The sequence below is a fragment of the Neopsephotus bourkii genome, unplaced genomic scaffold (assembly GCF_033783945.1).
Source record: "Neopsephotus bourkii isolate Nb327-2 ecotype Australia unplaced genomic scaffold, CSIRO-AGI_Nbou_v1 NB_659, whole genome shotgun sequence".
In the NCBI taxonomy this organism is placed as follows: Eukaryota; Metazoa; Chordata; class Aves; order Psittaciformes; family Psittacidae; genus Neopsephotus; species Neopsephotus bourkii.
Genome location: NW_026901158.1, coordinates 10099601 through 10155579, shown reverse-complemented (window position 1 = coordinate 10155579; position 55979 = coordinate 10099601). Strand labels below are relative to the sequence as shown.

The following is a 55979-nucleotide window of genomic DNA, read 5'->3' as shown; positions in this document are numbered from 1 at the left end:
CACACAGCATACCCGAGGGCAGCCCTGAGCCTCTGTGTGGGTGCCCAACCCTCACCCAGGCCCCTGCATGCAGGACTCCTTTCTTCCTGCCCCAGCTTTCAGAACTGTATTTAATCCTGCACAAACCCTGAGCAGCTCACAGCCAGACCTGCCACTCACATACAACAGCTCCCAGACTGGTTCAGCCCATTGGGGATCCTGCTCACCTCACCCCCGGAGCTTGTCCAGAGGGGACTGGGGCATCCTGCTTCCCCAGTCTGTGACCAAAGCCTGTTCATCCTCTCACCCTTCAGCTCTGTCCCACTTAGGCTGTGACACAGCCACATCAAGCAGCATCCCTACCATCACTGTCCTGCCCCAGCAGTGCCCCACAGGAAGAAGCTCCCAACAAGCTGGGCTACTGGGAGCTGGGGAAGGGAGGTAAGGAGGGTTCAGACCTCCTACAGTGCCCAACTGAGCATCTCCACATCTACCACACGCTGCAGAACTCGACTCCACTCACCTCTGCACCAGATCAAACCACAGAATTGATTTCATCCATGGGCTGTGAGCCAGAGCTGCAGTCCTCCCCAGCAGGGAGGGGAGGCTGTGACAGCACCTGCTCCCCAGACACTCCAGGTATTCCCATTAATTACACTTCCAGAAGGAAGAGGGTGCTGCAGCTCCAGTCACACCCAACCCAAATTTACTACGAGCTGGTAAACACGCAGCAACTGCCCTCTGCAACGGAAGGGTATCAAACTTTATTATAGATCTCTTTAAAACAGGCTGGAAGGAACAAACAGAAATGTCATTGCGATGCAGTGACAGAGGCGCCACTTCAAATGCAGACACTGGGCAAGCCCCAACTCTCCCACATTATTTATATATAAGACATCACACCCACCCCCAAATTGTTCCAATTGATTGCATTTCAGACCACCCCAGGTGCCTTAACATTAGCTCTAAACACCAAGACGCACATGGGTTCTGGCAAATCAGATGCTGTATTTGGGGGGGTTTAGTTCCTCAATCTCTGGAAAGGAGGAAGGAAAAACACAATCAGGAGAATTGCTTCTTTAAGGTTGCTTTTTTACAGCAGGTACAGATTCGGCAGATTTCCCCCCCGAAGCAAGTCTGAAACCCTCTTGTTCAGCTTGGCAAGATGAAGAGAGCTCCTGGTGGTTAAGGAGAACCAGCCAGACGAGATCAGTCTGAACAAACTGATTTCGAGGCTTTGTTGTCATTTCCCTTTGGGGCCGGTTTCCAGCGGTTTTCCAATATCCTTCCCACGCAGTTTAAGGCCTGGAACAAGACAAAGGAGATGACCACCATCAGCACTCCATCATTCACCTGATAACTTTATGTCCTCATGTTTGCTATATGGAAGAGAATGAGTGCAGGGGACCCAAAGGGAGGGAGAATCCTACTTTACATTCTAGGAGCACCAGATTAGACTCAGACAAAGCTCCAACTCTTGCTTGTGCATTATCTTCCTAGAATATGGTATCTGAATTAGCCTGAGAGAGCAACATCAACACCATTCGCTGCAAGACACTTTCCCAAGTATCATCAGGCCTTCACAGGTCTCAGTATCTCTCTGATTTTGGGGGGAACGCAAACAGGGGTGGCCCCACACATGCAGATGAACAAAGAACAAGAGCTCCAAGTTCTGGTTTCAGGCAGCAGACCCAGGTTTTGTAGAATAAAGCTGCACCCACAGTAACCAGCAGCCAGCGACTGCTCCTGATGTGGAACATGGAACACCAGAACACCCCTCTTAGGCACTGTTTCCCTTCCCCACTTACGGATGGCTCTCTCGATCTTGCCCATGACCTGGTTGTTGGGGATGGCTCGTCCCGACTCGTAGTCAGCGATAACTTGCGGCTTTTCATTGATTTTCTGCAACAAGAGGCTGAGTCTCAGGCACTGGCTCTGGACACTGAACACACAGCACAGCCCCACGCTGCTCACACACATAACAACAGCCTTGAATTATGCCAGGATCAGAAGACAAAGCTCTACTTCTAGGCTCGCTCCACCACCACCATCACCTCCCTCCCCTGTTTGGGTCTCACAGCAATGGTGACACCCATCCTGGACAGGCTGCTGCTTCCCTCAACCTCCCAGGAGGAGCAGGCACACTCCACAGTGCTGCTCCTTAAGACGGCAGCGGGTTTCTGAATGCTGTGTCAGGCCCAGATGGTACCAACAAAACCTCCCGTCACTGCTGAGATGATGGGAGAAGGGGCAAACCAGCCTCCTCCCATCTCGCCAGCCACAGTAACAATCCATCTGCAAGCAGTGTTCAAGGGCTGCACAACCCCTAAACCACTCCTCAGGTAAATAACCCTGCCTGGAGAGCAGCCACCAGCGATGCCACGTTCACCAAACTTCCTGCTCATGACACCACTCCACTGCAGCTGCCCACCAGGAGACAGGAAGAGCATCCACCTTCACCTAAAGCTGCGTGGGGAGACTGGGAGCAGGGGCTGTACTCACGGTGGCCAAATCCTTCTGGGTCATGCCCTTGCTCTGCCGGCCTTGCTGGATCACTTTGCCCACCTCCAGGGGAACTCTGTCATGGTGCAGCTCTTCTGTCTCCCGATCGAGCTTGGCTGTGTTCTTTGTAATGAAGTGTTGCTTGTTCTGGCCTGCTGCCCCTATCACCCAAAGCAAGAACAAACCAAAACAAACCAAGGACAAACAAAACAAGGCTCAGCGCTGTGCCCAACAGTATCAAGGTGCTTTTTCTAAGCTCTCAGCTGCTCAGCATCCCAGGGAGCTTTCAAGATTTCAATGTGCCAACATCAGCACAGATCCTGCCCATCAGAGAACACGTTATCTTAATCCTGTTAATGCTGGTGTCTAAACACAGCCACACAGGGCCCACCCCTTTCTCCATTTCCCATCTGAACTTCACTCCAGACAGGCAAGATCTCACTATGGCTTGGAGATTTATCATTCAGCTTTGATCCAGACACATGTTTGTGCTACAGCATAGGGGGGGGGCTAACACCTGAACTTGAGCGGGGTTTGCTCAGGTATTAAGGCAGCACAAAGACTAAACTTAATCAATTTTCTGATGCCTTTTATAAGTAAACTCTAACTGTACTTGGCTCTCCTGAACACCTGAGGTTCAAAACATGCTGTTTGGTTTGCCTCATCGCAGTTGGAATCTTTTATCCCACGTTAGTCTCTGATGTTCAGTCTCTTGACAAAACTGATTAAACCTCCTTCGAGGAGTATCTCTTTATTTCCCACCACCCTGATCTCATCCTTATGGCGAGAGAACCTAAGAATTTACACCAGAGGAAACGGGGTAGTTTTAAGGAACAATGCCACCGAAGTGCCAGCGGTTAAAGCCCCGGGCACGCATCATCAACACGAGAAATCAGCTGCAGAAATTGGGGGAGTTTAACTTTCATGAGATCCCCCAAGATCTGTGCTCAGCTCCGGACAACCAGAACCTCAGCCCCGGCTACAGGGAGCACTGCCCGTGGCAGGGTGCGGGGCTGCGCGGCCCCATCCTCATCCAGGGAAGATGAGCTCTGGCTCAGCCGGGGGGTGCTACTTCCGTCCCCCGCTGCAGGAGCCTCCGGCACCGCCTCAGCTCCCGCTGCGGAGCCGGCCCCCACCCGGGCCGGGCTCCCCCCTCCGCGCTGCGGAGCCCCCCGCGCGATACCCACACTTCTTGGAGGTCTCTACGTCCTCCCCGCGTCGCTGGGCCGCCAGGATCGCCTGCGGAGAGGAGAGGGGCCGTGGTGAGCGCTCCGCCACCGGAGCTATTCCCTGCGCAGCAGCCTGACCCCGGCCTCCGGCTCGCCCGGGCCTGGCCGCCGGTATATGCGTGCCTCGGCTTCGGCTTCGGCTTCGGCCGGGGCCGCTCCGCCCCCGCCCGCCACCCGCTGACCTGCTTGGACTTGGCCTGGGCCGCGCTAGGCCCCTTCTTGCGCAGCACCGTGACCGTGTCCCAGTCGCTCTCCGCCATGGCACCGGCACAACCCCTCCCGCGACCGCGCCCGCCGCTCAGCGGCGCAGCCCAAAGCCCGCCCCCGGGAGGCGGGGCCTAGCGCTGCTCACGCCGATAGGGCTGCGCTCCCGTCCTTCAAGGAGCGACAGCCTCTCATTGGTGGAGAGATGAGAGCTCGCAGTGTGCTGGACTTTGGCAGCCTTAGCGGACTCAGCGGTATAATGGCGACCTGGGTGTGACGCAGTTGTACGCAATAGGCGCAGGAACATAGCGATCAACCTTATCGCTATTTGATTGGCTGGTGTACATGCCAGGCTGGAGGTGGGCGGGTTTGAGCTGTGCAGACTGATAGGCTGCTGTGAGTGCCAATCACTCCTTGCCCACAGAGGATTGGCTCAATCCTCCGTGCTGTCAGCACCGCTGACCAATAATCGCGCCCTCAGCCACTGAGCGGCTTCGTGGCTGCTCCTCCCGCTCTCGGCCGCCGCAGGTCCCGTTCGGGCGGGGTTTGGGCTCTCCCGCTGCCGGTCCCGGGCTCTGCCGCTGGAGGCGCTCGGTGCCGCTGCACGGGCAGGGTGGGGGGAGGCGGTATGGGGGCCCGGGGAGCGCCGTCCTCCGAGTGCGTTACTCCGTGATGCTCCGGCTGGACGCAGGTGTACCCGGAGCGGCCCCTGGTGGTCCCGCCCCGCGGCTGGTGCTGCACAGACGCGGCTGCGGGTTTCCTGCCCCTTGGGAGCAGCACGTCCTGCCCGGGACAGGGGTGGTGCGGGAGGCGGAGAAGAGGCTTTTCCCCCGCCGAGTTGCATCACCCAGCCAAGAGCTTCAGCAAAGCGGCCGCTTCCCCGGAGGAGCGCAGTTGTGCCGGGAACTGGGACGGTGCGACCTGCGGGGATGGGCAGCGCGCATGTCCGCGAGCAGCTGCCGGGTGCTGTTCCCGGTGCTGCCTCCCGCGCCGGGATGTGCCTCAGCCCCAGTGGAGCCGCTCGCCCTGGGAAGCCGCTCCTCGACGGACGGCTGCCTGGCCCCGCGGTTCCAGCCACCGGCTCGGCCCGTTTCGCTTCAGCACTGCCGCCGCGGCTGCTGCCATCACCCTGTTGTGCCCGGGTCTGACCGGGAGGGTTTTTCCGGGGCCGGCGGGTGAATTCCCGGTCGGTGAGGACAAGCCTGCCGCAGCCCCGCCATGCGGGAAGCGGCGAAGCCCCGAAGTCCCCGCACCGCACACAGGGAAGGCTCCGGCAGCGCCCGGTGCATGGGCCACGCTGGGCGAAGCGGGTGGAAAACCCGGTGACCGTAAACCCGGCGGTTGTGGCATTCTGCCGGGCGAGTTCCGCTGTGCAATCACCTCTCGTGACCTCAGCGCCTGTCCCCCGCGTCATTCGGTTATTTTCTATTAAACCGGAACCCGCCTGTCCCCACCCGGCCTTCCCCTGCCGCGGCGGTGTCCGCTCCCCGCCGTGCCCTGCAGGGACGCGGTGGCCATGGCGCTCTGTGCCCAGGTGAGGAGGCGTCCGACGCCCCGGAGCGACCGAATGAGCCGAGGAAGCTGACGGGAGTGACCTGGGGCCTCTGCCGGAGGACGGCGGAGCAGGGCGGGGGTCAGGGTGGGAGGTCGGGTTTGGGAGTGACTGTGTGAGGGGGTGACACGGGGGAGGTGATGGTGTGTATGGGGTGACTGGGAGTGCTAAGGGGAGGGGACAGTGAGAGGGAGCCTGAGGGGTGTTTGGGGCAGGGGTGGCAGCGGGGGGTTGTGGGAGTGATGGGGGATGATGGATGTGGGGATGTCGAGGGGTGACAGGGGTAGGTGACAATGTGGTGATTATGGGGTGGGTGATGGTGTGAGAGTGTCTAGGACCGATGGGGGTAGGTGACAGTGTGAAGGTGTCTGGTGGGTGCTTGGGGCAGGGGTGACAGCGGCGGGGATGATGGGGGGTGTCTGGGGGATGACAGGGTGGGTGACAATGTGGGGGATATGGGGTAGATGAGTATGTGTGTCTGGGGGTGTTTGGGCAGGGGTGACAGGGTGACGGCTGGGGGTTATGGGGCAACGGACCGTGCGTGCGCGTACTTGGGGTGCCGGTGCCGGGAGGGGCAGAGGGGGAGTGTCCCGGTGGGGCGCGGCGTGCCACACGCATCCGGTAGGCGGGGCCTTGGGGGCGCTTCCGGTGCGGGGCGCGGACAGAGGCGGCGGGTAAGTGCGGCGCTGTCACCCCCCCGCCCCCCCCCAAGTCCATCCGGTACCGGGCGGCGGGGCCGGGCCGCGGGGGAGGCGGGGTCTGCCCTGCGCTTCGCTCCGCCTCGGCCAGGCCCCTCCTGCAGCCGGGGCCTTGGCGGGGCTCCCGGGGAAGGGGCTCGGTGCCGCCGTGCGGGAGGTTCCGAGGGCTCCCTCGGCCGGCCGTGGGATGTAGCGCCGGGTGCTGCGGGAGGCCGGGGTCAGCACACCGGGGGTCAGCACACCGGGTCCCCGCAGGGGTTGCTGCACTGAGGCGGTTTCTTTCCTGATCAGCTTTAAGGCGGCTTTTCACAGTGTTTTGGGGCAGAAACCCGGATTTGCCCGAATAAGCCGCATCTCAATAAACGCGGAGGGGCTTTAGTGAGCTCCGTCCACCTTTGGTCTGGGTTTAGTTCTGAAGTTAACTGTAAAGTTTCTTACCGCGTTCTTCAGCGAGTGGAGGCAGGCTCCTGGTGACATCCCTGTGCAGATGGGTTCTGGCTGCCAGTGTAGCAGCACCCTGGTGATGTGAAAGGTTGCCACCAGCCACTTGTAATGCAAAGGGAAAATGTGTTTCTTTCCAGGCTCTGGAGGTCCAGCCGGAACTTTTCGTTCACATGGCAGCAGCGAACAACACCCCTCCGGGCTCTCTGGATCTCAACCAGCCAGGATTTGCAAAGGAGATCCTGGGAACGAAACTGGAGGTCAAATACCTCTGCTCCGATTGCAAGAACATACTGAGGCGCCCGTTCCAAGCGCAGTGTGGGCACCGCTACTGCTCCTACTGCCTCAAGAAAATTATAAGGTAACTGTGCCTTCGGTCTGATGGCAAAATGCTTGGAAAGGTGTTTTCAAGCAGAAAAAGAGAGAAAAGTTTTCTTTTTCAGTGAGAGAGCTGCGTTGAGGTGCAGCATCAGATCGTCTTCAAGGGGATGTGTGGTCTCTGACTTGTTCTGTTGTTCTGGAGGTGCTTCAGAGTTCCCTTTCCAGGATCCCATGGGTTGGTTTTGCTGTTCAGGTGCCCGTCCGGGTGGATCACCCATCTGCTTCACTCTCCATCACAGCCACTGAAGGAACTTGCTCTTAAAAGTCATCATGTGGTAGTTGTGCCAAAGCTGGCTGCTGGAAAAGTTTCCTGGTGCTCTGCCTCGCTTCTGCCTTTGAATAAGGGAAGTGGAATCCATGGTTAATCAGGAGAAGAAACAAAAAGCCAGAGTCAGAAATGGGAATCGGAAATACCCCTGAGCAAAGGCGCAATGGGATGTTTTCAGAACAGGCAAAAAAGTTACCAGAAATCGCTTTATTGTTAAATGATAACTTGGTCTCTTGTTGTTGTGTTTGATGATTATTTTCCTGTCTGGTAGTGCTGGACCTCAGAAGTGTGCCAGCTGCATTCAGGAGGGGATCTTCGAAGAGGGAATTTCGATTTTGGAAACAAGCTCAGTAAGTAAAAATGCATTTTGAAAACTCGAGCAGCTCTCTGATGGCACTGACACCATGTGCAGTTTGCGTTTAAAACCCAAGCTCATAGAACCCCTTCTTCTTAGGAAATGTTTGTTTCTGTAGTAAGAGTTCTGGTTAATGTGGTGCATTCCCCAGCTTCTGAAATCCAGGTCATGTTGCAGTGGTGGTGGCCCACTTAAACGCTGTAATAACCATGTGTTCGCCATTAGCACACCTCTGAGGATGTGATGTGGCAATGGGATGGGCAACTGGTCTTGAGAAAGAATTAAGAGACCAAACCAAAACTGCAGCCCCGGTAATGCTTGTGGTTTGCTTGTGTTTTTTTCCATTTCAGGCTTTCCCAGACAACGCAGCTCGTCGGGAGGTGGAAAGTCTGCCTGCTGTCTGTATTAACAGTGGCTGCACTTGGAAGGGCACTATTAAAGAATACGAGGTAAAGACCAGAGCAAGGCCTGTGATGTCTGTGTCCTTCTTCTGTCCTCTGTGTCTGGGGAAGGCTCAGGTTGTTTTCCTGGACACTGATGGTGGTGGTGGGAGCTGTTAACTCCATGGACTAATCAATGAGCTGGGATATTCTTGGCTGTGCTGGGGGTGCGTGCCCTGCTGAGCACACAGGCTGAACTGAAACCGTGTCAGATTTGCTTGGCACCAAGCATGTCCCTTCCCTGATGGGATCCACTCACTATCTCCAACTCCTTTCTGCTATGAAAGAAAGACAAGCAAACTGTGAAGCAGCTGTGCTGTGCCATGGGGTGGTTGTGAAGTTCCCTGTGTTGTGTGAACCCAAGACCTGCTTCAGACCCGTAAGCTTGGGGAAAGCAGCCTGGCCATGACCTTGCTTCCAGCCAGCAGCCCCATAGCTGCCAGGGCTGTGGGACTGGCTGTTGGTCACTGGCTGGGCAGCTCTCACTCTGAGCTGCTCTGGGCCAGGATCCTGCTGGACAGGGTGGTTGTTTGACTCTTGCTCTTCTCAAGGAGCCCACCAGCTTTTCAATCCAGGCCTTAATTGTGGCTGGGGGTGTTTGGTCGTTAGCATGTGTACAGCTAAACGGTGCTTTGTGAGAAGTGTCTTTGAGCTGAGGATGGCAGTGGATGCTGTGTTCCCTGTGCTTTCCAGCAGTTCACCTCTGCTGTGGCAATCTCTGTTGTTGAAATGCACTGGTAGTTGTGAATGGATATATACTTTGGTGCTCCATAAGGGACAGTTTTGTCATTCCTCTTGGGGCGGAAGAACCACCACGTGCAGGGCCTGAGATAAGGAATAGATTTTATTTCCCTCTGACACTTGCCCTAGGTAAAGGCTGTAGCCCTGTGGTTCATGGAGCTTTGAGATGTGTGACTAGAACCTTGGTCTAGGCTAACATTTGGATTGTCTTTGCGATGCCACTGCAGGGTGGCTGGAAGCTGTGGATCCTGCCTGGCTTGCTGAGCCCATTAACAGAGATGCTGATGCTTTTGCACCCCTGCTTTCCTGTCCTGCTCTCTAGAACTTTCTGCTTCTTTACGCTGAAAGTTAAGTCCAAAAGATGAGGGGATGTAGGGTGCTAAATGGTTGTCCTGCTGTGAGGCCCTCACTGTGACAGATCTGGAAGTGGTTCGTGATGTGGATGGATGACTGAATAAATGTCAGGCTAAAGCTTCACTTCCATGCAGCACTGAGAGTCTGGGAGTTGTGTTTCAGGGTACAGTGTGTTTTAATGAGGTTCCAGGTTGGAGCTGTGCTGTTGGGGCCTGCAGATTGCTTGACCCAGGCTTGCTTTCTGGAGCAGTGGCTAGAAATCTGATTCCCACTGCAGGGTTCAGAATGGTGATTGTAGTAAGAAAGCTCAGCTCCGTTAACTAAATCGAATCCTGCTTCTCAGCAGCTTCCAGTGCTGGTGGCTGTGCTGTGACTGGTGAGCAACTCTGAGCTGTTTGTCCTGGGTTTACAAAATGTCTTAAAGAGTTCCTGCAGAGCTCAGCAGAAACCATCAGCTGTCAAACGTGCTCCTGTGTGATCCTGCAAGTGTTTGAATGCAGGCTTGAGTCAGCAGAACTTCACTAGAAGTTCAAAAGGGCAATGAGGTGTCCTGGGGTAACTCCTGATTGAGTGAGCCCAGAGGAGGCCTTGGAGATGCTGCGAGGGCTGGAGCAGCTCTGCTCTGGAGCCAGGCTGAGAGAGCTGGGCTGGGGCAGCCTGGAGAAGAGAAGGCTCCTGAAGGGGAGACCTTAGAGCAGCTCCAGTGCCTAAAGGGGCTGCAGGAAAGCTGGAGAGGGGCTTGGGACAAGGGCCTGTAGGGACAGGCCAAGGGGAATGGCTTGAACCTGCCCGAGGGGAGACTGAGCTGAGCTCTTAGGCAGAAGCTCTTCCCTGTGAGGGTGCTGAGGCGCTGGCACAGGGTGCCCAGAGAAGCTGTGGCTGCCCCATCCCTGGCAGTGTTCAAGGCCAGGTTGGACACAGGGGCTTGGAGCAAGCTGCTCCAGTGGAACGGGTCCCTGCCCGTGGCAGGGGTTTGGGACTGGATGAGCTTTAAGATTCCTTCCAACCCAAACCAGTCTGGGATTCTGTGAAGTCTGTCTTGCAAGGCTGCAGGTGTGTGTGATGCTCCAGAATCTTTTGTCCAAATACTGAAGAGCATCTGGATCAAGTGCCTCTTTTTAAGCTCTCCACCTGATTTTCAAGGTTCCTGTTTAGTGCTTTGCTAAACCAAAGCAGAGGTGGGTTTGGGGGTGCCTGGGCTGCGGGTCTGCAGCAGTGACTGTGGCTGTCACAGGTTTTGTTAGTGGCGGGGCAGTTCTGTGTGAGGGAAGGGGAGTGGAGATTCGGAGCAGCACTGGCCCGTTCACCTGGGGCTGAGGCTCTCACACAGTCGCACCTCCCTGTTCAGTCTGACAGGGGAAGGTTATTTCGTGCCCTCATGGGAAAAGCTGCCTCTTTCCTGGGAACTGGTGGGAGGAGGCACCCGCTGGCTCGGGTCCTCTCTCCTCCCAGCCAGCTGCCTGCCAAGGAGCTGTGCCATCTAATCAGGCCGGGCAGCCCTGGTGTGTGTGCCTGGGGAGGGCTGATGAATGGAGACGTCAGAACATCTGCGTTAGCCCAGAGCGGCTCAGAGTGCTGGGGGCTAGTGTCAGCCCCAGCCTCGTGGCCAGGCTCCTTGCTTTAGTGCCGAGCTCATCCCCGGCAGGGCGGGCCCGTAGCCATCGGTGTGTGTAACGTCCTGCCCCAGCTCTGCGCTGGAAAGTCCCTCGCTGCTGTGCTATTTCCGACGGGACATGGAAAGTCCCTGAGAGCAGATTCATTGTTTGCTAATTTAAACCCCTGTGTTCGTGGCCAGGGAGGTTTGCCCAGCTGCTGTATCCACTTACACTGCAGGAGGCCCTCCCTCCTGCTCTGCTGAGCCCATCGGGGCACGAACAAGAAAGAAAATGTTCTCCAGCTGGAAAGCTCTGGCCCCTCAGCTTCAAAACCTAATAAAGCTGATGGCAGTTTTGCTTCTCTTCAGGCAGGCCAAAGTTCAGGTCTCAAAAGGGACATACAGAACAGAGCGTGCAATCTGCTTGGGCATGACTTGCATTTCTGGTTGAAGCTGTGTGGAGCAGAGGAAATACTTCAATGCTGAGCACATGTCTGGGGTTATAAATTCGTTTTTTCACATTTTGTAACTATTACATGTCATTTGGGTAACGCAGCTCGTGGCGGGGCTGAGGGGGGTTCCTTCTAACCAGTAATCTCTCTGTATGTGTGGGTTTCCCAATGAGTCTGCCTGAGTGTACAAAGAGCAAAGCAAGCTGTGGGCAGGAGCCTTTCGATTCAGGTGGAAAGTCTGAGGAGGGTTGTACAAACTAAAACTGGCCCCTTTCAGCAAGAGGAAAGTCCAAGAGAACCTGCCCTGTGGTGCCCAGGGAGAGGGAGTTTGATGTTTCCCAGCTTTGGCCTGTTTCTTTTCTTGCCTTCCAGTACCTCCAGTTGGCCACATCTCTGCTTTATCAACCTTGCTCTGGCTTATCAATGTATCTTCAGTTCTCATGTGCCTTCTCCTACCACTTGCTCCCTTTCTTCATCTTATCCCCCCTCCCCACCCTGTCCCCTGTCCCCCAGGACATGGGATGGGAGGAGGGGGCTGCAGCGGGTGTTCAGCCTTGGCGATTCCATTTGTTGCCCAGAACAGAGGTTTTAACCATGGCTTGCTCATCTCAGGAGATACAGAGTCATTTGAGACAGAAGGTGATGGAATTGTCTAGGTTTTGTAAGGAGAACTAAGTTTTAAGTTTAATCCTGACATCAGTATTTAAAAGGAGTTTTGAGGTGTGGGGGGTCTCAGGAAACAGATTTGCTCAGCAAATGAGGACAGGGACTGTCACCTGTGGTGATAACCTACCCTGGTCCAGCTGGAAGGCGTATGTTCTCCTTGGAGGCTATTGTCACCTTGATTTTGAAGAGCTCACTTCAGGTGAAGGTTGTGAAAGATGCAGAATGTCAGAAGATGTTACTCCAAAGCCTGTGGTGTCAGAGGAGGCTTGCAGCCCTTTTGGGGCTATATGGCTTCCTGAGACAAGGAGGACAGGGTAACAGGGCAGTGCCTTACTACCTAGTGTTCCTACTGGGAGATGCTGGAGAAGCCTTTGTGTGGAGAAACTGTTCCTGTTCAGAAATGCTGCTGGGGCCTGTGAGCCAGGGGGTCCTCCTGCTTCGTGGTCTTCACTGTTCCATGCTGCATCCCAACAGGCTTTGGTGGTGATTTTCAGCTTAGGCTGAAAGCTTCATCTTCAGATTTCTGCACATTGCTTAGAACAGAGCTGCTGGTCTTTGAAGCTGCTTCACCTGGCTCCTGTTGCCTCCAAGGTGTATTCTGAGCGGTTTATAGCAGTGTTGTGTGCACAGGATATGGCATTTTAAGCACTGTGGCAAGCACACACACTGATGCTGGCAGAGGGTGACAACCCTTCCTTTTAAAATCCAGTAAGCATTTACAGTTTGTTCTGAAGGTTTTGGCTCCAGGTCATGGCATGTGTTGGGGGGTGGTTTGCAGCCAGCCCCAACCTCACCAGCAATTTGCCCCAAGACCAGATCACTTCCTTATGGGGGAACCCTTGACTTGTACATGCAGGTGACCAGAAGCACCTCCTGCTTTGGCAGAAGGGATCTGACACCTTTCCTTTCCAGAGCTGGAATTGGGGCCCACAGACAGACCCCAGCCTCCCTCACAGTCCCCAGAGCAGTTTCTGTATCTGGCTGCCCAGACATGAGGCAGTTTCTCATCCAAGCCCGTAGTGGGAGCTTAGCCATGGGGAATGCCAGCGTGTGGTGGGAGCTGGAAAGCCCCGGCTGGAAATGGTCTGCCCTTGGCTTGTAAAACCAGCTCAGCCTTGTCGTGGCCCAGTAAGTGAGCACTTTGAGCATCTGCTCCTTGAAGAGCAAAAGGCTGTCAGGAGCTCTGAGGTGAGAGCTGTGTGTCACTTCTAGGCAGTGATGAAACCCCTCAGTCTGAGCACAGCTTGGGGGGGATGTGGGGCAGCACCCCAGGGGGATGCTCCTTGGGCTCCACATGTCTGGCAGGAGCCAAAGCTGTGATCAGGCACACCCCTGGGCCTTGGCCAGCCTGGAAAAAGGGGGTTTGAAACCACAGGTTCGACTTCACGTGGAAGGCACGTGTCCCAGTTGTACTCTTTGTCTCAGCTCCCCCTCTCTGGGTGCCAGCGGTGTTCTCAGCCTCACGCTGTGACAGTCGGGTTCACAGCCTGCTCCCTGTGCTGCCTGCGAGGCAAAGGAGTCCACCTTTGGTGCCTCTGCTCCTGGAGCTCCACCACCTTGTCCAGCGTGCAGGTCAGGCAGGCCACCGAGAGGCTCCATCCCAGGACTGTCCCTTGTGATGTGAGCAATGGAGGTGAAGCTTTGTATGCTGCTAGAAGAGAGGGGGACCCCTCCAGCGGCGCTGTTCTGGGACCTGGTTGGCTCTTGGTGTGCCTCGAGTGTTTCCTGCCGTGGGAGCTGTCACATCGCTGTGGGAGATGAATTCATTGCTGTGGGAGCCTGGCTCTGTGAGTGTGAGGGGAGGCCTGGGGTCCCCTCCCTGGTGGCAGTTTGTTCTTGAGCAGGGGCCTCATTAGATGTGAACATCATGTCTTGGGCGCTTTCATGTGAGTGTGACTGTAGCTGTTAACTGTAGCCTAGCACACCCGCAGTGTTATCCCCTCATCAGACGTTCCCAGTTGCTGTGAACCTCCCTTAGGTGTCAGCCCACGGAGACTTGGGGTAGTCCCAATGCTGTAATGTTTAATTTCCTTGGCAAGTGGATTCAGTGTTCTGGGTTTGCAGTGCAGTGGGCACATGGAGGTGGGAGCACAGCAGTGTGCAGGATCCTGCTGGCCATGGGGCTGGGTCAAGCTCAGGCTTATCTAAAATGCACTGGGGTCTTGCCTTGCAACCAGGGAAGAGCAGAGCCTGGTTTAGGAAACGGTAGGAAACCCGCTGCTGTTTTCAGATGCTTCTTGTTCCTTCAGCCTTCTTCAAAACCTGCTCTTGCTTTCAGATGTTTTCCATGTGTGAAGTGCTGCCTTTGTGTCCCTCTGCCAAGAAATCCCAGATCAAATGTGTATAATCAGCTCTAAGAGCTGGTGAGCAAACCCCTTAATGCTGAAAGCAAAAATTACTGTACTGGAGAGAGGCGTGAGGGAAGCTGTTGGGAACCACAGCATCCCTGCTGCCAGTCCTTGTCCTCAGTTGTGATGCTGTGGCATTGGGCAGCAGAGGAAAGGTGATGATGGTTTCCCATGTCATCACTGACATGCACAGAACCACAGACTGCTTTGGGTTGGAAGGGACCTTAAAGCTCATCCAGTTCCAACCCCCTGCCATGGGCTGAAGCCACAAGCAGTTACTGGTGGGATCATCTTTGTTTTTGTCACTTCTTTTGAGGTTTAGTTATTTGTGATGCCAAGTGAACTTGCTTGGACCTCTGTGCCCAGCGTGTCCCAGCAAAGGGAGCAGTTTGTGTCGGGTACCAACTGATGTGACAGTCTCTGAAAGCTCCTGTTCTCAGATGGCACTGTCAGTTATAGACAGGGCTCCTGCTTCCCAGCCTTGTGTTGCTGGGCTCCATGAAGCAGCACAAGGACCATGTGTGTGGTAGCTAAGCCCATGTGTGGGGAAAGCTTTGAGCAGGCCTTAACCAGCCTTAGGACACCCCTGAAGAGGAGGAGTCACAGCATGGATGGGCACGTTGACTTGAGAGGAGCAGGATGTCCCTGTGTGGCACATTCTGTCTTGGGGGCTCTAGAGCCCCTGGGGACCTGGAGAGGTGCACAAAGCAGCTCGTGCTCCTTGTCACAAGGGATTCGTGTTCCCTTGCAACCAAGGCACTGGAGGCTTATTCTCAGGGTCTCTCCACAGTTCTGTGAGCCCACCCTCTATCTTGTAGCCAGGGTAAGATGCCAGAGGAGCTGCCTGCTGGACATGGCAGTTCTGAAGCTGGAGAGTGCCAAAGCCCTGGCAGTGCTCTGGCGCACCCGGTGCCACCTCAGCTGCCTCTCCTCTGCTCTCCTGTTAGTTTTCCTTCCCTTTCATTGCTCCCTTCCTGCTGCCTCAGCTTTATCTGTGCTCATGGTCACTGTTGCCATGCTTGGAGGGGACTAATGGACTGTATTTAGGAGATTCACCTGCTTGAGCGAGTCCAGAGGAGGCCATGGAGATGCTGCGAGGGCTGGAGCAGCTCTGCTCTGGAGCCAGGCTGAGAGAGCTGGGCTGGGGCAGCCTGGAGAAGAGAAGGCTCCTGAAGGGGAGACCTTAGAGCAGCTCCAGTGCCTAAAGGGGCTGCAGGAAAGCTGGAGAGGGGCTTGGGACAAGGGCCTGTAGGGACAGGCCAAGGGGAATGGCTTGAACCTGCCCGAGGGGAGACTGAGCTGAGCTCTTAGGCAGAAGCTCTTCCCTGTGAGGGTGCTGAGGCGCTGGCACAGGGTGCCCAGAGAAGTTGGTTTGGCTTGAAGGGCCCTCAAAGCTCCTTCAGCTCCAACCCCTGCCATGGGCAGGGACCCCTTCCACTGGAGCAGCTTGCTCCAAGCCCCTGTGTCCAACCTGGCCTTGAACACTGCCAGGGATGGGGCAGCCACAGCTTCTCTGGGCACCCTGTACCGGTACCTTTTGGCCCTTGTCCAAAGCCCCTTCTCCAGGTTTGTTGTCAGCCCCTTTACAGCAGCTGCCTGACTCTCAGAGGCTTGTCCCTGCTGCAGGAGCTCACGGATGTGTGCTTGGGAAAGGTGTAAATGTGAGGATTGCCCCATTCCTAGGGCAGAGGGAGTGCAGCAGATCGGGCTTGAATGCCAGCCCCTGCTCCAGCTTCTGGGTGCGGTGGATTTCTTCCTGCAGCAATACCATCACGTCTGTTCAGATGCCTGTATCGAGGGGGGGAGGAACAGGGGATTCCAGAAGGGCCTGAAACTGTTTATACAGGAATGTTTGTTGGGAGGTTTGGCTCTGTGCGGGTTCAAGCCAATGCTTCTGAGCGCCTCGAACACTTCCCATAGACCAGTTGCACTTTCAGCTTAGCTATGTGGGGCTGGTTCCCTTCTGCTGCAAGCTGGGCAAGCTTCACAGCCCTGCCTGCATCTTGGGTGCTACATGGCAATGGTGCAAAGGTTTAGATAACTGCTGGACGTGGGGAGTGCGGTGGGGGGGGGGGGGTAGTTTCATACCTGGCACACTGGCACAGGAGAAGCTGAGTTTAAATACTCCTGTTTTAAATAGTTGTCTCTGCAGCAAAGTTTCCTCCTTCAGCCACAGCGTCTGTTCTGCTGCCAGGGTGCGTGGGTCCTGGGGATGATGCTATCTGGTGTTTCTAGAACATGAGAGCAGTGGGTGGGAAGAAGAAAGGGCTCAGCCCCTTGGAATGAGTGGGAGGAAGGAAGGTGCTCTGCCTCCTCCTCCTCCACAAGCAGGGTCTGGACAGGCAGCACTGCCCACCCAAACGAAACCACCCAGGTCACTGCAGGGACAGGGCAGCGAGGCCTTGAGTCTGGCCACTCATGTGAGGTATAAAAAGGAGAGAGTAAGTAAGAAGCCAGACCTGAGCCGCTGATGGGTTTCACTTTCCAGTTTCTGATGTGGTAACTATTTAAATCTGTGCATGGTTCCCCCCATGCCTCCAAGACAGTAACTTGGTTTAGTAAAGAATAAATGTGACCACGTTTCCAAAGCATCTGGCTTCAGGTGGCTGCTGTATGAATGCTTCTGGGGGTTGTGGATGGGTTTCTGGGGTTTGTGTTTGTTCCCCCCACTGTTACTACCATAGCAGGATACTTCATTGCACTTATCTTTTAACCTGAATATTGAACTGCATGTTCATGGCATTTGCAGTGCCTTGTCCCAGCTGGGTTTTGTGTTTTTTGAGCAGTGGGAATGCCACAGAAAGCAGAGGCACGTTCTGGCATTCTCAATTTAGCTACTGACACTGGTGTCTGCTGAGTTCAGAGTATCACATTGCCCCAATCGCTTGTGCAGCTCCTCTGGCTGCCAGACACAGTGTGTGTGTGCTCTGGCCTGTGTGTGGGGACTGGGGAATGAAACTGGTTTGTTCTTTCTGGTAAAAAGATGGTTTTCTGATTCAAATGTGAAGATGCTAGCAGAGAGCTCACCCAGTGAGTGATGACCAGGCTCTGGGTCATGGCTCCTCTGATAACCATCACGGGGGATCAGTTACACAAAATGATCCTGCTGAGATAGAGGCTTCCTTCACTCGACCTGCCCAAACATAGGTGTTCCTGGCAGAGCCATAAATGGAGCTTCCTGTTGATTATCTTGTTCATCAAAGCAGTAATTTGATATAAAAAGAAATGATTATAGCAGCTTTAAACTGGGGCTGAGGTTACAGAGGCACCTGAAATCTGGTAGCCTGCAGATCACACAGGTGAGTCAGCATCTGCATCAGCAGCACAGCCGAGGCTGGAGTGGAGGGTGGTGGAGCACGGTGCTCTTCTGTAATGATGTATGAAACTATTGCTGTTGAATTGTTGGGTTCATCACACAACCTCACTGGAGCTCTTCTTTAGAGGACAATTTCCTGTCAATTCTCCTACAGGCTCACGATGAAGTCTGCCCTGAATTCCCGCTGACTTGTGAAGGCTGTGGGAAGAAGATCCCAAGGGAGAAGGTAACCCCCACCTGCTGGAGATCTGTGTGCTGTGGTGGGGTTTGGAGCCCTGAGGGGCTGACACTGGTGTTCGCAGAGCCAGGAGGGAAACTGGGACCATTAATTAGGAAGTGGGGTGTATGAAACGAGTGGTGGCTATTAGTGCAGGTGTGACCTTTGTATAAGGCTCGGAATGCTGGTTGGGTGTGAGAACATGACCCATGGCACGTGTAGTTGTGTGTTAGTGCTGCCAGCACCACCTCTCTTGGAGCAGTGTGTTTGCCACGTCAGGGTGCAGAGGCTCCGTGGCTCTATCACCCACAGGTGATACGGAATTATGCACTTATGGAAAGGGAGCCCAGCTAAATGAATGAATTTCTAATGAATGGTGTCATGGAATCCGTGCTGCTGGCTCCTGGGCAAGGCTCAAAACTGGGAAACCAAGGGTTTGGGAATCACCTTCAAAAAGCACATTTATGTGAAACTCTCCTGCCTTCCATGGGCAAAGGTTCTGAGTAGTGCTGTCAGAGGCCCCTGTAGCAGTGCAGGGGGGGACAGAAGTGTTACAAAGATGAGCAAAGAGTTCTAAATGGGGAGGTAATGAAGGGCTTTGCACTGGGGTGTGGGGATACAGATCTGTTCTGCAGGCTGGAACTGGAGCCCAGCAGAGACTAACTGGGCTTGGATTCCTGTAGGACTCCAGTGGGTGATGTGTCCTGTGTGTAAATATTAACTCCCTCTTCTATCCCTCTCCAAACTTCAGTTGATTCTCTGCAGTGTTGTAACCTAACTCATTAAGCAAGCCAGATGGATCTAGAAGCCTTTAAGAAAGTGGTTTAAAAACAGTTTTAATCGACATCTGTTGTAGCAGATGTAGGTGTTAAATGTGGAATATGGTGGTTGTTCAGAACAGACCACCTATACGATGATGAGAGGTGTATCACACCCAACCTGATGATGTGCCAGTGCTTGTTAGCATTAGTCATGCGTTGTGTGGGAACCCAAAGGAGTCCTCTTGGCAGCTGGGGGGTGCTTCTACAGCACTTCTCTGTAGCAATACCCACTGTTGGCCTTGGCTCTTTTGGAGAGGGGCTTTGGACAAGGGCCTGCAGGGACAGGCCAAGGGGAATGGCTTGAACCTGCCAGAGGGGAGACTGAGCTGAGCTCTTAGGCAGAAGCTCTTCCCTGTGAGGGTGCTGAGGCGCTGGCACAGGGTGCCCGGAGAAGCTGTGGCTGCCCCATCCCTGGCAGTGTTCAAGGCCAGGTTGGACACAGGGGCTTGGAGCAAGCTGCTCCAGTGGAAGGTGTCCCTGCCAGTGGCAGGGGTTGGAACTTTAAGGTCCCTTCCAACATAAACCAGTCTGGGATTCCCTGATTCTTCACAGCAGTGGTCAGGCAAGGTGAGGTGTGGTGTCATTGGCACCCTGCAAGGGAATGCTGAACCCAGAGAGCTCCTGCCCTTGCACAGCTGGACCTGCAGTAAGTGCTGTAAGTGCTCAGGAAGGACCAGTGGGAAGCTTTTTGTTCTCAGATGTGTAATGATCAGTTGGAAGCTGTGGCATGTCCCAGCAAGGGTTATGTGAAGTCTACAAAATCTAATGGCTGTCTGCTTCACAGAGTCATTCTTGATCCTGCCCTTCCTCTGTTTTCAGTGAAGCTTGTTCAGCATCCATAACATGTACCTGTGCTGGTTGCTTTCTCTTTCGTGCATATGGAGGTGAGAAGTGAGCCATCAAGAGAAAAAACCTGCCTTCCAGGTGTCAGCACTAGATTTGTATTATAGTCAAAGTCATATCTGATGGCAGACAGTGTCCATGTGTAACCGTGCACTTGGGCAGTGAGTGATTAGCAGTGGCATGGATGTTTAGGATGCACCTTCAGTTTCCTAAACACCAGCAAGATGGAGAGGGAGCTACTGGGGCACAGAAGATCTAACATTGCCTTCCTTGCTTTCTAGTTTCGGGACCATGTGAAGAGTTGTGGCAGATCTAAAGTGCCTTGCAGATTTGAGGTTGTTGGATGCACTGAGGTGGTAAGAGCTCATGTGTAGATGTTCATCTTGGGGCTTGTTTTCAGTTCCAGTGTTAGTAACCTGCAAACTGCTGTTGTCCAAACAGATGCTTGCATTCAGGTATTTGAACAAAGGGGTGTTTCAAACCCTTTGCACATGGAGCTTAACATCACCTGCTGTCCAGAATTGATGTATCCAGAGAATGAGCTCACTGTGGAAGGAAACCTCTTTTGGGGAACACTCCAAGTGCTTTGATGCTCTGGGGTTTGTGCTGCTTTCAGTTCTAAGCACAGGACTGGGGCCAGGCCAGTATTTCTCCACGTGACTTAGTTTTCCAGCTCCTATTGGTGATGTTCATACAAATCCCTCCTCCGGGGGATTACATGAGTCTTTGTCCTTCGATGCTGTTGAGTACATCTGATAGAGCCCTTCTGGGGAGTACCAGAGGAAAGCAGAGCAGAGCAGTGTGCACAGCTGGGGAAACATTAAGCATCCACTTTGTATGTGAGCTGCAGCATCTGTAAAACTAAACAAAAACCCCATCCCCAAACCAGTTTTCTTAACTATCTTTATTCGGTTTTTACCCTTTATAATTTAAATCTTAAGCTGTGACCTTGCAAGGAGGGACTTGTGTGGATGGTGACAGTGTAGGGGGAGCTTGCTGAATGGGGGATGTATTTCTCTTTATGTAGGTGGAAAAAGAAGAGCTTCTCGAACACGAAAGGAAGTGCTTGGCAGAGCATCTCTACATGCTGCTGAGTTTTGTGCTCAGCCTCAAGGCTGGGGCTGGAGACCTGAAGCCTCTTCCTGTCCTTTCCTCATCACAAAGCGCCCCAGTGCTGGCAGGAAACTCAGAGTTGGAGGTCTCCAGGTCCCTGGAGCTCCTGGGAAGATGTGAGGCCCTTGAGAGGAAAACTGTGACCTTTGAGAACATTGTGTGTGTGCTCAACCGGGAGGTGGAAAGAGTGTCTCTGACAGCAGAAGCCTACAACCGGCAGCATCAGCTGGACCAGAAGAAGATCGAGACGCTGAGTAACAAGGTGTGTGAGCACTGCCTTGGGCTTCCCAGCACCCTGAGCAGAGGCTTTTTCTGTTTCCTTCCCATGTTATTAGCAAAGCTTCACCAGCCCTGAAACTCCACATATCCCAAGGGCAGGACTAAGATATCATCTGTGCCCGTGCCCAACCCTTAAAAGGTTCCTGGAAAAGACAGGGATTGAACTGACAAGCATAAAGCGTTCAGATCTCTGCTAGTAATCGAGTTGTGCAGATGCTGAGATGTTGTTCCTGGATGAGGTTTTCCAATGAGAGACAGAGCACCCAGCTTTCCACTGCATCACTCTGGATCTATGGGGCTGCTTCTAGACCTTCCTAAAGGAGTGTAGTCATCAGTGCTGCACTGCAGCGTTGTGGCAGACACGGTCTGGAGGCGTGAGGAAGCTGTCCCCAGCAGCATGCTCCAGCCCAGGCACTGCTGAGCACTGCAGGCTGGGAGTTGTGCACTTCCCAGTGTACCTGTGCTCTCAGCAGGGGAGCTGCCAACACTGGTGTGATCCTGTTAGCCAGGAGTGACTGACCCTCTGGAGACCCTGGGGGCTGGGTGTAGCTTCTTCTCAGTCTAGCTTTGCCACAGTGCTGAGTTGTTGGTCCCCCCTGATAGCGGAATAGACTCCACAACTTGGTTAAAGTTGTAAAGTAGGTATGCTTTATTCAGCTGAAGACGCACGGGGGATTGGTCCTCCAAAAGGCATGCGTGCCTCAGTGCCGTTTTCCTTCTACATTTATCCTGTAAAGTCATACATATGTATTAGGCTGCACAATACGCCTATACATATTCATATTCTATCCCCGCTTCGTATTATAATGAGCTAAAAGGCTCTCCACGCATGCGCAGTGCCTCCTGCTGGTCTTGGGCAGGGGTCTTCAGATGAAGTAAGTAGTCTTCCTCTTGTGGGTAGGGGTCTTTAAGATGAAGTAAACGAGTTTGCCTCAGGATTGAACTTTTTACCTCTGGTCCTCACGCATGCTCTTTAGGAGCTGGATGGGTCTGGTCTATGTCCAACTGGTTTAATGAGCTATTCTCTTCGTTAGGAAGTTCTATCTTGGTACTGCCTGATAAGGCATCTGCTGAGCTTGTCAAACAAGCTATAACTTAGGCAGTATCTTCTTGTACAACCCCCCTATTCTCCTCATTAGGAGGTTCTGTCCTGGTACTGCCTGATAAGGCATCTGCTAAGCTTGGCAAGCCAGCTATAACTTAAGCAGTACCCCTTGTACAACCCCCCCCCCGTACATTTTGTCTAACCCCCTTGTACAACCCCCCTGTACACAATAGGCCACATCAGTTTCACCCCCCAGCACTTCTTGGCTGCTCAGGTAATGAAGCTCTTGCTGGCAAATTTTTCCACTTGCTGTGGAAAAGTTTGGAGCTCAAGCACTGAGCAGAAGATCAATGGATCTTCTGTGGAGGGACAGAATTCAAGAGGGAGCTTCAGTGAATCAGCTTCTGATGCCAGGTTTGTCCCTCCTGTGACCACTGTCGGTTCTGAGGAACAGCTCACACTGAAGAGTCACCCTGAAGGGGATCACAGAATCCCAGCCTGGTTTGTGCTGGAAGGGACCTTAAAGCTCCTCCAGCTCCAACCCCTGCCACGGGCAGGGACCCCTTCCACTGGAGCAGCTTGCTCCAAGCCCCTGTGTCCAACCTGGCCTTGAGCACTGCCAGGGATGGGGCAGCCACAGCTTCTCTGGGCACCCTGTGCCAGCGCCTCAGCACCCTCACAGGGAAGAGCTTCTGCCTAAGAGCTCAGCTCAGTCTCCCCTCGGGCAGGTTCAAGCCATTCCCCCTTGTCCTGTCCCTATGTTCCTTGTCCAAAGCCTCTCTCCAGTGATGGATGCTGGTGGCTACTGGCTTTCTTGGGTCTCACAGTGGTACCTGTTTCTAACCCTGTCTCCCACTGAGCAGGTCCGGCAGCTGGAAAGGAGCATTGGGCTCAAAGATCTGGCCATGGCCGAGATGGAGGAGAAGATCCGCAACATGGAAGCCTCCACCTACGATGGTGTTTTCATCTGGAAGATAACGGAGTTTGCCCGGAAGCGCCAGGAGGCCATCACAGGCTGCTCTCCTGCCATCTTCTCCCCAGGTTAATGCCTTTTGTGTCTCAGCTGGGTGTGGGATTTGTGGGGATGTCCTTGAAAAGGGGGATGCTGCCCCTTCAGATGTTCTTCTGTTCTCTTCTCCTTTCCCCATGGACCCTGAGCAGCTCTGTTTTAGCAGTGGGCAAAGTAAAGCTGGTGGTGAAATGATGCTCTTTTTGTTTGCAGAAAACCCTTTTGATTTCTCATAATGCAGAATGCAACCCTCTTAGCTCTGGAACAGCCCATCATAACCCTTCAGTAATATTCAGAGACCATAAAACCAGCAATAAAATGGTTAAAGAAGGGAGGAAATATATATTAGAGCTCCTGCAATACATTGTAGTGCCTAAAATGTGGTGGTGGAAGAGACAGTGTCTAAATTGTCTCAGCACATCCACACCCAGGAAGTGCTTAAATTGGAGGAAGGAGCTGTCCTCACAGAGCTGCTCCAGCCCCACTGTTCTTCCTGTTCCTAAAGGAGGACCTGGTGGACAGTGAGCAGTGGGTTGGGATCTGGCCTCTTTGTTGGGGGAAGAACTTCCCTGGCTGGCGGCTGTGAGATGAGGCCATCTCTTCAAACAGTTCTTGCTTGGGGGAAGCTCATCTCACAACAGAATGGTTGAAGAGGGGAGTTGGGGTTTGCCTGAGCAGGAGTTACTGGGATTGAAGTGTGCTGGAGAGCTTTTCGAACCAGCCAGAGCTGTGTGCATGTGTGGAGCAGGTACCTTGCTCCCAGTGCTGTTGTTGCGGCTGGGCCACGGGATGAAAGCAGCTGAATTGGTTCAGAACTACTCTGACGTCTGTGTTGTGGAGGGAGGCTGCTCAGAGGCCTTTTCCTCTTAAAAAAGGATTCCCCTTGTCAATGGGAGCTGCAGTGCTGCTGACACTCTGCATACAGAGGCATTTCCTTCAGTCAGCAGCAGCCTGGGAACCCCTGCAGGAAAGGCACTGCCTCCCTTTCCCAAACCTGCTTCAAATCTGGTTTGTGTGACTGAAAGGACTTTGACTCTTGCAGCCTGCCCATGTCCCACACCGTGCTCCATTGCTGCTTGGCCTGAACATCTTCAGCAACAGTGGGTTGGAGGGAGGTGCTGGATGGAGCTGACTCTGCTCCTCTGGCCATGGGCATCCCACACTGTGCCCGGCTCCAGGCCTCACACGAGCCGATGCCATCTGCATCCCTGCAGCTGGGAGGGGTTTCTAGGTTGGAGAATCAGGTCAGCAGAATGTGCCAGAGCCCAAGGGAGGGAAAGGGCTGAAACCTCTGACTGAGGAGGCTTTGTCCATCCAGACGCATGCTCTGAGTGCCTGGTTCCTCCCAGAACTGGTGCCTCCTGCTCTGTGCTGTGTGCGGGCCAGGCTCCAGGATACTCTGGCAGCAGGAGCAGGGCTCAGGGCTGTTGTAAACTGTTCCATCAAAGCAAAAGCTCCTTCGTGAGGCACCAGAAGCGCTTCATGGTGCTGGTTGGTGTCTGCAGTCTCCTGATGAATGTCTCGTATGTGGTGGGGGGGTGGGAGGTGAAGGTGCCCAACGCCAGGACTGGCTCTGGAAAAGGCAGCACTTCTTTATCTCGCAAGTGCAAAGTCCAAGGCCCTGTTCCCTGCAGCAGCCAATTGTGTTCAGAGCAGAGATCTCATTGCTGCTGCTTTAGCTGGGGAGATGGGGCTGAGAAACAAACGTTTGTTGTGGAGGTGGGGTTTTACCTTGGAAAGGGAAGCGATGGACTGGTGCTGTTCAGTCTGCAGGGAGTCAGTGAGAGGAGAGAGGCTGAGGCTGTGAATGGGACAAACAAGGGAAATGGGTGTGTTTGGTTTGCATTTAAACATCCAGGTGAGGAAATCAGTGTCACAACTTCCTCAGCAGAGTTCCTGCTCACTCACGCTGTGAGCTCACCCCGATACCACGGGGTTTTGCAAAGGGCAGAATCACGAGTTCAAAAAGGCAGATGCACACGGGAAAGGCTCATTGGGGGCCTGAACAGGGGCAGGCCAAAGGGAAGATCCAGCTGGAAACTGTCTGGTGCTGCTGGCAGCCTGCTGGGCTCCTGCTTTGCTTCTGATGCTCTTTACCTTTGCTGGGGTGGTGCGCAGGGTGCTCAGTGCTCTGCCTGGTTCCATGTCTGGGTGCTCCCACCCCTGTGGGGCCATCCTCCCTCTGATTCCCTGCCTGGCTTTATGCTCAAAGGTTTACAGGGGTGCTGAGGAGCCCCAGGGGCAGTGGGGATGCTCTGCTTGGACTAGCAGAGGGTGGCATTGCCCTGAGAGCCCTGGGGTGGAGAGGAAGGACAAGTGGGGAGTGCTGGGAGGAGGTGGTGGCAAAGCCCCATGCCCAGCTCCTGGCCCAGTGGCAGTCACAGGATGTGCTGCTGCTCCTCTGCCTGTTCATAGCAGTGCACTGAGCCCTGCTGTGAATGAGCTCAGCTCTGCCCCATGCCTGCAGTGAGCTGAGCCCCGGCCCTGTGTGAGGGCAGCTGGGGGCAGGTCCCCTCCCAAGGGGTGTTTCTGGGACCCCACACAGGTCTGGTGTCAAACATGGGCGTTCCCAGATGAGATCCCAGAGCTTGTGCCCGGCTGTGCCCGTGCCATGCGGAGTGGCAGGGATCCAACAGGAGACCAAAGCTCATGTCCCCGAGCCCCTGCTCCCACCAGAGGCAGCCGGTTTTGACAGTCCCAGGCTGGTTTGAGTGGGAAGGGACTTTAAAGCTCCTCTATTTCCAACCCCTCCCACGGGCAGGGACCCCTTCCACTGGAGCAGCTTGCTCCAAGCCCCTGTGTCCAACCTGGCCTTGAACACTGCCAGGGATGGGGCAGCCACAGGTTCCAAAGAGGGTGCAGTGAGCACTGAGGATGCTCTACACCCAGTCAGGGGTTTTGCTTCTGCTCACCAGCACTGGTGTCATGAGCTGCACAAGGTGTGTCTGGGAGGGCACACTGGGAATCACTCAGCTCCTGCCCAGGATGCTTGTGCCTCTGGGGGCAGGAGCTCTGCTCTGTGCTGCAGTGTCTCAGCTAGACCAGGGCCTTGGCACTGCCTGGCCCTGGGCTGTCCCCAGGCCAGTCTAAGATGGCATCTAACTGTTGTACCTGGTGGCTTTCCAGACCACCTCCATGCTTCAGGTGCTTTGAGACCTGGACCTGGCTTCTTCCAGGATCCAGTGTTAGAGTCCTCAGCATCCAGAGGACCGTGCTGGTGCCAACCTTGCTGCCTTTGACCCTCCCTGTGTCTGCTTTGCCTCTGACAGCTTTCTACACGAGCAAGTATGGCTACAAGATGTGTCTGCGCGTTTACCTGAACGGGGACGGCACCGGGCGCGGGACCCACTTGTCCCTGTTCTTTGTGGTGATGAAGGGGCCGAATGACGCGCTGCTGCGGTGGCCCTTCAACCAGAAGGTAGGTCTGGGACAGAGCCCACCGTGCCCAGCAGTGTGTGTCTCTAGCTTTGCACCCATTCAGGCTTCTAGATGCCACTGCTGTGGCCTGCTTGGCGAGCAGGAGGAGGAAGGGCTGTGATGGGTTGGCTGCCATGGGGTGTTGAAAGCACCCAGTGTGCCACAGGGGGCAGAGGCTGAGGCAGGGGAGCAGCAGCGTGGCTGAAGGCAAGTGGAGCCTCTGCGGGAGTTGAGGGTGAGGGAAGGGGAATGGCCCCGTTGCTCAGGGTGCAGCTGATGCTCAACCCCTATAGGAAGCTCACGTTGTGGGTCTGGGAGCTGCGGGTTTGTGAAACACTTCAGGGCTGAGCCCATGAGGTTCTGGTGCAGGGAGAGGATGGGAGACATCAGCACGGAGGTGACAGAACACCCACGGGGGGTGTTGGTGCTGGGAGTTAGCGCCGTGGGTGCAGGTTCTCAGGTCAGGGTGACAGCCCTGTGCTGCCACCAGAAGTTTCCAGTGACGGGGCAGGATGTGGGGAGGGTTCTGCAGAGGTGGTGCTGTCCCTGGCCCTGCTCTCAGGCGTTTCTTGGGGCTGGAGGTGTGTGCTGGGCTGTGGCTGTGCTGGTGCTTGCACATCTCACAGGCTTCCAGTCACTGGGTGTCCACGTGCTGCTTGTTCATCACTCTCGTGTGTGTGTTTCCACCTTTCCCCACAGGTAACACTGATGCTCCTGGACCAGAACAACCGGGAGCACATCATCGACGCCTTCCGACCCGACGTGACCTCCTCATCCTTCCAGCGACCGGTCACAGAAATGAACATTGCCAGTGGCTGCCCCCTCTTCTGCCCCGTCTCCGTGATGGAAGCCAAGAACTCCTACGTACGGGATGATGCCATCTTTATTAAAGCCATCGTTGATCTCACGGGCCTCTAACCCTCACCTCCAGGAGCAGTGACCACAGAGCCAGCCCTCTTTGTGCTGCACTTCAGGCAGGTCTCGGAGCAAGGAGGGGGCAACACGTGGAAAGGGGCAAAGCCCTTCCCAGAAAGGAACCTTCACTGTGGGTGGGAATGAGGTGTCTGATGGGAACCCTCTTCCCTGGTGTCGCAAGACCTTCCTGAGAAGATGTTTGGGCGGACGTTCACGGTTGGTGGGGAACAAGAAGGGACCGCAGGGACTCGGGTGTGTGAACTGCCGCTGCCTGGGCTCCCCGTGGGGACCGGCGCAGCTCTTGCTCTGCGCCCTTAGCGCACACCTGCAGTGCTCTGTAGGGAAAGAGGGGTTTGCCCTGGCTCCACCTGGTGTGGAGGCTCGGTGCAGCAGCCCACAGCCATCAATGTGTTCTGGGAGCTCCGGGAGCCGGCTCGGTGCAAGCCGGGCCACAGGGGTGAGGATTCCACCGCTGTTGTGGTGCCGCTGGTGTCTGCAGAGGGTGGTGCTGCCCCGAGCGTGGCTCTTGCCGTGTGCTTGGTGGCTGGTTTAGCAGCATAGAATCAGATTGCTTTGGGTGAGAGGGAGCTTAAAGCTCCTCCAGTTTTGCTGTGGCCATGAGTGGCTCTGGAGGGGCAGGTACCCAGGCTGGGTTCCAGGCTTTGCTGTCTTCTCTTCCCGCATCAGGGTCGGTGTCTGAACATGCCCCAGGGGATGGTTTGGAGGTCAGAGTGCTTGCAGTGAGGGTGCAGGAGCCTGCCCAGCGCTTGTGCTGCTGCTCTGGGCAGGAGGGTGGGCAGCGGGGTAGGGGGTGGTCACACTCCTTCACAGCTCCTATGGGTCAAGCTTTGAGCCCTGCTTGGAAGTCTCCATGTGGATCTTCACCTGTGCATGCAGGGCTGGGATGGACTCTGCTGCTCCAGCAGCAGCAGGGACCTGCCTGATGCAGCCGCTGGCATTCTGCTGTAGTTACAGGCAGCTGCTGCTCTCACCCTGTGTGTTGCCTTAGGAGGAAACAAAAGCCAAAACAACCCCAGAACTCCCACACATGCTTCCAACAGAGGAGGCCTGAAGGCAGCTGCCGGCCTGGAAATGGGGAAGAAAACCATTTCTGGACATTGAGCTGTTGGGAATTGAGTGTATTTGATGGGGGGGAAGAGGCTTGGTGGGAGTTGATGCAGCTTTGCTCTTGGGGTGCTGGACACCCATTGCCATTGGCCAAGCAGTGCCGGGGGGGGGCCTGTGGAGACACCAGCTCAGGGCAGGGGGGGAAGGTTCAGATTCGGTCACCCCCTCTCAGCATGGGCCTGGAAAAGGGTGGAAGAGCCCAAGGTGGGGGTGAAGCTCAGGCCGGTCCCTGCTGCAGGAGCTGCTCCCTGCAGTGCTGTGGCTGCAGCGTGGCCTGAGCTGGGTGCAGGGGCTGGGGCTGGGGCTGGGGCTGGCTGGGTGATGGAGCCCCAGCGCAGCCGAGCAGCAGGAACAAGGCTGTTCCTCGAGGATGGAGACTGGTCAGAACCACCAATAAAAGCTGTTTGAGGAGCATCTGTGTTGGCTGGTTCATGGGCCACTGGGTCTCTAGCAGTGCAGGATATACCCAGCATGGGTATAGCCCTGCAGGGGTGGGGGAAGCAGCCAGGGAGCTCACAGCTGCTTCAGCACCCACAGCACGAGTGTAACTTGATGGCTTTGCCCTCCCAGTTGTGCAGTTCCTTCTCCAGATGTCTTGTAGGCCCCCTTTAGTGCCTAAAGGGGCTGCAGGAAAGCTGGAGAGGGGCTTGGGACAAGGGCCTGTAGGGACAGGCCAAGGGGAATGGCTTGAACCTGCCCGAGGGGAGACTGAGCTGAGCTCTTAGGCAGAAGCTCTTCCCTGTGAGGGTGCTGAGGCGCTGGCACAGGGTGCCCAGAGAAGCTGTGGCTGCCCCATCCCTGGCAGTGCTCAAGGCCAGGTTGGACACAGGGGCTTGGAGCAAGCTGCTCTAGGATGCCCCATCCCTGGATTCTGTGATTCTCCTCCTCTCTTCGGGTCATTTCACAGCCTCCTGCCTGCCCCTCACAGCCCAGGGCAGGTGGGCTCAAGCTGCTCAGCTCCATCTGGGTGCCCCAAGCAGCCACAGGCACAGCAGGATGATGCTTCTGGCCCCAGCTCTGCTCCAGCAGAAAAACAAACTCACATTGCAAAGATGCTTTAGCAGAATATTTATTCAATGCCATAGTGAAGAGCAAAACTCAGCACAAACATAACCCCTCAGTGCCCTGCTCACTGTTACACTGAGCCGAGGAGCAGACTGCACAATCTTGGGGTAGGAGGAAGGTGGAGGCTGTTCCTATGCTGTGTGACTGGACCGAGCGCTCGGTGTGGAGCCTGTGCACACACAAAGGACTTCCCTGTTTCTGGAAGCCCTACAATGACAGCAAACCTGAGCACAGGGGCTGTGGTTAAAGCCTTGGGCACCTGCTGGGGCACAAACCCTCCTGCTGAAGGGCACAGGAGCTATTGCAGCCTTCGGTGTGCATCAGTACAGGGCCTGCTGCCTCCACGAGGTCTATGTGCAACCCCAGGGGAGTGGCAGACAACTGGCCCCATGCTCAGGGGAGGCCCCAGCCCTGCCAGGAACGTGGCTCCTTCCCAAAGCCCAGGAGCAGCTCCTGCGCCCCATCCCAGCCAGGGCAAGAGCAGGAGCTGAGTTTTAGACCCTCACATTCAGGTGCCTGCTGCAGTGAGAAAAGCCTCAGGGCCAGAATGATCAACACGGGTCCGAGTGCTGCAGCTCCACCAGCGTTGGGGCCTCATCTCCAAACCCAGGCAGAAGCTTATTCAACTGTCACGTCAGGCAGAGGAGGGACCGGTGGCCACCCATGGGCTCCTACACCCGTTCACAGAGAACATACCAAGAGAACCTAAAGTGCCCCGACTTGGGTAGCGTGGGAGGGAGGCGACCACGAGAGCACCAGCCATGGACACAGCTGCCCCGGGAGTGTGTTACTGATGCCAGAGCTTAGTGAAGTGCTGCTGAGCAGAGGACGAGAGGCAAAGCGAGCACCATGTCACCACCAGCCTCCCCACACTCGAGCTGTGAAACCGGGGAGATCAAGACGTTGTTGCCAACAGAAGGCATCAACTGGATGTGAATGCTCCCCCAAAGCCCTGCTGCTCTCCAGCCAACCCCAGGGAGCAGGCGCTGGCCTTGCCCAGCAGCCAGCCCAACTGCTTGTGGGGATCTGGGACAAAACCAGGCACAAAACTACATTAACAGAGTCCTGCAGTGCAGCAGCAGCGCTGCGTGGGGCTCTGCCAAGTGCTCTGCAGAGGCAGCTCTTGCAAGGTCAGCCCCGTCGCAGGCTCAGCAGTACCAGCGCTGGGGACGCACCTCAGTCTGTTCTTGGAGACCAGAGCTCACCCAGAGCGAGCTGTGACCAAGTAGCAGCGTTTGTGAGAAGCTGTGGGGAGCCCACCCTGCAGTGACCAGCTCAGGCTGTGTCCGCAGTGTCCAGGAGCAGGCCCTTGGCTCTTACATTCTGTCTCTGGAGCAGGTGCTCCAAGGAGGAAGCAATTCCCAGTACTGGGGCCCCTCCTGACCCAGTGGATGGGATTCAGTGCTCTTGCGCAGGGCCTTGGGCTCTGCAGGCTCCAGAGGAGGTGGCTGCAGTGAGAAGCTGCAGGCGCAGGGGGACCCAGGTTCAGCTTTTCTGGTTCAAGAGCCAGGAGAAGAGCAGCTTCCTGGGCCGGGGCCTCCGGGCCTGGCGGCTGCGGACGGCGCGGGGCGAGCGCCATACCTTGATGGTGGTGTCATCGCTGGCCGTGAGGAGCAGCTCCTGCTCCACCGGGCTGAACGCCACCGAGTTGACCACGTTGTCGTGCTGCAGCTTGGCCAGGCAGATGTTGTAGTGCCGGTCCCAGATGTAGCCGTGGCGATCCTCTGCCCCGCTGCAGTGCACAGGACAAGGTAAGGATGTCACTGAGAGCCTGCTCCCACCCTCCCAGCCTCTGTCTGTAGCCCTGTCACCCACAGAACAGTTTGGGTTGGAAGGGACCTTCAAAACCCCTCTAGTCCAACCCACTGCCATGGGCACGGACATCTTCAACCAGATCAGGCTGCCCAAATGCATCCAACCTGGCCTGGAACATCTCTAGGAATGAGGCACCCATCACCTCTCTGGGCAACCTGTGCCAGTGTTCCACTGCCCTCACTGTGAAGAATTTCTTCCTCACACACAGCCTGAATCTCCCTCTTTCAGTCTAAAACCATCACCCCTTGTCCTATCACAACACAGCCTGCTAAAAAGTCTCTCCCCATCTTTCCTACGGGCCCACCCCATCGCACACACCTTGCTACGAAGTCCCTGCTGACATCCAGGAAGATGAAGAAGCACTCCTCATTAGGTGTGTAGGCCCGGTGCGCCCGCAGTGCTCTCTTCACCTCCTTCATGGTCTTCAGGTCGAACACGTGCAGGTCGATCTCCTCAGCGATGGGGGGAGGCTGCATGGGGTCAGAGATGACGCAGTCGCGGGGCCAGGCTCGGCTGTTCACGTACAGGTACCTGTGGGAGCAGAGGGGTGACCCTGCACCTTCCTGCATGCCACAGGGCTCGGGGAGCCCCAGCTGGAAATGTGCAGGTTGGTGGCACAGGGACCCAGCAGCTCCTCTGGCCCTTGGTGAGCCTGAGGCTCAGCTCACCAAAACCCAGGCTGAAACATGGGAACAGGCTGCTGGAAACACTCCCTGCCATGTTTGGAACTGGAAAGGTGGGTCCTGGGGGCTCTGTAATCCATTACAACCAGCTTAAAGGATTGTGTTGTATCATGAGATGCAGGTTGAGGAGGGGATTCTGCCCCTCTGCTGTGCTCTGGGGTGACTCCCCTGCAGCCCTCATCCAACTCTGGGGCAGCACAAGAGGGACGTGGAGCTGTTGGAGTGAGGCCAGAGGAGGCCATGGAGATGCTGCGAGGGCTGGAGCAGCTCTGCTCTGGAGCCAGGCTGAGAGAGCTGGGCTGGGGCAGCCTGGAGAAGAGAAGGCTCCTGAAGGGGAGACCTTAGAGCAGCTCCAGTGCCTAAAGGGGCTGCAGGAAAGCTGGAGAGGGGCTTGGGACAAGGGCCTGTAGGGACAGGCCAAGGGGAATGGCTTGAACCTGCCCGAGGGGAGACTGAGCTGAGCTCTTAGGCAGAAGCTCTTCCCTGTGAGGGTGCTGAGGCGCTGGCACAGGGTGCCCAGAGAAGCTGTGGCTGCCCCATCCCTGGCAGTGTTCAAGGCCAGGTTGGACACAGGGGCTTGGAGCAAGCTGCTCCAGTGGAAGGGGTCCCTGCCCGTGGCAGGCGTTGGAGCTGGAGGAGCTTTAAGGTCCCTTCCAACACAAACCAGGCTGTGACAGATCTGCCTTGGGAACAAGACACTTTGTGCAAGCAATTTCTTCACTCTTCCAAGCTCCCTGCTTGACCCTATCCTGACCTGGGCTCAGCAGGGCAGAGGAGGAAAGCAATCCTGCTGAGGCAGGAACACAGGGCATCAGGACAGAAATCGGATGTGAACAAGCAGAGCTGCCCATGCAGGCACCCACTACGGTCATTTCTTCTCCTGGTCACTCCCCAAAGCCCCTGAGCAGCTGCTGCCCACCCCTGCAGTGCCCGAAGCTAGCACTGAGGCCAGCACTACCACACTCACCTGTGATCAGGAGAGAGGCCCATGCCAATGATGTGCCCATGGATGTCAATGACGTGATCCAGGGAGTCAAAGAACTCATCCGAGCGCCTCTCCTCCCCGAGCACAGGCCCAGCAGTCGTCATCTGGTGGGGCAGGATCCTTTTAATCCCTTGGGGACAGAAAGCAGAATCAGGCCATTCTGTAGGCTGCTGCCCACAGACAGCAGGGCTGGTGGAGGTCCTCAGGCTTCAAGAAGGGACTTCCCTTACTGCTGCTAAGAGAAGAGAACTGGCTCACTGGTGGAGAGCCAGACCGGGGCTGCTGTCCCTGCCTGGCTCCTTCGAGCCCTCGCAAGTGATACTTTCAGGCAGGACACTGCCCAGGCACAGGTACCAGGAGGGACGTGGAGCTGTTGGAGCAAGGTCAAAGGAGGCCATGGAGATGCTGTGAGGGCTGGAGCAGCTCTGCTCTGGAGCCAGGCTGAGAGAGCTGGGCTGGGGCAGCCTGGAGAAGAGAAGGCTCCTGAAGGGGAGACCTTAGAGCAGCTCCAGTGCCTAAAGGGGCTGCAGGAAAGCTGGAGAGGGGCTTGGGACAAGGGCCTGTAGGGACAGGCCAAGGGGAATGGCTTGAACCTGCCCGAGGGGAGACTGAGCTGAGCTCTTAGGCAGAAGCTCTTCCCTGTGAGGGTGCTGAGGCGCTGGCACAGGGTGCCCAGAGAAGCTGTGGCTGCCCCATCCCTGGCAGTGTTCAAGGCCAGGTTGGACACAGGGGCTTGGAGCAAGTTGCTCCAGTGGAAGGGGTCCCTGCCCGTGGCAGGGGCTGGAACTGGATGATCTTAAAGTTGCTTCCAATTCAAACCAGGCTGGGATTCTATGATTCCACCACAGGCAGGAAGAGGCCCAGTGCCCGGCTGGCACAGACATTCATCGCTCCAAGTCCATCCTCCAGCACACTCTGAAGCAAGGCTTCCTGACTAAAGGAGACACATGTTATGGGTCAAGCTCTGTCACCTTCCATCTCTAGAGGTCCCAACGCAAACGATCCACAACAGCTTCCTGAAGGAACCCTATGAGCCTCAGCATGGGGTCACATGGGCCTCACCCTCAGGAGGTTCAAGTGGCACTGGAAGATGGCCCATCCCATCCCAATGCCCTTCTAAAGGAATCACTGTCAAACACCTTTAATTTCAGCCTCTCCCAGAGATCAACATGACTGGGGTGACACCACAATGCACCTCAAGTCCAAGGACCTTCACAGCATGCTGCATCTGAAAGTGGGCTGTCCAGGACACTCATTCTCCCACTGCTGCCACTGCTCACCAGTATTTCACTCTCATTTCCACAGCCCTGCACTCCCAGTTCCAACCTCAGCTACGTGTCCCCTCTGCACAAGCCAACAGAAGAGGCTGTGCCCATGGCTCAGACCTGCCACCAGCACAAGGGCAATGCGAGCTCCAAGGCAACTCCTGGAGAAGCACTTGTGTGCTACAGATCAGACCAGAGCACACTGCTGCCCAGCAGCTCCAGGGCAAGAGACAAGCACAACACAGAGCTCTTTAAAGCACCAGGTCCCTGGGGCAGACACCAGATGCACAAGGGCTGGTTCCACACACAAACTGATGGGTGAATATAACATCCTGCAGTGACTCATGGCTGGAGAGCAGCTGAGCCAGGGCTCGTCCCCCCAGGAGCCAGTCGGTGCTGCCAGCACTGGCCACCAGCCAGGGAGTTCCTGGAGCCAGATCAAAGGCACCAGAGCCCACAGCCCTGGGGGCTCTGCTGGAGGTCAGTGGATGCAGATATGGGGCTGGGTGCAGGGCTGAGCTGCCACCCAGCATGCAGGGCAAGGTCCATCACGTCCAGCTGAAGACCTGGTGGAGAGGAGCAAGGGCAGAGCCACACTCAGTCCCGGTCACATTCCCAACTTAGGTGTACAAAGACCAAGTGACAAAGACCAAGTGACTCAGACCAAGTGGCCTCAGCTTTGGAAACTGCCTCTCCCTGGGCTGTGCTGGTGCAGGACCAAGTAACAGGAAAGTCAGAAGAGTCTGCAGCAGCGAGGCTGTAATTGTGCAAGCAGCAAAAGGAGCTGAAACTGTCTGGCTTTATAGAAGAGTCTTCTTGTCTGGAAGCAGCTCTCCCTCCCCACTGATCTGTCTAGTCCTTTCCACTGAACCTCTCTGCTGGCTTTAGGGGCTTTCAGAGAAGCAGTGGGACTACCTGCTTCTGCTCACCACTGTACCTACTTCTCATAAATTCAGGCTCTGTGAGCCCCAGTGCCTCGACAAGAGAGCACTGGATGAGCAAGGTGACCAGCAGTGCCATTGCCTGGCATGTGCTGCAAATACAGCCCCTTGTACCGTATGGAACAGGGAGGCCGAGCACCACAAACTGCCTGGCACCAGCTTCCCATGGGAACACCCACTGGGGTAGCTGCAAAACAAACCAGGACTGCCCCAAAAGGCCATATGGTGGTGGGCTGCCACACAGTGGGCAGGGGGTGAGGCAGGCCAGGCTCAGGGAAGGAAGGGCACCATCTCCCACAGCTGAGGGGCACTGTGCAAGCAACACATGAGCTCCAAGCTGCTCAAACCAGCCCTACCCTGATGCCCTCTGCTCCCCTACAGGAGAACAGGACTGAGGCCTTCTACACACTCCCATCAGAACAATCACAACCCTTCACATCCACACACGGTGCGTGACTCATGGCTGATGTCCTGAAGTCAGAAGTTCCTTTTTGATCTTCTACTCAGCCCTCACCATGACTTTGTTGTTTGGCCACATGTCTGGTAACAACAAAACCTTCAGGCAAGCACTTGCAAGGTGGAACCCCCTTCAGTGACTGGGGGCACCTCAAAAGCCTCCTGTATGGAGAGCCCAGCAGCCTCAACAAAGCTGCAACTCACTTGCTGCAAACAGGCAGCAAAGAAACCAGGTCTTTCCCAGATTCAAATGCAGCCCATGCCCCAAGGGCAGCTGGTGTGCCCTGGGCTCAGACCTCAACCTTACCTATCTGGTGTGGGGAGTAGGTGAGGCATCCTGTGGTGAAGATTAAGTACTTTGTCTTGCTGTTGCTGTCTGTGGAGAGCAGGTTCAGCTCAGGGGGTTTAGTTCTGTTGCGTACGAACAGCTCAGCCACCTTTGTCTCAAGCTCCGTGTCGGTCATGGCAGGCCTCACCCGGCCCTCCATGATATCATCAAAGAGCTGCTGCAGCCCATCCTCTGCTGGCACACCCACGTCATCCAGCAATTCCTGTACTGCTGGCTCCGGAGCTTGCTTGGGCTTGGCCTCCTCTTCCTCGCTGTCACTGCCGAGATCAAAGACGGGGCAGGTGGAGGTGGAGGCAGCGAGCTGCTCCTCGTAGTCCAGGAGCAGGTCTGGCGAATCGTAGCGGCTGCAGTCGGCCACCATCACCGTCCGGATGGTGCTGGCATTCAGGTTCTGGATTTTGAACAGTCTCTTCACTACATTCACATTCTCGGACTCTATCCCCTGCAAGCAGAAGATAAAAGTAAGCAGGAACCGTCTCACATCCCTCCTGCAGCTCAAACCAAGAGCCACCTGCTGAGCCTGTGAGTTGGCACAGCAACACCAGCCACACACCGACCTCTCTTTGCACTGCTACATGGAGCAGGGATCATGAGAACTGGACCCCAAGGCTGGCCAGCTCTGTGGCACTTCTTCCTATCCTGGAGGTGGGCACACTGAGACACAAAACTCCTGCAGGCTGAGCTGGGAAACACAGAGGCTGAGCAGCCTTGCTGCCACCTGCAGCTGAGGCTATCAGCTGGTGCTGCTTGAGGTGTTAGAAGAATTCCAGGACAGGCCTCTAACATACACACAAGTGCAGCACAAAGTACCATTCTCTGGCCTACAAGCAGCAGAGGCAGGGAACCTACATACTCTGCAGTTCACCTGTGCAGAATCACCCTGGTTATCTGCTCTCAGGTACAAGCAGCAGGTCTTTTCCTGCCCAATTGCCCTGGCAGTCTGCAGCTGCGCTTCAACACCCCTGGACAATGTGGCCAAGGTGCCTCCTCACTTCATGGGGATGGAAGAGTTAGTGCTGTAGTACCAGAGCAAAACAGAGATGTGGTTATGGGAAGGATCTCTGCTACCAGAGGATTTCACTTGGGGCCAGCATCAACCGTTCATGTTAACAACCACAAACAGTGAGATAAGCAGCTGTGACACTGAGACAGAGGCAAAACATGGAAGAAGAACATGCCTGAGCAGGAAAAATGCCAGAGACTGGACAAGCAGCAAACAAGCAGCATAAGGGCAGCTCACACTGATCTCCAGGTTTCATTTCAGCACCTGGCCCGCAGAACTGTAAGCAAGGACAGGCAGGGCTGAGCTCAGGCTCTCAGCTGCCTCTGGCTCCCAGAAATACCACACTGAGCTGCCAAGTAGGAGAATGGCCACTGATCGGGTACATGCCAGGCTCCAGCTGTCCCAGGCCCAGCTTCATGTTAGCAAGGACCTCAGCAACCCTTCTGTGCTCCAGCCACTCTCCTCTTGAGCAACACATCTTCTAAGGCACTGCAGTCAAGTTCTCATTCCAATTAATGGGGTAAGAGTTAATGGAATGTGAAAGTAGAGTTAGAATATTGTAATGGGTACCACAACACCAAGTGTGGAGAAGCCTCACACAAGGGTTGCCTTAAGCTCAGGATCCTGAGGGCAACTCAAGAGAAGACAAACAGGGAGTACAGGAGGATTGGGCAATTCCTTCCCACTCACACCTCCTCTGCAGCATTTCCTCCCCCAGGAGCCAGCAGGAAGCTGTGCTGCCCGTGGAGCTGGAACAAAGGCACCTCACCTGGAAAGCGTTGTTCAGCCACAGCACAGAGCAGGAGGTTATACGCCCAATTCGGTGCAGATTGCCAGATATCAGGTTGGTTTCATTCAACCAGCAGCCAAACACATCGTAGGGCTTATTCCTCACCCTGGAAAGCAGCGTGAAGTTCTCTGCAAGGGAGGGGAAACGTGAGCATGAGGAGATGGCTCTTGGCCCTAGAGAGACCAAGGCAGAAGACATGGCAGATGGATTCAAGTCTCCCCATGAAAGGCTCTGATGCAGCACCTCCAATGCCAGCTGAGCAGATGCTGCCCAACCACCATCCAGCTTCCAGTCAATCTATGAAGATAGGTATTTCTCTCTCCCACAGCAATGTGTGAGGCGAGCAAGCACAAGGGAAAACAAAGTAAAAGGGCAGCCAGAGGAAAGAGCAATTTAATCTCAGAGCCCTTCTCCAAGCATGGCTCAAAGCAGACACCCCAAGGACAAGTCAAACACGTACAGAACATCTTCACTCCCACCCCTGGGGCTCAGGGCCTTTCTGAGCCAGACATACGTGCATTCAGGAGCACCCCTCGATTTCTGGCACACTGAGGTGGTGAGAGACAACAGAGCTGGGATTTGGGAGCTTCACAGAACTGCAGCAGAAGAGATGAAGCAAACCCAGATGAATGAGCCTCAGAAAGCCCAGGGTGAGACTAGCACCACTTGAGCCAGAAATGGTGGTTCAAAGCCAACAGGTAACATGGGTAACTCTTGCCTTGCCCAGACTGTCACTTAGAGCTGAAGTGAGAATAAACATATGCCACACTGCTCTTAGGTGATGATGTGGTCACACCATGTCAGAGCTGAGGCTATTCATAAGGTTTACCCTATGAAACTGTGATTTGGAACCCTCTGCACAGATGGTAGAAAGCAGGACAAGCAGAGGTCAAGGCCACTGCACACCACAAGGGAACCCCAGCACCCACCACTTCAGCCCTCCCAGGCACCCCAGTGAAGGAGGGGGTGACATTTACCCATGCTGATTACAGCAATCTCTCCTGAGGAGGAATTGTGAGGCCCCACAAAGACACCAGACACCAGGAGGAGCGAGTCGTCAGAATTGAACTGGGAGAACTGTGTGTAGCTCCAGTTGTACGGCCTCATGTTGGAGCTGTGCTGCAGGGAGATGTCCAGCTCATTGCTCCAGATCTATAAACAGATGGACAAACAGTCAGGAAGCTGCTGAGAAGCCCGAGTGTGGCTCCACTTTATCTGTTCTGCCAGCACTCAGCAGGCCAAGAAAAAAGCCACCATTAAAGACCCCATTTAACTGCCTCCTGGTCCTGACTTCCCTGCCCATTCCCCTGACAGAAAATGGTCAGCAGCTCTGGAGAGAGCTCAGCACAGGACTGCTCCCCCAGCCAGTGCAGTGAATGGCACTGTCACAACTGGATTTTTCAGCACGTTCAGGGGAATTTCTACCAAGACAACCCCTCAAGCAAGACATCTGCAGTGGATCATTATCTCTGCATTCTTTGTGAGACCCGCAACACAACAGGGGACTGATTTTCACCTAGGAAGCAGGTCGAGCCAGGTAGGCGCCTTGGCCACCACCTTCACATGGGCCAGAGCTGGAATCCACAGCCCTCAAGGCTACATTTGCAAGAGCCATTAGTTCTGTGGTTTGGAGAACTCAGCATTGCAGGGACCAGCCTAAGTCCAGGGACACATGGTCAAACCTCTCCACCGACTTCCTAAAGGCTGCTCCTGTGGCTGAGGCTCACTAAATCAAAGCTGGAAGGGTTGTGCAGAGGAGGCTGACACTTTACCTTGACAGTACAGTCTTTGGAGCATGACGCAAACAAACAGCCAGAATGGGAAAAGCTGAGGTGCAAAACCTGGTCATTGTGCTCCTTCAGGGCCTGCACTTCCACACAGGGAATGGTATCGTAGAGCCTCTGGAACTCATCATACCAGGAGACAGCAGCTGTAACACATGAGCAGGAATATGGCACGGGAATGAAAGTGGAGGGAAGCAACACGGCATTCACAGTCCTGACTGAGACTTGCAGCCCTGAACCCCCCCGTGTACTGAGTGTGCCCCCAGAGCGTGAGCAGCAGCTCAGGGAGGGGATCCTGCCCCTCTGCTGTGCTCTGGGGAGACCCCCCCCTGCAGCCCTGATCCAGCTCTGGGGCAGCAGCACAAGAGGGATGTGGAGCTGTTGAAGCAAGGCCAGAGGGGGCCATGGAGATGCTGCGAGGGCTGGAGCAGCTCTGCTCTGGAGCCAGGCTGAGAGAGCTGGGCTGGGGCAGCCTGGAGAAGAGAAGGCTCCTGAAGGGGAGACCTTAGAGCAGCTCCAGTGCCTAAAGGGGCTGCAGGAAAGCTGGAGAGGGGCTTGGGACAAGGGCCTGTAGGGACAGGCCAAGGGGAATGGCTTGAACCTGCCCGAGGGGAGACTGAGCTGAGCTCTTAGGCAGAAGCTCTTCCCTGTGAGGGTGCTGAGGCGCTGGCACAGGGTGCCCCATCCCTGGCAGTGTTCAAGGCCAGGTTGGACACAGGGGCTTGGAGCAAGCTGCTCCAGTGGAAGGGGTCCCTGCCTACTCTGCTGATGGGGCAGCATCATTCCCACAGCTCCAGCCAAGTTCACAAGGGGCTCAAACAGCTTTCTCTGCAGCTTTCCCACTCCCCCCCACACACACACAAAAGAAAACAGTTTCTTGCAGTGAACAGACACCTCTGCACCTTGTCACTTCTCTACCAACCCCTACAGCCTCTGCAAGAAACACCCAGAGCAGAGCTATGGAACAAAATCCTTGCTCAGACACAACAGCATCAGAGCTGCAGATGTGCTCCAGCACAGTGCAAACAAATCCATCGCGTGATAAGAGAGAAGCCCAGTACCTCAGGGTACTGGGCTCCACTCTGCTTATCTTTATCTTGTCTAACACAGAGTTAAGAAGGTTCCAGAAAGGGTATGGGACCAGAATGCATCATCTCCATAACACAGATTAGAGAAAAAAGAGGAAGAGGAGGAGCTGGACCCAGGCTGCCAGGACAGAGCAGGAGCCCTGCAGCAAAACCTGGAGCACGCTCACAGAAGTAACACGACAGCCAATAAAGGACAAATAAAGAGGACTTTTAACCAAGTGCCCCGTAAGGCAGCCTAGAGACCTCTTGCAGCAGCAAATCCCAAGGAAGCAAAGAGGATTAGACATGTACATGGATAAGGGCCAACTTTCCTGGTTACACTGAGCAGGACTGAGGGATTTTGGAACTCGCTGCAGCTCAGGAGGCACCTGCTGCTGCAGGCAGGGAGCTGCTCGCTGCCAGGACACCCTCCACTGCTCACTAACCTCTGAAGCTCTTAGTCCCAGCCCATCTGGCTGCAAAGCAGCCTGGACAGACCCCATCCGGCCAAGCAACCCCAACATTCCCTCTCACAAGGCCCAGTGGATACCACAGAGCTACCTAGGGCAGGCAGACTGGCAGGGCTTTTCCCCAGGCTCCTGCTTCAGCCCATGCCTGGGCCTGGCAGGCACCCCCTGCCCCATGGGGCCTCTCACAACTCCAGAAGCACAGCCCGGGAAGTGTCCAAATACGTTACTGAGATCCACCAGCTGCTCAATCCCAGTGAGTGCTGAAGAAAAAAGCTAGCAGATTCCCAGCTCTCTCCAGGAGGCTGGAAGTGAATGAGCCTGGCCAAGGAGCCTCAGGTAAAACCTAAAGGAATGTCCCCAGCTCCATGGAGTTCCCAGGGTCTGCAGAAGTGAAGTCACGAAGCCACATCTGACAGCCCTCCTGTCTTCATGTTCCCTGCTGCAGGGAGATGGGCTCTTGCTGCTTGATCCTTGGTGTTTCCTCCTGTAGCAACTGCAACTCAAAATCAAGAACTCAACTCCCCCTGCCTTGGCCACTGCCGGGGGCCCCATGAGCACCCTTGGGGCTGAGGACAGAACACATCTCTCCCAGACCTCCACAGCAGGCTGGGAATGTGCTTTCTGGACTCCACGAGAGACCCACGGAGTGTGGCAGCAAGGGCTCCTGTTGGCAGGTCCCCAAAGCCTGTCTGCTAGTGTGACAGCACTGGGTTACCCTTCCAGACTGCACAAACTGCTCCCAGCTCCTGACACTCAACTGGGAACTGACCCATGATCGTGTGCTGGTCACCACCGACTGCGACAGCTCTACCCAAGGAAGGCCTTACCAGGCTCAGATGATGCCGACTGTTAATGGGTCATTTTCCTACTGGGAGCTGAGGCCAAGATCAAGATCAAGTCCAACCTGCCCTTGCAAAGTGGGTCAGCTGCTGCCTTAGCACTTGCTGTACAATTAAGGGCCACGCACCCACCTCCCTCCTCACGGAGCAGGCACAACTCTGCCTTCAGCACCTGCGCCTTATGGAAATAGTCTGTGCTAATGTGCACTTGCAGCTCTTCCTGGTCTGAATGAGAGGGGCAGAGCCTGGAGCAGGGCCTTGGTGTCAGGTCCTACTCAGGAAAAGCCAGCAGCGCTTATCACCGAGCCCAGCCGGGCTGTACTGGGGCTGCACGCCCTGACTCACTGCAGCTCCTGCCATCTCCCTCAGCAGCACCCAGCCAAGCTGTGCAGCAGCTACCACAGAGCTCCTGCCTCGAGAGCACTCAGAAACCACCTTGCTGGGAAAGGAAAGCTGAGGCATTTTCAACCATCCGACTCCCTTTTCTGAAGGGTTTGGGCACTTCCACAGCCCTTCACGTGCACATCAGCACTCAGCCCTATAGACTGCTAACGTGACACAGTCCAGGGGCTCGTCACCCACAGCACCAAAGGACAACGGGTTGAGCAGCAGAGAGGGACAGAACTTTCCCCTCCTGGCTCATGATGGGAGTTCAGGCTCCCATCACACGGGTACCACACCCCGCAGAGACACCGGAGGCCCCGGCGCCGGGCAGCTCCCGGCAGCTCCAAGGAGGGCAGCCCCACCAGCCCTGTCCCCCCGCGGCCGCGCACCTGGGTGCCGGGGCACCTCCCGGGAGATGCGGTAGTAGCGGTAGAAGAGTTCCTTCCACAGGAACTCGTCCCGGGCCACGGCGTGCCACTGCTGGCAGACCAGCCCCACCGAGAGCACGTCTACGTGGTCCAGGTAGAGGAAGATCTCGTAGAGGACGCTGTCGGGGAGGAGAGGGCCGCCGCCCGCGTCCATCGTGGCATTCTGCCGCCGCGCCTGCGAACGAACGGGCGTGAGACCCTGCCCGGCCGCAGCCCCGCACCGGGCACCCCCGGGCTCCCTCCCACACCTCAGCGGCTCCGGCGGCTCCTCTGGCCCCGCCCACCCCGCTCAGCGCTTCCGCCGCTCCGCCCCGCCCTTCCGCCCCGCCCCTCCAATCACCGCTCCGCTTTCTGCCGACAGACCGGAGAGATCGAGCGCAGAGCCCCCAACCGAGCGCTAGGCACCGCTAGCCGAACGTGGCGCGCTCGCTCCCGATCGCCCGCCCCTACGGCGATCAGACCCCACCCTCCCCGCAGGCCACGCCCCTTATGCAGACCACGCCCCCTGGTCGTCCCCGCCCCATCCTATTAGACCCCGACCCATCACATCAGGCCCCCCCACTCTAGGGGGTCCGGGTCCCGATGTCGCCGGGGTCGCGCCGGAGATTTCGCTCCATCCAACCCCAGCGGCACAGCCCGTCCCCGTCCCCGTCCCGGCTCCGTCCGTCCCGCACACCCCCAGCCCCTGCCCGCAGCCCCGCGGGCCCGGCTCCAGCTCCCGGCTTCCCGCTGTGCCCTCCTGCCCCCGTCGCTCTCCTGCTCCCCTCCCGGTCCCGCACCGCTCACCCAGCACCATGCTGTCCCGGGCCGCGCTCCTGCTCCTCGCCCTGCTCCTCGCCGCCCCGCCGGGGCTGGGGCAGAGCGCGGGGCGGCGGCAGCGGCCGCCCCCTCCCCAGAGCCTGCTGGAGAAGGTAGCGGCCCCGGCGGAGCTCAGGCTGCCCGAGGTGAGGGGCTGGGCCAGGGGCTCGGCAGCTCTGGGGCTGGGGCTCAGCCCGTTCCCCTGTGGGTCCCCTTCGAGATCCAGCCCTGCAGCATCACCCTCCAGACCTGCCCTTGCAGCCTGAGCCTCGGCTGAGCCCCCCGGTGCTCTCCCAACCCCGAGACAGGAGCCGCAGGAGCCCTGCTCGGCCCTGAGCTTTGCCCTGGAGGCAGGCCCTGGCCCGGCGGCTGCTGCTCCGCCAGACCCCAGCTCCTCAGCCCCGGGGCCAGTGCAGCCATTGCCGGTGCTGGGTCTGGCAGCGCTCGGTGCCCCTCGAGCACACACACACACACAGAGCAGCCTGTCCCCACTCCGGGCTCTGCTCTGCTTCCTGCTCTTTCCCACCCTTCAGCTCCTGTCCCCGTGGGCAGCACAGGGGAGGGTGCTTGGGGTGGTGGGTGCTGAGGGCAGTGGGGTGGTGACACGAGGGCACGGTGCCAGCCGGTCCCATGCAGCTCGCAGGGAGGTGGTTCCTGGTTGGCATGGCCTCCCGCTGCGGGTTCCTGGCCGAGCACAGCCACCGGCTGGAGGCCACAGCGGTGACGGTGACCACTGGTGACGGGCAGAGCCTGGACATCAGCACCTTCAGGAAGCTGTGAGTGAAACTGGGCACCGGGGCTGCAGGCAGGGGCTGGGATGGGGATGCTGGATGGGACAGGGGCACTGCAGGCAGGTCAGAGCAGGACCAGTGCCCTAGGATGGGGATGGGACAGGGACACTGCAGGCAGGTCAGAGCAGGACCAGTGCCCTAGGATGGGGATGGGACAGGGACACTGCAGGCAGGTCAGAGCAGGACCAGTGCCCTAGGATGGGGATGGGACAGGGACACTGCAGGCAGGTCAGAGCAGGACCAGTGCTCTAGGATGGGGATGGGACAGGGACACTGCAGGCAAGTCAGAGCAGGACCAGTGCTCTAGGGTGCGGATGGGACAGGGACACTGCAGGCAGGTAGAGCAGGACCAGTGCCCTAGGATGGGGATGGGACAGGGACACTGCAGGCAGGTCAGAGCAGGACCAGTGCTCTAGGATGGGGATGGGACAGGGACACTGCAGGCAGGTCAGAGCAGGACCAGTGCCCTAGGATGCGGATGGGACAGGGACACTGCAGGCAGGTCAGAGCAGGACCAGTGCCCTAGGATGGGGATGGGACAGGGACACTGCAGGCAGGTCAGAGCAGGACCAGTGCCCTAGGATGCAGATGGGACAGGGACACTGCAGGCAGGTCAGAGTAGGACCAGTGCTCTAGGATGCGGATGGGACAGGGACACTGCAGGCAGGTCAGAGCAGGACCAGTGCTCTAGGATGGGGATGGGACAGGGACACTGCAGGCAGGTCAGAGCAGGACCAGTGCTCTAGGATGCGGATGGGACAGGGACACTGCAGGCAGGTCAGAGCAGGACCAGTGCCTCAGTCACAGGCTCCAAGGAGGAGAGAGCTGGCCCAGAGCAAAGTGATCTCCTGTGGGATGCTCTGTGCTAGAAGCCGGGGCCATGGTGGGCTGGAACCCAGCCACCAGCACGGGGTGGACTTGGGCTCCCCAGCCTGGGTTGCGTGGGGGTGGCCAGGCTGGGGAAACTGAGGCTCTGGGACAAGAAACCAGGGAGAGTGTGTGCGTGGCAAGGAGGGTGGGCAGGGGTCTGGGCTGGATCCTCCCCAACCTGTGCCAACAACCTCCTCCTCTCCCCGAACAGGGATGGGATGTGCTGGGAGATCAGGCAGCGCTACCTCCCTGCCCAGGCGCATGGACACTTCATCCTGAAGGGTGAGGGAGGCTGGGCTGGGGGGGGGGGAGCAGGGACCATGGAGCTGGAGCCCCCACTCCTGCTTTCAGCAGCAGTTTGGGACTGGCATCTGTCCTTCCAGTGTCTCAGCTCTATGATCTCAGAGTGTCCCAGTTCCGGGTCCACCACAGGCAGCACCATGGGCTTGTGCCTACTCATAGGAAACAGCATCCTATGGGGCTGGCCTCCATTTTCACCCCTTGTACACCTCACCTGTGGTGAAACAAGGCCCCTGGATGGTGCTGGGGCTAACTGGGACTAACTGGGACTAAGCAGGGCTGTTTCCTGTTTTTCCCAGGCCGTGGCCATGGCAGCAAGGTGGACGTGGTGGTGGGGGAGACAGACCACAGCAGCTACGCCATCCTCTATTACCAGAAGGGCCGGAGCATCTCGGTCAAACTCTATGGTGGGTCAGTGTTCTGGGGCGTGTGGCACATGGACAGGGTTGGCAGAAAGGTGGGAAACCCAGGCTGGGACCAGGAGCTGCCTGCGGGAGCCCTGGAGCACCCAGACACAGGAATGGGTGTCCCATGGGGTCCTGGTCCCAGATGGGGAGTTGTCCCCAGATGATGCTGGAAGGGAGACAGGGGGGAACCAATAACGCTTCTGTGGTCCCAAGCCTTGCCACAGGGGCAGGGTGGGCTTTGGGGCAGGGACAGGCAGGGCTCGAGGTCACTGATGGCATCTCCTTGTGTAGGACGGAGCAGCCAGGTCAGCGATGCTGTCATAGACAAGTTTGAGCAGCGTTTGAGGGCTGTGGGCCTGAGCGAAGACGTGACCTACTACTTCCCTGTGTACGGTGGGTGGCACATAGTCCCCTGGGACCTGGGAGCACCAACATGCAGAGACCAGCGCCAGGGGCTGGGGTGCACTGTTGGGAGGGGAGGCTCATCCACATAGGTCTGAAGAGCTTGTGGCCCCATATCACCCACATCAGGGCCACAGCTGGGACCTGTCCCAGTGCCAGAGGTGCAGGGACTGGGCTGTGCCCCGCTGTGTCTCTGGGTGCAGGGCTGGGGCCAGGCAAGGTGACTCCCTGGGCCGTGTCTCTTGCAGGGTTTTGTGACTCCACAGATGAATTTCACATCCTTGATGGTGAGTTGTGGGGTCTGGGCGATGCTGCTGGGTCCCCCCATGGGCCAGGCCTGGCCCCACATAGGGCAGCACATCGGTTCTCCTGCCCTGGCTGGGAGCTGGGCACAGAGGGTTCAGACCCTCACCACACCTGTGTGGTCCTGCTGGGGGACCCCAGGACAGGCAAGGAGGTGGCAGACCAGCTGCCAAGATGGGCATCAGGTGCATGCTGGCAAAACAAAGTCCCGTTCACCCCCCACATGGGTCAGTGCAGGTTTAGTGGGGTTTTAGTGGTGTTTCCAGGGGTGAGGGTTGGTCTGGGACAGGGATACCCCAGGGTGAGGGCTGGGGTCCCCAAGGAAAGCTCCATCAGTTGTCGCTGGTGCTTGGGGAAGTAGAAGTGGGTCTCCAGCCCTAGTGCTGGGCTTGGCCATCTCCCTAGCCCCCCAGCACTTCCCTTTCCCTTCCAGAAACAAAGCCGTAGGTGCAGATGGTGTTGCCAGGAGGTCCCCAGTGCTCAGCCTTCCCCTCTTCCAGCTGCCCATGGCCACGCAGGACTGAGCTCAGGCTTGGTCAGACCCTGCTGCTGCTCCAACAGCCCTGGAGCCAGTCCTGGGGTTCCCCATCTCCTCCAGCGACATTTGGCAGCCATGTGGGTCCTTGTCCTGCCCCCCCCCCCAGCTTTGTGTCACGCTGTGCTCGCACCCTTGTGCCTGCAGCAGCAATGACACCCCAGTAAACGCCTCTGAGAAGAGTCTGTGTCCAGGCAAGTCACCCCTTGGTGTGCCCCAGCAACACGATGGCTGCCTCCGCTGTGGGGCTGCCAATGCTCCCAGTTGGGACGTGTGGGCAGAGGGATCCACGCAGCCCCATCCATGCAGCCCCATCCCAACCATGGGACAGCGAGGAGGAATCGTGGCAGTTCCCGTGCCGGTGCCGTCGGGCTGGGGGTGCTGGAGACCGGCACAGGATCAACCTTCCCCTGGGACAAGCCAGGAGATGCCTCAGGCACTCCAGAGGAGGGATCCTGCTTCTCATCCCCAAGCCTGGGCAGTGAAACGCTGTATTCATTCCCTGCCCTAGCGCTGCGGACCGTGTTCGCTGTAGAGCTGCTGCCTGCATCAGACCCTGCCTGGGAGCGCTTCCTAGCGCCTGCCCGCACTGCCTGCACCCCCGCACCCCTCTCCCGAGCCGGCCAGGGGTGTCCTTTGCACGCTCAGAGCCGGCTGCGGGGGCTTGGATTAGGTGTGCAACCAGGGCAGAGGAGCCCTTACAGGACCCATCTGCCCCGTGTGTTGAGTCCGACCAAGACTGTCCTGACACATGCTTGGGTTGGGGTGTTTTGGTGAGGGTTCCCCAGTGTAGGCAGGGGATGTAGAGCAGCCCCGGCACGGGCCGGGCGGTGGCAGAGGATGGGATGGGACGGGACGGGACGGGACGGGACGGGACGGGACGGGGGATGGATGGGGCCGGGCAGTGCCGGTCACGCTGCAGCCCAGGGGCCGGGGTTTCGCAACCGCAGTGGTACCGGTAACACGTGTTGTTTATCAAGGGTTTATGTAAGGCTCCACACGTGACTCGCCCCACGCCAGCCCCCGGCCCACGTGCGGGGCAGCCGTGCCCATGACCCCCCCACCGGCCGAGCCCGGCAGAGCAGGGGCTGCAGGGATGGGTCAGGCTCTGCTCTGCATCCCACAAGCGGCTGCAATGGGAGGTGGGGGGAGCTGGCCTGGACCCCAGGACCACCCCCTGCACTCATCTGGATGAACCCCATTCTGCGGTGCCAACCCCTAGGTTTTGCCTGAGAGTTTGTACCCAGGCACTGCGGTGATCCCTCAGTCCTGGCTCACGACAGTGCCCCCCTGTGACCCCATGGTCCCGAGCTCTCACCCAGCTTTGCCACCCAGCTCCTTGGCCAGCCTTAGCTTTACCAGCCCTGGGAGATGTCTGGAAAGGAGGCTGGAGACCCCCAGGCTCTGGGGGGCTTTGTGTACACAGGGCTACAGTGCACCCATGGGTGCTCCATGCCTCTGGTGCACAATGGAGAGAGCCCCTCCTGGCACTCTGCACTCCGAGGGGGAGCTAGGGCAGGGGCTGAGCCCCCAGCCCAGCGTGTGAGGAGGCCCCAGCCGGGCTTTCGTGATGCTCAGTCCTGCCTGGCTCAGCTTTTGTTTTGTTTTAATAAATCCATGGAGCCGGGGCTGAGCTGGGCGCAGCTGGGTGCGGGGAAGGGAATGTGCTGGGACAGGGGGGCCTGCCCGCGTGGAACAGCCGCTGTGAAAACACAACATGCTCCTTATGTAAAGCTTTGCCTTGGCAGGGCTGAGCCAAGGGCTGAGGCTCGTCCCAGCATGGCCAGCCCTGCCCAGACTGTGCCAGAGCCATGGCAGCTGCTGAAACCTGTGCTCATCCCCAGCCCTTGCCCTACAGGCACTCAGGGTGTCCCCTCATTAAGAGGGGGGACAGTTCAGTGTCTGCTGGTGGTGCAAAACCGAGGGGGAGGATATCTAACAGCCTCTCTTGGGTGGCACAGCTGGGCTGAAGCATTGCTGGTCCCTTGCTGTGTGCTGGTCCCCAGGGGGCTGAGCACCGGCTCCCCACAGCACCCCAAGCTCACCATCGACATGCACTGGGGTTGCACATTGGTGGGTTGAACCCTGATGGGGCTGAGATGCTTCCATGGATGATGCAGGGACCTGGGGCAGGGCAAGGTGGGGGATCCTGGAGAAGCACCCGGAGGTGTCGAGTTCCAAAGGTTGAGTTGAGCTTTTGACGTTCCCACCACCTCGCTCGGACCTTGCTCGGGCCCCGCTCTGTGTGAAGCCACGCTGCAGCGGTGGGGCAGCCAGCAAGCCCTGGCCCCGGCCCTGCCCGCACCGGCTGCAGCGCATGGCATGTGGTGCTGCTGCGGGGCAGCTCGGCACCCCCAGGCAGACATGGCATCCCACCAGGAGAGGAATAATCGCAGGGTCCCTGCTTGCCCTTTGGCTTCAGCTCTCGGCCCCGCTCCCGCTTGCATAACGCACAGGGGGAGGCAGGGCTGGTCCCCCTGGGGCCCCCGCGCAGCCAGGCCATAAATAGGGGCTCTGCGGCAGCTCTGCCGCTCCTCTCGCTCGGCCCGGCCCGGCTCCGCTCGGCTCGGCTCGGCTCCGCCCGGCTCCGTTCGGTTCGGCTCCGCTCGGCTTTGCTCGGCCCGGCCCGGTCCTGCCCTGCCGGCAGCAGCCATGCACACTGCGCTGCTCGGCCTCCTGGGGCTGGCGCTGCTCGGGGCTCTGCGCGCCCAGGACACCATCCCCGTGCAGACCGGCTTCCAGCAGGAGAAGGTGACCCCGCGTCACTCTGGGTGATGGGGGTTTGGGGAGTCTGGGGGGGGAAAGGATCCCTGCCCTGGGAACGTGTGCAGGGGGTGTTGCAGGTGGATGTGGGGCCAAGGTGGCCCCAGCACTGGCACAGGCAGGGTGGCTGTGTGTGGGGTGCACACGCAGCCGCCATCCCTGAGGAGCCCCCGTCCTTGCAAAGCCCCTGCTCCCTGGGGGATGCAGGATCCAGGGCTGGATATGTGTGGGGCTGGGACACCTGCAGTGTGGAGTGGGTGCGGGTACACAGGGATGCTACAGGGGGGCTGAGAAAAACAATCTTAGTTTGAGGTAGCCCGTGGGGATGGGCCATGGACCCCCATCCCCATGCAGACCCCATTTTCCCAGCCCAGTGTCCCAGCAGACCAAGGGCTGGGGTGTTCCACACACCCTCTGCCCTCCCACCCCTCGGTGCTGGCATGCTCAGGGTGCTTGCAGTAACCCCCCAGACAGGCAGCATCCAGAGCAGGACAGACCCAGCCTGGCTGTACATTGGAGGCGCCCAGCCCCACAGCCCCTGGAGCCATCCAGGGAGGTGCTGGGGATGGAGGCACGTCCTGCAGGGATGGGGGTCCTGCAAGGGTGGTCCCAACACCGCCTACCTCCAAGGCTGACGGTGCCCCTCTGAGTGCACCAAGCTGGTACCTGCAGGGACCAGGCTGGGATGAGCTGTGCTGGCCCCGGGGTCCTGACCCCTCCTTGGGCCTCCAGATGTATTGAAATGGCATTTTGGAGCCAGGCAATGCTGTCACCCCCTCCCTGGCTTGGGGTGAAGAGGGAGGAAACACCGCAAGTGCCAGGCACATCCTACACCAGGGGTCTCCTGGCTGGTGGGTTTCGTGGACCAGGAGCTGGAGCAGCTCCATGGGGACAAGGACCCTGGGACCCCATCCTGCAGTGGGGCCAGTAGGGGAGGGGGAGGTGGCCTGGGCTGGTGGCCAAGGGGCAAGATGGGGTCTGTGTGCAGCCGGTGGCTGAGCAGAGGTTGTGTGCAGCTCACAGGGAAGTGGTTCAGCATCGGCCTGGCCTCCAACTCTAGCTGGTTCAAGGAGAAGAAGCACCTGATGAAGATGTGCACCACGGTCATCTCTGAGACCGCAGATGGGAGCCTGGAAGTCAACTCCACCTACCCCAAGTATGGGCATGGGTAGGGGCTGGGGGTGGGCAATGCTGCCATGCCTGTGGCTACGTGTGGGCTGGAGCATCCCCCCAGCCCCTCGTGTTGTACTCCCCAGGGGTGACCAGTGTGAGAAGAGGAACAGCCTTTACACTAGGACAGAGCAGCCGGGGCGGTTCAGCTACACCAGCCCACGTGAGTGCCCAGCTCCCTGCCCAGTGCTGCTGGGACCTACTCCTGGCCTCGCCGGAGCACCCCAATGCTGAGCTGGGCCCTCCCTGTCCCCCCAGGCTGGGGCAGCAAGCATAACATCCATGTGGTGGAGACCAACTATGAGGAGTACGCCCTGCTGGCCACCCAGATCTCCAAGAGCACCGGCCCCTCCACCATGGTGCTGCTCTACAGTACGTGTGCCCTGGGACCCCTGTGCCACCCGCCCCCCAGCAGCCCCAGGATGTGCTCACTGGGGGATCCCTCCCATGGGAGAAGGGCAGCAGCATCTCCCAAGCTGGGGTGACCCATGGGGTGTCCGGATTGGGCCCCCCTGCCTGCTTGTCCCTTGCTGGGCTGCACTGCAGCAGCGCTCAGGGGTGCAGGGGGGGCTGCCTCTCACCCTGCTGTTGGCTGCAGGCCGCACAAAGGAGCTCGGTCCTGAGCGCCTGGAGAGGTTCACCCAGTTCTCCAAGGAGCAGGGCCTGACGGACGAGGAGATCCTCATCCTGCCCAGCACGGGTGAGTGCAGGCAGGGAGCAAGGCTGGGGGTGCAGGGGGGTGCTGTGGAGCAGGGAAGAGGTACCCTGGGGGTCTGAGAGGGAGGAGACCCTCCTGGCTTGTCCCTGCCTCCCTGAGGGACCAGTGTGGGCCTGGCTATGGGGGTGTCTCCATGGGGGTCTCTCAGGAGTCCCCCAGCCCATGAAGGAGCTGATCTCTGGTTTTGTTCCTCCTGCAGACAAATGCATGGCAGATGCTGCCTAGGTGAGTCCTGGGGTCAGAGCAGCCCTGCAGGGGGGTATGGGTGTACTTGGAGATGCTCCACCCCATCACCCTCCCCTCTCCAGCCTGCTTCTCTTACTGCTACCACAGATCATAAAATCATAGAACCCCAGCCTGGTTTGGGTTGGAAAGGACCTTAAAGCTCACTCAGCTCCAACCCCTGCCACAAGCAGGGACCCCTTCCACTGGAGCAGCTTGCTCCAAGCCCCTGTGTCCAACCTGGCCTTGAACACTGCCAGGGATGGGGCAGCCACAGCTTCTCTGGGCACCCTGTGCCAGCGCCTCAGCACCCTCACAGGGAAGAGCTTCTGCCTTAGATCCCACCAGAAGTTCCCCTATTTCAGTTTGAACCCATCACCCCTTGTTCCATCACCACAGTCCCTGATAAAGAGCCCCTCTCCAGCATCCTTGTAGCCCCTTTAGGCACTAGGAGCTGCTCTGAGGTCTCCACACAGCTTCTCTTCTCCAGGCTGAACAGACCCAACTTTCTCAGCCTATCTCTATGCAGGAGGTGCTCCAGCCCCTGATCATGCCCCACTCTGTCCCATGGCTGGTTCTTTGGTGTCCCTGGGTAGTGGGTGCCCATATACTCAGCATGGGGCTGGCCGGGCTGATGTCCCCCTGTGTGTCCCTGTCTCACCCCCATCTCTTTCAGACAGACCCACCAGCTGCCGCCGGCTGGAGCCTTGAGAGCACCATGAGCTGGTGGCTGCCTCGTTCCCCCCGCCATGCCCAGGACCCCCCAACACTGCAGCAGCCCCCTCTCCCTGGCTTCACACCCACACCTGTACCCCCACCCCATTAAAGCCTGTATAAAACCAGCCTCCCCCCCTCATCTGCCTGGTCATCCTGACAGGAGCCGCAGTGGGGTAATGGGGAGGAGGTGTTTGCTGTGAGCTCTGGATGTGGCTCAGTCCCGACCACCCCATGGTGTCCCTGCCATGAGCCTGGACTCGCCTGTGCCTGCTGCCCGGCAGCCTGGGAAGCCACAAGCCCTTCTGGGGGACACTGGGCTGTGGCTCAGCCCTGGGCTCAAACCCTCCTTGTTGAGATGGGACCGGTGCTGGCACTGCCAGGCCCTTGGGCCAGCGGGCATCAGCCAAGAGGAGAGCACTGGAGGCACCCCTGTCCCCCTCCCCAAACACAGCTCTGAGGCATCACCCACTCCCCCACTGCTGGGTCGTGCACAAAGCTGCATTCATCCAGGACTGGACAATGGGGGGAAAGGGGCCAGCGCTGTCACCCAACACGGGTACAAGCGATCCCTGCTCTTGTGTAACCTGTTGCATAAGGGGGGCGGGAGGGTGCTGCCAGCGGTGGGGGTATAAAGGTGGGTGCGGGAGGAGACGGGTCCCAGCAGCCTCCCCTGCCCGCACCCAGCCCCGGTGAGGATGACGGCGGCGCTGCCCTGCCTGGCGCTGGCTCTGGCGCTGCTCTGCGCGCTGCGCACCGCGGCCGAGGTGCCCGTGCAGCCGGGCTTTGACACCCAGAAGGTAACGGAGCGCAGGGGCTGCCCCCAGCCCGTGCTGTGTCCCCAGGCACCCCGAGGAGCCCCCGGCCCTGAGCGCGCCCCACGGCAGCTCCCAGGAGAGGGAGGATCCATGCGCACTGGGTTAGTCCTGCCCCGCGCCTCCCCGCCACGGCCAGACCCAGCCGTGGCCCCGCTGCAGGGACACGGACACCCGGCACGGTGATGCCCCCGGACGTGTGGGATTGCCCAGGGAACATGGGCCAGGCGCTGCGCTCACCCTTCCAGAGCAGACCCATGTGTCCTGCATGCAGGCGGGTGCCAGGTCCCCGTGTTAGGTCCGCACAGGGGGTGGCAGGTTCCTGCACTGGACTGTCGCATCTTCCACAGAGGGTGGCAGGTTCTCCTGGTGGGTGGCAGGTCCCCATGCCTGTCCCAACCCCGCTGGTGATGTCCTGCTGCAGTTCGCAGGGAAGTGGCATTTTGCAGCCACTGTTTCCAACTGCTCTGTGTACCTGAAGATGAAGGATGGGATGAAGTCACCCATCGCCACCATCAGCTTCACGCCGGAGGGGAACCTGGCTATGAAGCTTGCCTGGCCCCTGTGAGTGCCAACCTGCTTGATGGGTCCTGCTTGGGCTCCATCCCCACCAATGCAGCTGGGCAAGGATCATCCTGCTGCTGCCCCACAGCGCTGGGCTCATCCCGGCCCCCCCATCTGAGGCCTCCCAGGTGGGGTCCAGCCCCCTTTGCCATTCCCATTTTCCCTCTCCAGGCCGGACAGATGCCAGAGGTTGGAGCTGCTCTTCCAGCGGAGCGGTCAGGCAGGACACTACATGGGTATGGGCGGGCAGGTGGAGCAGAGCCACCCAGCCCTGGCACAGAGGGGGTGTTCAGCCCCTCTGCCCCATGGCTGGGCCACGGGCTGTGCTGCTGTGGGGGCATGGGTCTGCTGGCTCCCTTCATAACCCCTCAGGCCCTGAGCCGTGAGCCCCAGGAGGGGCCATGGAGGTGCTCAGGCTGCTCCATGTTGACTGCTGTGGTCCTTCAGCAGCACAAGAGAAGAGAGAGCTGCGTGTGATGGAGACGGACTACAGCCACTACGCCATCGTGCACGAGACCCAGCACAGCGGGCAGCAGCCCAGCACCATGCTGCAGCTCCTCAGTGGGTATCAGGAGAGGGAATGGGTTAGGGCTCCACAGCTCCCCATAGAGGGACATGGGCATGGGGGGGGGCAGGGGGTGGGCTCCCCACTGCATTCCAGGGCCCCTTGCCTCAGCACCCCACGTGCTGCCACCCAGGGAGTTCATTTGGGGTGGATTCAACCTTGCACCAAAGATATCCCCCATGGGTTGTGGTTTGACCTGAAGCTCCCCAGCCCCACCAGCAGGTGGGTTCCTCCTCCCAAGGGGCTTGTGCCCCTTTGCTGCCAGCCCTGGACAGCTGTGGGGTGGCCAGTGTCCACCCTGCACCTCCATGGCTTCACCTTTTCCCTTCCCTGGGGCCCCATTGCTGCCCCATGGGAGCTGGAGCCTCAGTGTGGGGCTCTCTGCTGGGTCTCCCCGCACTCATCAAGCCCCTGCTTTGGGTGTCTGGCTGCAGCGAGGGAGGAGGATGTGAGCCCCCAGCTCCTGCAGAAGTTTGAAGAGCTCATCCCCACTGTGGGGCTGACCAAGGCCATGCTGGCCGTGCTGCCCAAGTCGGGTAAGTGCTGGCAGGACAGGGCTGCCCGCACAGCCCCTCTGCATGGGGATGCTCAGGACACTGCCCATGGCGTGCTCACCCCTCTCTTTGCTTTTCACCAGATCAGTGCACTGCAGCCATCAGGTGAGCATGGCCAGGGGATGTCGGTGTCCCTGCTGGCATGGCCAGGGCTGAGCAGGGACTCACAGCCCCGCAGGGACTCCCTGCCTGCCTTGGGGCTCTGCATCACTTCGCCTCTCCCTGCTCTCTCACCCATCGTCATTCCTCCCTGCAGCTGAAGGGGCTGGTGCCAAGGCCATGGTTCCTCCAGCCCTGGTGGAAACCCGGCTCTGCTCCCCGCTCCATAATACCCCTTCCTGTGCTTCCTGTCCTCCACTGCCCCACACCGGGATCACACCTCACCCTCCAAAATAAATAGGTGCAGAAGCTGCCCCCGAGTTTGGTGCTTTTGTTCGCAGGAGCAGGGGTGGTGCCAGGGTCCCCAGGCACCCCAAGTCCCGTGCTCCTGGGTGCAGCCCTTCCTCTCAAGCACCCCAGGGGAGCTGGGGTTCATTTGCTGTGCTGTTTGCTGTGCCCAGTGTGGTGAGGAGGGGGAGCAGAGGATGGGGAAGGTGCAAGGGGCAGTGCTGGGGATGTGGGCAGGGGAGGACTGAGCTGGGATGAACAGGAGGGGTTCATGCAGCAGGTCTGGGCAGGCAGGGTTAAGCACTTGGGCTGCTCATCCCTGTCTGCAGGCTCTGGCTTCAGGCAGGCAGCTCATCCCCAGGACATCCAGTTGAAGCCCCCCCAGAGGACTGGGGCTGTCCCATGGCTGCCTAGGGTAAATGCACAGTAAGACAGGGACATCCCATGCGTGTTCCCATCCCCCTGGCTCT

The 55979-nt window shown here is 57.7% G+C and overlaps 6 protein-coding genes across 8 annotated transcripts; 4 read left to right on the top strand and 2 right to left on the bottom strand.

Annotated features, from left to right (window-relative positions):
* Window positions 1-721: 721 nt before the first annotated feature.
* EDF1 (endothelial differentiation related factor 1) lies at window positions 722-4048 on the bottom strand. Its single transcript, XM_061353035.1, has 5 exons — window positions 3893-4048; window positions 3669-3720; window positions 2482-2642; window positions 1788-1881; window positions 722-1284 (listed from the first exon to the last, which is right to left on the bottom strand). The coding sequence occupies exons 1-5, from the start codon at window positions 3968-3970 to the stop codon at window positions 1223-1225; spliced, it is 447 nt and encodes a 148-aa protein (XP_061209019.1). The 5' UTR covers window positions 3971-4048; the 3' UTR covers window positions 722-1222.
* A 1238-nt stretch (window positions 4049-5286) lies between these two features.
* On the top strand, window positions 5287-27431 carry TRAF2 (TNF receptor associated factor 2). Of its 2 annotated transcripts, XM_061353027.1 has the most exons (10): window positions 5287-5448; window positions 6746-6966; window positions 7526-7604; window positions 7960-8058; window positions 17675-17746; window positions 19683-19757; window positions 20429-20776; window positions 22702-22879; window positions 26117-26265; window positions 26964-27431. In XM_061353027.1, exons 1-10 carry the CDS (start codon window positions 5431-5433, stop codon window positions 27180-27182), a joined length of 1458 nt encoding a protein of 485 aa, XP_061209011.1. In that variant the 5' UTR covers window positions 5287-5430; the 3' UTR covers window positions 27183-27431. The 2 variants fall into 2 exon arrangements, with proteins under 2 accessions (XP_061209011.1, XP_061209012.1); XM_061353028.1 differs by lacking the exons at window positions 5287-5448; window positions 17675-17746.
* Window positions 27432-30433: 3002 nt separating this feature from the next.
* FBXW5 (F-box and WD repeat domain containing 5) lies at window positions 30434-42850 on the bottom strand. The gene is made up of 8 exons (XM_061353026.1): window positions 42593-42850; window positions 39432-39589; window positions 38637-38811; window positions 37639-37787; window positions 35825-36308; window positions 32838-32985; window positions 31506-31718; window positions 30434-31104 (listed from the first exon to the last, which is right to left on the bottom strand). The coding sequence occupies exons 1-8, from the start codon at window positions 42783-42785 to the stop codon at window positions 30858-30860; spliced, it is 1767 nt and encodes a 588-aa protein (XP_061209010.1). The 5' UTR covers window positions 42786-42850; the 3' UTR covers window positions 30434-30857.
* Window positions 42851-43398: 548 nt separating this feature from the next.
* C8G (complement C8 gamma chain) lies at window positions 43399-47219 on the top strand. The gene is made up of 7 exons (XM_061353023.1): window positions 43399-43575; window positions 44066-44205; window positions 45302-45372; window positions 45690-45797; window positions 46089-46190; window positions 46448-46486; window positions 46936-47219. Exons 1-7 carry the CDS (start codon window positions 43426-43428, stop codon window positions 46947-46949), a joined length of 624 nt encoding a protein of 207 aa, XP_061209007.1. The 5' UTR covers window positions 43399-43425; the 3' UTR covers window positions 46950-47219.
* Window positions 47220-49557: 2338 nt separating this feature from the next.
* Window positions 49558-52752, top strand: LOC133212023 (lipocalin-like). Of its 2 annotated transcripts, none has more exons than XM_061353025.1 (7): window positions 49558-49788; window positions 50817-50956; window positions 51057-51133; window positions 51229-51342; window positions 51569-51670; window positions 51888-51913; window positions 52591-52752. In XM_061353025.1, the coding sequence occupies exons 1-6, from the start codon at window positions 49690-49692 to the stop codon at window positions 51911-51913; spliced, it is 558 nt and encodes a 185-aa protein (XP_061209009.1). In that variant the 5' UTR covers window positions 49558-49689; the 3' UTR covers window positions 52591-52752. The 2 variants fall into 2 exon arrangements, with proteins under 2 accessions (XP_061209009.1, XP_061209008.1); XM_061353024.1 differs by having other exon boundaries at window positions 49559-49788; window positions 52587-52752.
* A 538-nt stretch (window positions 52753-53290) lies between these two features.
* LOC133211741 (lipocalin-15-like) lies at window positions 53291-55534 on the top strand. Its single transcript, XM_061352322.1, has 7 exons — window positions 53291-53424; window positions 53864-54003; window positions 54175-54239; window positions 54451-54564; window positions 55003-55104; window positions 55206-55227; window positions 55379-55534. The coding sequence occupies exons 1-7, from the start codon at window positions 53323-53325 to the stop codon at window positions 55380-55382; spliced, it is 549 nt and encodes a 182-aa protein (XP_061208306.1). The 5' UTR covers window positions 53291-53322; the 3' UTR covers window positions 55383-55534.
* Window positions 55535-55979: the final 445 nt, after the last annotated feature.

What these genes read in the sequence shown, in the direction of transcription:
- FBXW5 (XM_061353026.1), bottom strand. Translation starts at nt 42,785, where the DNA reads ATGGACGCGGGCGGCGGCCCTCTCCTCCCCGACAGCGTCCTCTACGAG. An exon ending in CCAAAGACTGTACTGTCAAG is followed by an intron (nt 38,812 to 39,431) that starts GTAAAGTGTCAG and finishes ATCTGTTTATAG; the next exon opens with ATCTGGAGCAATGAGCTGGA. An exon ending in GGCCTCTCTCCTGATCACAG is followed by an intron (nt 31,719 to 32,837) that starts GTGAGTGTGGTA and finishes CTGCTCCCACAG; the next exon opens with GTACCTGTACGTGAACAGCC.
- EDF1 (XM_061353035.1), bottom strand. Translation starts at nt 3,970, where the DNA reads ATGGCGGAGAGCGACTGGGACACGGTCACGGTGCTGCGCAAGAAGGGG. An exon ending in CCCAGGCCAAGTCCAAGCAG is followed by an intron (nt 3,721 to 3,892) that starts GTCAGCGGGTGG and finishes TCCTCTCCGCAG; the next exon opens with GCGATCCTGGCGGCCCAGCG. An exon ending in CGTAGAGACCTCCAAGAAGT is followed by an intron (nt 2,643 to 3,668) that starts GTGGGTATCGCG and finishes TTTGGGTGATAG; the next exon opens with GGGCAGCAGGCCAGAACAAG.
- TRAF2 (XM_061353027.1), top strand. An exon ending in AGAAGATCCCAAGGGAGAAG is followed by an intron (nt 17,747 to 19,682) that starts GTAACCCCCACC and finishes CTTGCTTTCTAG; the next exon opens with TTTCGGGACCATGTGAAGAG. An exon ending in GGTGGCCCTTCAACCAGAAG is followed by an intron (nt 26,266 to 26,963) that starts GTAGGTCTGGGA and finishes CTTTCCCCACAG; the next exon opens with GTAACACTGATGCTCCTGGA.
- LOC133212023 (XM_061353025.1), top strand. Translation starts at nt 49,690, where the DNA reads ATGCACACTGCGCTGCTCGGCCTCCTGGGGCTGGCGCTGCTCGGGGCT. An exon ending in GTCAACTCCACCTACCCCAA is followed by an intron (nt 50,957 to 51,056) that starts GTATGGGCATGG and finishes TGTACTCCCCAG; the next exon opens with GGGTGACCAGTGTGAGAAGA. An exon ending in CCTCATCCTGCCCAGCACGG is followed by an intron (nt 51,671 to 51,887) that starts GTGAGTGCAGGC and finishes TTCCTCCTGCAG; the next exon opens with ACAAATGCATGGCAGATGCT.
- C8G (XM_061353023.1), top strand. Translation starts at nt 43,426, where the DNA reads ATGCTGTCCCGGGCCGCGCTCCTGCTCCTCGCCCTGCTCCTCGCCGCC. An exon ending in TGGACACTTCATCCTGAAGG is followed by an intron (nt 45,373 to 45,689) that starts GTGAGGGAGGCT and finishes TGTTTTTCCCAG; the next exon opens with GCCGTGGCCATGGCAGCAAG. An exon ending in CTACTACTTCCCTGTGTACG is followed by an intron (nt 46,191 to 46,447) that starts GTGGGTGGCACA and finishes TGTCTCTTGCAG; the next exon opens with GGTTTTGTGACTCCACAGAT.
- LOC133211741 (XM_061352322.1), top strand. Translation starts at nt 53,323, where the DNA reads ATGACGGCGGCGCTGCCCTGCCTGGCGCTGGCTCTGGCGCTGCTCTGC. An exon ending in CGGGCTTTGACACCCAGAAG is followed by an intron (nt 53,425 to 53,863) that starts GTAACGGAGCGC and finishes GTCCTGCTGCAG; the next exon opens with TTCGCAGGGAAGTGGCATTT. An exon ending in GGCCGTGCTGCCCAAGTCGG is followed by an intron (nt 55,105 to 55,205) that starts GTAAGTGCTGGC and finishes GCTTTTCACCAG; the next exon opens with ATCAGTGCACTGCAGCCATC.